Source organism: Heterocephalus glaber, unplaced genomic scaffold, assembly GCF_053883595.1.
Source record: "Heterocephalus glaber isolate CG9 unplaced genomic scaffold, H.glaber_assembly_v1.0 deba00001755, whole genome shotgun sequence".
Taxonomy (NCBI): domain Eukaryota; kingdom Metazoa; phylum Chordata; class Mammalia; order Rodentia; family Bathyergidae; genus Heterocephalus; species Heterocephalus glaber.
The window spans coordinates 4,903,999-4,976,087 of record NW_028258453.1 but is presented as its reverse complement, the minus strand read 5'-3'; positions in this window follow the sequence as shown (position 1 = coordinate 4,976,087).

Here is a 72,089-nt window from a genome sequence, read left to right as displayed (position 1 = left end):
TGAGGTACAGCTGAAACTGCTACCAGCCTCTCTGCTTCCCTATAAACCTCCTCAGTGCCCTGGCCTGATTCCTGAACGAGGTGCCTTGAAGTTGACCCCCACCCTGAGCACCCTGAGAAAGACCCAGCTCCTCAGGAGCAAGTGCTAACAGGGGAACCCTAATGCTCCCTCACCTCCTCAGCAGTCTGAGAGAGGAAGGCCAGAGGTAGAGCAAGGGCAAGACTGAGCCTTGCACCCTCTTCCCCAGGCATCTGACAGCACAGGTCTAGGACAGATTTCAAAACCCCATTTCAGGCACCAGTCAGGACAGCACAGACTGTTTCACTTTTTTCTCTTCATGCTTCCAAAAAAGCATGGCCTTCTGGGTTATCTTCTCAATGCTCATCCTGAGGAATGCTTTCTTCCTGGCTCCTGCCTAGCTGGCCCCTCAACTCCATCACTCCGAGAATAAATCTCCACACCCCAGCTTATAGTCCCTACTTCTCTGGGTGAGTCCTCTCTTCCCACCCAATCTGGGGCCTCCCACCCATAGCCAGACTGGGAAACCTTAGTGTCAGGCTCCTCTCTCCATGGACGAGGAGTTCCTGAGCCAGAGCCTTCCTCATCTGCTCCACTCTCTCCAAGTTTGTTGGAAGATCATGAGCTTGAAGGGAGTAGATTCTGTCTAAATCCTAGGAGATTCGGAGAAGAGGAAGACAGAAAACTACGTCATAATCATCTTTGAAAAGAAGCTGCAGCTTGAACAATTTCCCTCTTGTGGTGTCTCCTTCCTGGGGAGGGCATAGTCAGTTCATAAGGATCATTGTGCCATCGAGGTTCTCAGCGGGCACAGCCACAAAGCCAAATGGGTAGTCTTTCCTCCAAGCTTTTCTCTCCTGGCTAAGTCTGCTAAGGGCGGTCCCACACATATTCAAGGTCCCTGGCAGGCCCAGCTTAAGGTGTGGAGGCAGCAGATGTGGCAAAGCTCCCTTTGTCTTGGGACTTCCCTCAGAGCATGCAGTGTGCAGCCTAGAGTTTCTCTCTTTGGCAACTGCATGCTAACAGTTGTCCCCCAGTCCTCTAACCATTCCACCTGTCCGCTAATGGTTTTTCTAAAGAGGAATAAAATCTAGCCAGACTTGATTAAGGCCAGTCACACTGGTCACACATGATCTTTCTCTCTCTCTCTCTCTCTCTCTCTCTCTTTCTCTCTGTCTTTCTTTCTCTCTCTCTTTTCCCTTTCTTTTCTTTCTTTCTTCCTTTCTTTCTTTCTTTCTTTCTTTCTTGCTTGCTTGCTTTCTTTCTTGCTTTCTTTCTTTCATCTTTCTAAGTACTACACCAGATACCACCATATAACTCACTAGAGGTTTGCAAACTCTTTCTTGAAATAGTCAGTAGACTCTTACCCAGTGATTTGAGCACTAGGCTCTTTGTTTTGAACTTTGCCACAAATTTAATCTTCTCTAAAAGGTCTTTTGATTTTGTCTCTCTCCTGTTCAGACACCATCAGTAACTCCCATTAGATCATGAACTTTGGGCTTAGAAGTGCACTTGTCATGTGAAAATAACCATGCCAGGGATAACCATGATCTATAGGCTAATCCAGAAAATCACTGTGGTGTACACACAGGAATTAACCAACCAGATGCAGGAGGTGTAAGCATTCCATATTTTGTAGGGTGTAGAGAATCTTTGTTTTCTATATTCATATTTATTTGGTTATTTCACAAAGAAAAACACACAATCTCAAATCACTGAAAGAGAAAGCTAGTTTTTCTTTTTTTCTTTTTTTTTTTTTTTTTTTTTTTTTTGGTATTGGGGATTGATCTTGGGAACTTGCACTTGTGAGGCAGGCAGCAGAACCACTGAGCTAAATCCCTGGCCCAAAAGCTAGTTTTTCTAAGGAGGGAGAAACTCTACTAAAGTACAGAAATCCATCACATGGCTATTCTGAAGAGATTATAATGAAAAGAAATTGCATTAATTTTGCTAAAAAGTCTAACATCTTCAATGACTCACTTATTTCTCTTCACCCTACCCCTGTTTGTGCCCCATATCTGGGCAATCTGGATTTTTTCTTCTTTAGCATTGGTGAGAGTTTCTAACTACACAAGTCTCTTTCTGTGGGGAAATGTCAGCATAGCCTCATCTTCAATCATTATAAAAAATCATAAGCAGTTTACTCCACTTTCTGTCTCAAACCATTTTGAGACCAGTTTTGGAGGGTACCCTGCTAACTCCATAAGTATCTAATAATCCTTTTATACCCTCTTGGAGTTTGGGTAGCACCACTGTGTCTAACCAACCTTGGATATCATAGATGAAGATCCAACCTATACTTTTTGGGGATACAAGGGGGGTACTAAAGGTTGAACCCAAGTCTTTCACTCCATCCTTTACTTTTTTATTCTGAGATCCAGGCATCACTAAATTACTAAGTTGCCCAAGTATAGCAGGAACCTCTCAGGGCACTGGGTTTACAGGTGTGCACCACTAAGCCTGGCCCAACCTGTTCTTATAGTCTAGCTACAATGTTAATTTTAGAAAGGAGATATTTCATACCGCAGAAAAAAGTAAAGCAGCAATAAACAATGCTTACAGAGGCAATGCTCAGATACTGATTCATGCCTTCATTTAGTTGATCATTACTGAACACCTACAGTGCAGGAAATCAAGCGATTATTACTTAAAAGATTTAGAACCAACTATTTGGCCTAGACACTGGTAGGAAAGGCTCCTGAAACTGAGTAACTGGTCTTAATTCCAAAGTCTACCACTTTCTTCTGTCAATATTAAATGCTTGATTAATGTAGACTAGTACTATTAGTAGTACTATCATCTATTTTTTGTTTAATTCTCATTATACTATAAAAGGAAAGTATAATTTTTCCCACATTTTTTCCAGCTAGGTTGAAAGAGTTTGGCCAGAGTTTCCCCTGAAGGGGTTGGAATGGCAAGAAACTTCAGACCACAGGCCTGCGGTGATATAGAAAGAGTTGGGAACCTGTATAGAAAACAGAAATTAAAAGGGGTTATGTACTGAACAGATAAATATTAGGGTCCACACTTTCCATACAACAGAAAACAAAGCAGAGTAATGGATATGTTTCTAAAAGCTACACTTCTCTTTGACCTTACCTTCATCAATAATGATGTCTCTCCCTACTTACCAAAAGGCAATGACACTCCTTAACTGTGCTGATTTAACATAATGAAGATGGAAATGCTATCCTTGCTTACAATTCTGTGTCTGAGGTTCTGGCCTCCAGTATTCTCTGTACACCAAGACCCCTTCACCAATCCCCGTACAAGATGCTTTCTGCACTCACAGCTGCCTTTGCACTGCTGTCCCATGCTTGCAAGACTGTAAAACACACTCTCAGCAAAACTCTGTGAGTATTTGTCACTAGCCCCAGAAACTCCACGCACTGAATCTGAATCTGCCCCACCTCTCCATCATGCCCTCTACCCTCACTCCACTGCTGAACTCAAATCATATTATAAAAATTTAATTATACATTATAGCACAAAAAACATCTGAGTTGCTAAAATTTCTTTTACTTCCATCTCTCTGATTTTGTAGAGTCTTAGATTAAACCTTTAAGAGAAAAATCTAAAGCAAGCATCTATCATTAGTGCATGAGAATGCTTGAGATTGTGAATGTGTTGGTAGTAGGTGAACATTAAGAAAATATTTTATCAATATGTTTTAATAGCTAATTTTAATGGAAATGTACTGATGAATATAACTTCCAGACTCAAGTGAAATGGAGGATATAATTTATTATTTGCTATATAATAAGAAACATGGTGTCTTCAGTTATTTTTTCTCATTGCTGAGACAAAAATACCTGACACTCAAAGTTAAAGAGAAAAGGTTTATTTAGCTCACAGTTTGTAGAAGTTTCAGTTCATAGTTGGCTGGTTCCAAGGCAGGGTGGCATGCCAGAGGGGTATCACAGAGGAGAAACTGTTCAGGGGAGGCAAAAGGCAGCAAAACAGCAGCAGCAGGCCTGCCTTCTTTCTGTCCCTTTTTATCCACGCAGGATACCCACATTTTGTATGGTGCCACCCACATCCAGGATGGACCTTCCCATTATACACTCCCAGAACTAAGCCAAACCAACCAGTGGAATCAAACACCCATAATCACAACATCACACACTTCATCCCAGCATCCCACACTCTAGATCCAGCCACCTCTGAAGAAGCCCCCACTTACTACCACATGAGGCTTTGAGGGGACATCTAGACACAAGCCATAACACATGGATAGTTGATAATAACTGCATCTAGTCCAGCATATTGAGTCCTAACTATACATTAATATTACCTGACAAACTTTAGATGTAATGCCAGGAGCTTACAGCAGATTAATTCAAGCAGAATATCCATGTTGGATCATAGACCTTAATATTTATTTTAATTTGCATGGGTAATTATTAAACTCATTCAGGGTTTTAAATATCTAGAGTATATAAAGGCTTAACTCTAACAGTCAATCTTCCTGAGAACCACCAGAAGCCATGGCAGTGTTAAAGGGCCACATTTTTAATTTCCATTTCCTGAGTTTTAATTTTGCCCAGATAGCTTCCTAATTGGTTTGCTTTACTCTAGGTTGGTTAAAAAATCTCACACATTGAAAATGAACTCAAAATGTCCAAAATGCACTATCCATTTTAATGATTGTGGTGATCATGTCTTAATGACTTAAAAGTAAGCTAAAAATCAAACAGCTTAAAAAATATACAGAACTTCTTGCTAATGTGAAATAACTTGATGGGAAATTAAAATATTGTTACCAATTATAGGTTTTCACATGGAATTGTGCTTTTTATTGGTCATTAACTTGTATTTTAGACTTAACTCTAATTGTTTCACTTTCAAAGAAGAATACTCATACAAGCATAGTTTTGTTTTGTGTTTTATATTTATCTGTTCTAATTTTTTTTTATTGCAAAGGGGTTGGAATGAGTGATGCACTTTACAGATTCAAACTTAATTAGTTTTTGATTCATACATACATTCCAAACTGCTTATAAATAAAATGGACAAAGAGCTAAGCAAGGAGGTTACTATTGTAAAACATGTGATCTCAATATGGTGGGAGGATTCATTTTATATGATACAAATGTCTGTGTCATTCTTTAGGGGCCAATACTAGATCAGAGTATCCCATAGGCATGGTATTTACCTAAGCACTTCTTCCTGGCAGGCTATGGAACAAAAAACTACTGGAACATCACGAATATGGCAGAAAATGATGTCACAGCCTGCACTACATATGCAGTACCACACCATGGATTTGGAACCACACATCATAGCTTCTTAGTAATCCTTGGCAGCGAGAGTAAAGTCATGCCCTTTACAGCTGGTTATTTAATACAAGTGGAAAAACTGGGAGTGTGTTTGCTGCTTTTAAAGGTCAAACGAGTAGGAAAACAAATGCTGAGCATTTCATCCCATCAAATACATTTTTATGACTTAAGCAAAGAAATTTAAGAACTGCATAAATATACTGAACCATACAAATAGAGTTCCAACAAACCTTGAACCTACTCTACTTCCCTGTGTGAAGCAGTCATCAACGAATGATTAATGTGTGGCGAAGCGATTTCTCAAAAAATAAGCAAAAGAAAAAAAAACATATCCTGATTTTGTGGTTGCAAATGTGTAACATTTAACTATACTAAGGAAGATCACCCAATCAAACTCTCACTGAACAAACCGGGGTTCTCAGCTTACTTCTCTCATTAGACACATGAGAAACTGATGAAGAAATGCATTGTGTAGTAAAACTTTTGTCACAAACTTCATCAATTGCAGAGCTGGAACTATTCCTTCTGTCAACTAATTCCTAGCTCAGGCAAAATCAGAATGCATTTCAAATTCTGAATCAAGAAATTGATAATTTGCTTAATTTTAGTACTATGGCTTTTTTTAAGATCCTTCTCTTTTAATTTTTTAAGTAACTATTATCAAACACACACACATACAAAAATTAAAACTATTCAAAGAAGAACAATGCAAGGGAAAAAGCAATAATATTCAAATACAGTAGAACTCAGCCAAAACAAAACTGAAAAGCACTTAAACATTTTTCCATATAACTTTAAAAGCATCTCAAGCACCAACAAGACACCAGAGGATGTGATTTATTTCAGAAAGATCCCCAAAACCAACATTAACAAAATAGTGGTCTGGAAAAAAACTCCAGTTAGCTAGCACACTCCACATAAGCCAAGCTTCTCCCTAATTTAAATTTCGATACAGTCATATGACATGTGATGGAAACACAATCGGAGAAATATGCTATTAGGCCATTTCATCCATGTATATCCTTAATTACACTTTCAGTTTCTCACACTAGAGAAACTATTCAGTATTTACATGTATGTCCTATTTATTTCACTTAAGAGGATGGCCTCAATATGCATCCATTTAGCTATAAATGTCTGTAGTTTCTCATTCTTTGTGGCTGACTAGTACTCCATTTTATAAAAAAAAAAAAACCACATCTTTGTCCAGTCTCCAGTTGATGGGCCCAGTCTCCAGTTGATGGGCCCTTGGGCTGTTTCCAAGCTTTTGCTATTATGAACTGTGCACGTATATCACTGTGGTAATATTCTTTTAATTCTTTTGTGAAGATACCCAGCAGAGGGCTAGCTGGGTCAAATGGGACCTCTAAGCCTAGTTCTTTGAGGTATTTCCATACTGATTTCCACAGTGGAGTGGTTGCACCAGTCTGCACTCCCACCAACAATGGAGAAGGGTTCCTTTCTCCCCATAACCCCACAAGCATTTGTTATTGGATGATTTCTTAATAGCAGCCAATCTTTCTGGGGTGAGGTGGAATCTTAGTGATGTTTTCATCTGCGTCTCTCAAATGACCAGTGATGTTGAATATTTTTTCATATATTTATTTGCTGCTTTTGCTTCTTTGTCTGAGAAATGTCTGTTCATTTCAGATGCCCATTTCTGAATTGGGTCTTTGAATTTGGGGGGTCTGATTTTTTTCAGTTCTTTACATATTCTAGATAGTAGTCTTTGTCTAAGGTACAGTTGCTGAAAACTTTTTCCTACATTGTAGATTGTCTCTTAGTTCTGTTGGTGGTTTCTCTTCCAATGCAGGAGCTTTTTAATAAGATGAGATCCCAGTTGTTGATTCTTTGTGCAAGTTCCCATGCCACTGAGGTTTTGTTCATAAAATCTTTTACTATACCAATGTCTTCAAGAGTTCTACCTAACTTATCTTCCAGCAAATTTAGTGTTTCTGTCTTAATATTTAAATCTTTAATCCACTTCTATCTTTTTTATGTATATATTAATTGGTACATTTTGGGTATACAATACATTTACATTTATCATTGGGTGTTTGTACTTGTACATGATATATCTTGGTTCTTATTTTTTCCCCATTACCTGTGTGCCCTTCACCCCCTCCATCCCTTCCCTATTTACATAGACTTTGTTTCCATTTTTTTTCTTTCTTATAACTTTTCCTTTCCTTCCCACTTAGATCTTAATTTAGTGCATGGTGATAGGTATGGGTCTAGTTTTAATCTTTGGAAGATTGATATCCAGTTTTTCCAACATCATTTATTAAATAGGCTATCTTTCCTCCAACGAGGATGGTTGGCTCCTTTGTCAAAGATGAGGTGGCTGAGCATGTCTGTAGTCATTTCTGCATCTTCTAATCTATTCCACCAATCCTCGAGTCTGTTTTTTTGCCAGTACCATATTGTTTTTATCACAGTAGCTTTGTAGTATAGTTTCAAGTTGGAGGTTGTAATACCCCCAGCCATATCCCTGTTGCCTAAAATTTCTTTTGTTATTCTAGGTCTCTTCTGGTTCCAAATGAATTTTTGGATTGTTTTCTCTAGTTCTGTGAAATATATTGTTGGAATTTCAATCAACATTACATTAAACTTGTATAATAATTTTGGAAATATGACCATTTTCACTATATGGGTTCTTCCTGTCCAGAAACAAGGCATGTCTTTCCATTTTCTTATATCTGCCTCAATCTCCTTTTTCAAAGTGTTATAGTTTTCAGTGTAGAGGTCTTTTGGTTCCTTTGTTAGATTGACTGCCAGATATTTCATTTATTTGGATGCTATTGTAAAAGGAATTGTTTCCCTAATTTCTCTCTTAGTGAGTCTATTATTTGTATATAAAAAGGCTATTGTTTTTTCAGTGTTGACCTTATATCTAGCTACTCTACTGAATCTGTCAATTAAGATAAATAAATTTTAAAAAATTTTTCATTTTCAAATAAAATTCCTTGGGATTCTAACTTCTGTGAATTAAGTTTGCAAGACTTAGAGACTCATACAGCAAGAGTCTAGCCCCAATTTCTCCACAGAAACAGTTTAGATAAGTGAAGTTGAGACTAATAACACAACAATTTTATTAAATCTTCTCATTCTTAAGACTATGTCATAGTATCTAGTTAAAATTCATTTGAAGAAGATGTAAATAGGTATATAGATAGAATCCATTGATGCAAATTCATTTAATATTTTCTCATAATTTACTAGTGTGTTTATTGTATTTTACCTCTAGAGGATGTTTATTTGTTGATAACCTTAATACCCACTAAGAAAACCAAAACTGACATGCACATAATAGGACTTAAGATAATATCTATAGAGTTTACAGAACTTGTTGTTAAATAAACACTATCATAATCATCAATATTCATGTGCAGCTCTAGAAGGAACTAGAAGTAAACATGTCAAGTTCAGATTTTAAAGTATTTATACATTTGTACTATTCCACTAACATTCAAAGTATCCAAGTAATTGAAAATTCTTTGTATTCTCTTAAAGCTGTTTTATCCACCCACAGTAGAAGTGAAATAGACCATGGAAACCAAGTATTTCTGGTGACTTCTTGCTCGTAGCAGAACACTTTCTTCCTATGAAACCTTAAGCAAATGCCCACTCTACACATTTCTTTAAGTTGCTTTTCTTGGGAATATTTTCCAATAGTTACCCCATTCACCGAATGCTGTAACATACCAGTCAAACCTAAAAAATTTCCTAATGTTCTTTAGAAATAAGTGTAAAACCACAGTCCAGCCTTCTTTTTTACAGATGAAGCTCAATCCCTATGTTACCAAAGGGAATCCATTAGTGTTAGAACTTGAAAGAGAACACCTCAATGCAATAACCTTGCCCAAAGAGCAACGGTCTTTGCCCTAGCTCTTAAGCCTTGGGGAGGTCATCTGCTCAGTAAAAACATCTCTGTTTACTTGGAGACCTTGGGATACACAGACTGTCAATGTTAGCGATATAACTTATGGTAGAAAGTCTTGTGGGTATTTATGAGACTAACCACTGCAGGGGCTGGAGACTGAGGTCAGTTATATGAATAGATGTAGTAAATCATAACCATGAATGAGTATAATGGATTTTCTGCACTGTGTGATTCTCTCTAGCCAATTATCACCCCTATGGGTGGTCTTGGAGGCTACTGGACATTATCCGTAGTCACTATGTTGACTTCTTTGGTCAATTTATCTCTTATAACACCCCAGTCACAACCTACACACTTTCAATTTACCCCAATACAGGATGACCACCAACTATAGCAACTCTGTAGTCATCCTCTCCTTCAGTGGTAAGGAATATTCTAGAAGTAAGTGCAGGAGTACAATTTAAAGTATACTCTAGTTCATTTGTTAATGAAGTATTATATAGATTAGGGGTTATAAGTTACCTTAAAGTAAACCTTAAAGATTTCCTAATAAGGTTCACATGAATATCTGTGGATTGTTAAATACACTCCCTTTTTTAAGGTTTTTCCAATATTTATTTTATTGCTTCTCTCACAGCTTTCTGTGGTAGGAACTTACCATTATAGCTACTTGTATTGTAAGGCCTAAACTTTCAAGGGTGCCTTACAAGACGCTAGAAGTCCAACCTGTGTTCCCATCTCATCCACCTAGACAGAAAGGCACGCATTGGACCAGCTGTGCCCTCTCTGGTCTTTGATTGATCATCACCACCTAATACTTTTCAGATACAAACACTGAGCTCAAATAAGGCAATCACATCCTGCCATGAGATCAAAGCAAGACCCTACCCTCTTATTACCACAAAGCCAGCTCCCCACAACTTTTCCTGATTTCTGCTATCCCTGAGGATATTCTCTCTATACCTGAATGGCATGCGGTGGGCTTGCTTTTCCCCTGGGCTAAAAGTACATGTGACTGATACACTGCTGCCAATCTCACCTGTCCTCTCTTGGGAGTCATGTATTTGGCCATTTTATTATTTACATTTCTCTTACCTCTCTAAGATTTTTCCTATCCCAGTACTATGTATAGGAGTTAGTCAAAATACAGTAATACAATGAACTAAAACCATTTTTCATGTCATGCACGTGTATAACAAGACTTTCTAACCTCAAAGCTCTTTAAACATATCCATGTCTCTCCGTCTTTTAAATCCAGTTTGATATATCAACCTTAAGGCATCCAAGATGGAATGGGTGTGAAAGCTCAGAGTTTAAAAACAAAAAGAAATAAGAAGAAACTTTTCCAAGGCCAGAACCAAGGCCAAAGATTCACATTGGAAGAATATCTTCAGTTTTCTTCTTTATTTTGTTAGGCCAAAAGATTTCTCAGATTTCCTTGGCAATCCCAATAGCAACAGGCTCAGAAAATAGATTAATTTTAGTCAGTGCCAATATTTTATAGAACTGAATCTGAAACAGTTCCTTGTAGGTCATTTGGGTTGTTTTGATTTCATGGCCATCATTTGTACCCAGGAACACAGCATTGTAATTATAACAGTGTTCAAAAAAAGCAGACAGAGTGGCCACGCCTGGATGCTCTGTGCAGTCTTGGGATGGGCAGAGGACTGGCATCTGCTAAGGATTTTTTGGACACTAATTTCTACAATTTATAGCTTACTGTGAAACCAGTGGATCTGTTTTAAAAAGTACTTACATAGCATCTCTACAAACTAATGAAGTACATAGTCAAAGTTGTGCAACTTCTTTTTAAGCTTGAGAAGATAAGAAAATTCAAGTTCCATTTTGAGAATTGTAGAGCCTTGAAAACAGAGCAGATTTTCTATTCAGGCACCTCTAGGATCACATTTACTTCTGCTTCCACATAGGGTTGCATCTTCAACTCAGTTCCTTTACTCCCTTCATTTTTCAATCTGAAAATTGAGAATAATTCCGGTGCAAACAGTTTGATATTGAAAATGTTTTTGTTATAATATAGCTTCTACCATTTCAAAACCAAAGTACTGGTAAGTATGGAATTAAATTATCTGAGAAATAAAGTTAAAACCATTTGAAGCCTTATAGCTCCTTCAGAGTAACACACAGATATAAGATTATTGAAAACGGAGTCATGTACAACATTAAGAAGATTTAAATAATTTTTCCTGAATAAAAAATGTAACAGCAAAATGGCTACACTTACCAAGTTATAACTTGAAAAGTTGATTACTTTGCTTTGCAAAATGTTGGGAGTACCATCTCCTAATTTTGTATGGAGGAATTTGCCTATTCAAAAATCCTGGGAACTTGTTTATGGCTTTGCCTCATCTATAGCGAAATAATGTATTTTACCCTGGCCTTCTTTTAAGACATTCATGTGCAAAGAAGGTGAAAATCGTGAATGTAGTAGTTTAAGACCATGAGATTATAACACTGGAAGAGATTTTGAAACATCTTTTCCACAGCTCAACATGTCTGCTGAATTAAGAATGTTTCATATATAAAGCAAGTGCTCTTTCTAAAGAAAGGAAATACCAGGCCAAACTTCAGTTATACTGAATTTTGAAGAGAAACTTGTGCAGTGTGAGATATATTTTAATATCCCTTTATTGCTCCAGTCAAAAAAAACCAAAAGCCTAAATGCAGATCTTTATCAGACTGTCTTGTTCCAAATTTCCCGCATAAGGCAGGCATGCTCACCTTCTTCTGTCCTCACTCAATACAGTTCTAACATGCAGATATCAGTGTTAGCAGACATAGTTGTTTTCCCCTGATATTACAAATAAAAAATAATATAAGAAAGCCTTTTAATGCAAAAATATTCAAGAAATATTAAATACTTTCATATTTGTAACAGACAATCAGGGAGGTTAATCTTTCGCTTAGCTTCATCCATAACACCATTGAGGTGTATGGAGAAAGATAACACATAATCATCAGAGTTGATATCAGTCCAGGCACAAGTTTAGACTGAGTGAATATAAGGGCAGAGATACTTTTATTTTTCCCTTTTAAAGAGTAAATATTACTCTCAAAATCCAAAAGTTTTGCTACAAATTGTTTCCTTTCTTTAAATTGCCATTACCAACAACCAGGCTTCAAATAGTAAATTATACCTCACCAACAATAAGGTTTTAAACAGTAAATTATACAGTTTAGGCAATTCTTAATGTTGATTTATTTTCTTTATAAATTCCTTTACAATTGTATTTTTCTTAATAAGCTAAAGGAAAAAAGACATCACAGCATTCTTTTTAGGGAGTTATTTAGCAACTGTAAGTCAGAAAAGTAGAATTCAATAGCTATTAGAATGTATGGAAGCTTGTTGTGTATGTTTCTTAAACAAATAATTATAATGTAAAGTAAATCTGAAAACATGCTGTTTTATTTTGTGAAAAGTTTTACATTTTTTCAGCTTTTTTGAAGTAAATAAGTCCTTTATTGCAATTAAATTTTAGTTTCAAGCAAAAAGATTTAAATGTTTCTGAACCATTAAAGAAAATTAATTTCTATTTCAGTTAGTCTAGAAAAAGGTATGGCAAATAGCATTACCCATTGAGTGCCAGCATAGATTAACTTGTAGGAGAGGTGCAGGTCATGAAATAAATACTGTTAGAGTCTTTAAGAATTGGGGCTCAAAAGGTGAGCATTCGAGGGAAATTCTACTACAAGAAAGACACCAGATGAGAAGCAAACTGTCATTTGGAAATACAAACCAAGATCTGCAAAGAACATTTCCACCATCTCGTGGGAAATGAGACCAATTGGAGAAAGGAAAAAGAAATATGAAGAAAAGGACATTGGCTTGATAATGGACAATTAGAAGTTCTGAGGTAAGTTCAGGTAAATTCATTCATGCTGAGCACTGGAAACAACACTGGTTAGTAAATTAAAGAGTAAAGCTCAGCTAAACATGAAAAAATCAATGTGACACATCCTTGAAACAAGCTGTTTGCTGAAATGTAAGATTTTTTAATTCCCCATTTTTGATGCATATATTAAAGGCAATTTCTGGTGAAGGTTAATATTTACAAGTTTTTCAGGTAAATATATAGTTACAACTTCACAATTTCCAACAGCCAGCAATGTTAAATCCCTTCACTCTTACGAAAAATAAAGTCTTACAATCAGTGCTGTAGGAGATTCTAGGACAAGTGTCCTCAATAGAAAAAGGTATTTCTCCAAGACAACACAAATTAACAGTGTTAAAAAGTAATTCAGTTAAGAAGAACCAAGGTGTAAGCTAGATAAACACCAGTGCTGAAAATCAAATCTGAAGTCGTTTATAAAATGGTTCACTAACTTGTAGATTTATGAAGAAAATGGATACCATTTAACCTCAACTTTTAGCATAAAACTTAATCACAGCAAGATTCCTTAGACATCTGTTGGTTGAAACAAATGAATGTATAAGTAAATGCCTATATCTACATAATCACACACAAAAAAACCTTTCATCAGGACTGGGTATAGGGGGACTGGGAAAACCAAAAGAAGTCAGTGCTAAGAGACTGGTTTTTCATCAAGATTGTGAAAAGAACTAGAAACCAGAGGTTTCCTTTAAGATCAGAGGCAATACTTGGTGCTGGGTTTGTCTTTCCCGCCTGAAGAAACAATACAGAAACAAATGAAAATAATTTTAGCCAGTGAAGAATTATAGCCTAAAATAATAGGCCACAAAATAATATACCTATTTTAAATCATGTTTTTCTCAACACTTTAGATTTAGCATTTTTATTTTATAGTGGTTTTCAAAATGATCCATTGCTAAATATTGTAGCTTGGCAAGTTTATGTTTCCTTCTCAGTGTATTTAACTAATGGCCCTACAATCAATTTATAAAATTTGTGAGTATTTGAAGGAGTTCTGTAGTTTGCAGTAAGACATTTAATTGAATAATGCTGCTAATATCAGTATTAAAATGCTTCCTGTAATCCTTCCTTCCTATAACTGGAGGGGAGTACATTTTATCAAGATGCTTTTAGGGTATGCTTTATTTCTCTTTATAAAGAGTAAATATTCATTATGAGAAACTGGGAAATACAAAACAAAACAAAAAAAAAGGATAATGCAGTGGAACACTGAATCACATCCTCTTGAACTATTGATTACTCAATCATAACTACAATTGTCAGCCCCATTCACGTTCTGACTCACCTGTTGTCAGCACCATCCTTCAAATACCCATGATATGTTACCTTTATGTTAGCTCCACAACTTCTCAGGCATTGCTGGAAATGACTCCTCTCTTTTGTAACCATGACCCAGAAGGAAGGAGGAGTTACCCCTGCAGCAAATCCTCTACCAAAAAGTAATGAAGTCAGTGGGTATATACTCCAACCTCCGGGCTTTCTGGAACATCTTGCATACTTCTCAGGAGAGCTAGTGGAAGGGGTACCTGTTGCCCATACCAGCAACTTCATTGGATTTTCTGCCTTTTCTTTTTATCCCCCATCACCCCAGCTCCCAGTTTCAACCCCTAAATAAGCTACCTGATTGCAAGTCCCTTTCATACTATGTGTTTTCAACAGAACCCAGACAAAGACACATAAAGACAGAAAGTATTGCTATAGTTTCTATACATAGAAAGAACCATCCCTAGCATTTTAGTACGAATACTTCCAATTTTAATTCCTTTTTAAACTGCATAATATAGTCTTATGTTTGCAAATCACTTTAACACTATCAAATTATCCACAACAAATGATGAAAATATCATTCCCCCATCTCCCAACTCCATCTTTATCTACCTTTTTTATTTTAAGCAGGAAGTCCTATTAAAGTTTTTGTTTTCTTTTGTTTTAGTACATGTTTGTGATGCAAATGACTACTTTCATTGTGGGTATTTTGTACATATACAAGACACATCTTAATTTTCTTTATGTTCCCTTTTTCCTCCCATCCCTCTCCCTCATCACTTGTCTCCTTTCCTTCTGCAAAAGATGCATCTCTTTGTTTCTTTTTATCCCTCTTTTATTTTACTGTTTAATTTATGTATCCTTTAGGTTTCTCAAATAAGAAAAACCATTCAATGTTTGTTTGTGTGTCTGACTTATTTCACTTAACATCATGTTCTCAAGGTACATCCATTTTCATATAATCAACTCAAATTTATCCTTCTTTATAGCAGGATAATAGTCCCTTGTGTATAAATACCACCTTTTCTTTATCCATTCACTTGTTGATAGATGCATAGGCTGTTTCAAAGATGTAACTATTTTTAACTATAATTATTATTAACTGATTTCTGCTGATATAAACATGGGTGTGCATGTACCCACTGTAAAATGATGTCTTTAACTCTTTCAGAAAGATACCTCATGGGAGAATAGCTGGGTTGAATCAAATTTCTATTTTCAGTTTTTTGAGGACTCTCATACTGATTTCCAAAGTGGTTGCGCTAGTTTACTTTCCTACCAGCAATGTAGAAGGGTTCTTTTTTCACCACACCCTCACCAGCATTTGTTCCTGTTCAATTTCTTGATGATGGCCATTCCCTTTAATGTATATACATGTATATACACATTTTTTATGCTTAATAATGAGAGCACAATTTTTTAAATCTTTGACTACTTTTCACAACATACGTAAAGTTATCATTTTTGTTATTTTAGGAAAGTATGTAATTGATCTTTTTATTATCCCTTTGAGTCATGATATTCAGTAATTGAGAATAAGCAAATCCCTAATGAATGATATACAACTTTACATTTTAGAAATGTCAAGTGAAGTAAACAATCTATATTAATCAACAATCGAGTGATTGAGAACAATAATCCCTCTAAGCATCTGGGGATCAGCTGGGGATCAGCTGGGGCAGGCTGCGACCATTTGATTAGCTTTCTCTCATTGCATCTAGCAGGTGGCTGAGGTCTCCAGCACACAGGCTGGGAGGCCTCTGTTGCATGCGTCTCTCACCCTACTCCAGGAATTGCTAATGTGAGCCCATGTTATATGAATGTATGCTGCCACCCCAGAAGAAGAAACCTGGCCATAAAATTACCTAGTACCAAACAAAATACTAAAAATCAAAATGATATCCATGGCTACTGTAACTGAGACTCCCTCCCACATCAGCAGTGTTGTACAGTATTATGTTTTATATCATCTCCATTAGCAGGGAGTAACTTCTACCTTGTATATATGTGCTTTCCCACTAATATCATTCATAAAGAATTTCAATTTGTGACAGGTTTTAGAAATTGTTTTATGAAGGAATTTGTATTTTTTAAAAAGCAAATGCAAAGTAATTTTTTTAAAGTATATTTTTCATGTCTGCTATCTATTAAGTCACAGAAACACAAAAATGTTTCTGGGTGGAGTTATCTTCTGTATTTATATTAGATACCCACAAATAAGAATATGAGAAAGTCACTGTCTTGCTACTTCATGAGAATTTTGATTTTTTCTTTGTTAGGTTTTTCCTCCTGTGAAATCTAGACTATGATTCAGGTTGCATTATTCTCTTGCTCCAATAGAAAAACAGTTTGAAATGGCAGTTCCCATAAAAGGCAGGCCATTTTATAAGGAGTTCATTGCTTCTCCCTTCTCTTTCTGTCAAATACAGTACTTTTAAAAGCTCTGCAGCTGTGACAATCCCAGAAAAGGTGTTCAGTGATTCTGAGCAGAGTAGGAGGCCCTTCCACACTGACTGCCATGCATTGTCAGTGCTACATTTCCATATGTACAGCTTGTATCTTAACACTGAGACTGCCCCAAACTATCTCACTATTCTGGTTCAAAGTAAGGAAAGGAATAAGAAGTACCCTGAGCAGTGTAATTTTGATGCTGACTACGCAAGTTTACCTAAATGTAGCAAAGTTTACCTAAATGTAGCAAGCAGTACTCCATAATCTGTCCTTTCTGAGACATCACCATCAATCTCTGGGATTCCCAGGCCACCCACACATCTGACAACTGATTACAAATTTGGGGTGTTCTCACTATGCTCTTCATTTTCCTGTTTTTCTAGAATGAGTCAAAAGCTCAGGAAAGCACTAAACTTAGGATCACAGTTCTATTACAGCAACAAAGGATAAAATTAGGACTAGCCAAAAGAAGTAATGGAGAGGGCAATATTTGTGAGCATCTCAAATGAACACCAGTGTTTCCAATCATTTCGGAGCTAGGACTTGTAGTCTTCCTAGTGTTTTAATAGGCATTGCAACCGGAACCTCACCCAAGCTTGATGTGTACAGTATTTATTAGGACTTCATTGTGTAGACACGAGTCACTGATTATGAGTTTGAACTCCAGCTCCAGCTCCAGCTCCCCTCCCCTCCCAGGAAGTCAGGCTGATAACCAGCAGCACAAATCTCAACCCTTTAATCAAGTGGTTGGTCTTTATGGTACAGCCAAGCCCCATCTTGAACCATTCCTTTAAGATAAATTCAGGTGTTGTGTGCAGCAAATAACAAAGATGTTTCTGTCACTCAGGAAATTCTCAAGTTTTAGAAGCTCCTTTGTGGGAACTTCTTTGACTACACAAAGACTGGTCATATCACCCATTATGTAATATTTTGGCATATGTGATCAAGCACATAAAAATATACTTCTATTACTTGATCCCTAAAACCAAAGAAGACAAAAAATATGACAAGAAAGAAGTGCTGTCTTCAAAGTTACTTTTTGAAAAGTTAGAAAAGCATATATAGTATACATCTGTTAATAAATCTCACATCAGAGTAATGCAATCTAGGAACTTAACACAAGTTCCAATATACAATAATGAAAGGAAAACCAAACTTTAATTTACAGCAATAAGAATAAAAATCCTGGGCTGGGGATTTAGCTCAGTGGTTCTGGCACTTGCCTCACAAGTGCAAGTTCCTGAGTTCCATCCCTGATACCAAAAAAAAAAAAAAAGAATAAAAATCTTGAGACTTAAAATCCACTTTTTATCTAGCTAATTTTCTCTTTCTGTGAATCATTTAAATCTTTCTTTCTACCTCAATTTCCTCCTCTCTGGGAGAGGAATAAAATATCCTGAAGAGCTTTTATAAAGAACATAGTAAAAAAAAAATACAAAGAACATAGTGAGTAAAAATGAAATTCAGGTTAGGAACAAAAAAAAGCTCATCAAAGGAGACTCCACTTGTGAATACAAAAATTTTATTCCCCCAGTTGTGGAGAATTGGATCCCTCATGACAACTAAATTATTTTTCTTCCTCTCCACCCCTACCTCCACCAAACTTAAAAACTCTGGCTATGACAATATGATTTTGAAAATAAAAGAAATTAGATGTCAATCAATGAATGACTTTGTAAATGTACAGTTACTGGACCAGAAGCATATATATTTATTGTTACACAGTAATATCTCAGTTCAGGAAAGCTTCGGTTCCTGAACAATTCAGGTTGCCAACAGAAATTTTGGACAGAATTTTGCATCCATTAGCAAACTCCACATCTGGGGACATTGAGTCTTATGGGGAAATTTGATTCAGTTTGAGACCAATTTGGTTTGCAACCAATATCATGGAATGAATCAAGTTCATGCACTGAGGTACTGTATCACTCACTCTAGTTTGTGTATATAGTTTCCCCGAAGCCTCATGAAGTCACAGGTGGGACTTTGAGGAGATAACTGGATCGTGGGTGTGTGAGTCTCATTCGTGGTTTAGCCCACTTATAAGTTTATGGCTAAATATGGTGTTGTAGGTGAAAGCTAGTTGGGGGCGTTGGGTCACTGGAGGTGTGGCCTGGAAGGGTCTATCTCCCTCCCTGGATCTCTTTCTGCTTCCTCTTGCCATGCCATGAGCTCCTCTGTCATACCGTCTTGCCTTGGAGCCAGCAGACTCCAACCTTTACTGAACTGAGACCTCTACAAATTGTGAGCCAGAATAAACTTCTCCTCCTTTAATTTGCAGGTATTAGATATTGTGTCTCAGCAAGGAGAATGTAACTGACACAATTAACATAAATTCTTAGCCACACTGGCTTACTAAATTTGATTTCTTCCTAGTATTTCAGAAAAAAACTTTGCAACTCTTCTCTGGAAATTTTTTAACGGTAACAGATGACATAAAACACTTTTTCTTCAGGTTGAAGGCAAGGGAGAGATGTCTACTATGAAATTCCAGGCACCATTGATGCCCTCCTCTACAGAGACCACAGCCTATAAGCCAGCCTGCCTTATCAATGCCACACATTCCTGCCACGCCATTCACTTGAAGACTTTTTGTTTTGTTTTGTTTTTTCAAAGTCTCAAGTTCCTATTGCTAAATGATTGACAGGCATTCAATATGTCCATTCACAGGTCTACAGTTCTTGTTGCTAAGGAAATGAAACTCCCCTTTCTTCCTAATATGTTAAATCAAAGAATGCAGGTTCTGAACTGGATGTCAAGATGCAAATATCTTTAAATATAAGACTTTGCCTCCATACATAAACACAACTTCTGCTTTCTGCCTTCTAACTGGGCACATCAAATTAGTAACCAGGAGCCCTGTATTTAGCAGCCTAATGTTGAGCTTCAGTAAACAATGTCACAATAGAAAGGCCTCAGAAGCAGCCCAAGAAGAAAAGTTCCTCTTTGACTTATTCTCGTCTTCCTGTCTCCTGATGCTCTCTCTTCCTAATAACATAAACCACAGAAACAAGAATTTCTCTTTCCCAAAGCAGATCATAGAAACTAGAGTCCCTTTTCTCCAAAACATAATGCCTAAATATACTACTCTAATCTTCCCCCACCTTTCTGTCTTGGAAGTGGCCATAAAGAAATTCCCTGGCCTACCTTGTCCAATAGATTATAATACTGCCATTTCTGAAGAGGTTCTGCCACATAACTGAAAGGAAAGAATGCTAAAGAGGGAGAATACGAACCATTTGAACAAGGGCTCCTTTTCCTACTTAGTCTATAAGTATCAGATCACACCCTCTTTGCCTAATCATATTTTTATACAACCAACCATTTTTCACTGAACCTAACCAAAAAACTGGATACCTCGGGGCCAGGGATTTAGCTCAGTGGTTTCGCCACCTGCTGCACAAGTGCAAGGACCCGCATTCGATCCCTGGTACCAAAAAAAAAAAAAGAGAAAGAAAAAAAAAATTGGATAGCTCATCTTGGGTATCCTGGTCTTCAATCTCAAGACTCCCATGTCCCCCTGAAACCATGATCATGTAAATTTCTTATGCTCTTCACTTATTAACCTTTTGATGTAGGAATATTGACCATGATCCTTTAGGATGGAGCAAGAAAGGAAATCATTCTCTTTTCCACTCCTATACAAATAGGTAAAGGAAGTTTCTTCATAGCTATGGAATTAGAAAAGTATTTAAGAGAAAATATTATGAGAGTATTTATCTTATTTTAGAAGGAACGTATAGGAAGAGAGAAGATAGTTTGTTTATAATATACACAGCTCCCAGAAATTGATTGCTGTGCTACAGTTGCTTTATGCATATGTTCTTGATGTGTTTGTGTGCCCTGTTTTATTTAATATTGACAAGATTCCATAAGATTAGCATTGTAACTGTTCAGCCTGAGAACATTTAAGTAAATTGCTACAGGCATTAATGTCAAGAAGTAGTAGAAGTTTGTACACTTTTCATACTACTGTTATTAGAGACCAGACTATACTGCCTGTCTCAGGAAAGGAATTTCACAGTAAATCATAATATAGTCAAGGCCTAATGCATGCTCTCAATCAACACAACTAAGATTAAGTGCTGAAGACTGCAGGGCTGTTTAATCTATCTTAATATGGAAATACTGTGGAGTAGTCAGAACTGTCCTAATTTGGAGAAGGATGCCTATGAGTTGCTGTGCTATTTGTTATTGATAGAATTCAAGAATGTGGAAAATAAGCACAGGAGAAGGCAAAACCAAAGGGAATATTGCATCCTGTGGACCTGGAAATTACCTATTTTAAGAACAGAGAACATTCATTAACCATCAAATGTCCAAGGCCCTTATGCCCACTCCCAGCCCATCCATTGTATGATATTTTGGTCTGATTATTTTCCACTTTTTGGAGCATCCTAGAGGGCAGTAACATGATTGACATAGCTCCCAGAAGAGGGATTCAAGAAGTAATATTTTCTCCAAGGACATCTGGTGAAATGATATTGTGGAGAACTCATTCCCAGCCTTCTAAATGGCCAGAACTTGGTTAACAGCTCTATAAACTACATCCTTTTGCTAGTGTCCTTGGTGAATCATAATCATATCAGGTTATGAATATTCACATGAATCTGTTTGGCTTCTCCTTTTGCTATGGTTTCCTGGGAGTTAAAAAGAGAACTAGTAGCAGAATTTTTTTAATTCCCTGAAATAACTGTGCTTGGTAATATTTTTGAGATTATTTTACAAATATGCACAGAGGTAGAAACCTCCAGAACTCTAAAATAAGAGAAAGAAAAGAACATGAAAATGAATTATTAATGTTTAAAAAAGATAATTTACTTTAATTTATAAAAGAAGACAAAATGTGAATATGTTTTTGCTGTTTAACATTAGGCATTTCATACACAATTTTATTATTAACTAGATCTAGTTCAACTCAAAAAAGTGAGACTCCATTGCTTTCAAAAGATGAAATCCCGATGACTTTTCATCTCAGCTTGTTATAATTAAGTGATGCTAATATAATAAACACATACATCAGAAGCCCCCATCCCAGGTCTTTCAAGCTTGACTTCCCTGACACACTGTGCAGGAAAAGATATACTGAGCAAGTTCTGATACCTTTTTTTCAGTGCTGTGGATCAAATCAAGAGCCTCATGCATGCTGAGCAAGCTCTCTGCCACTGAGCTATATTCCCAGCTATTTATTTCACTCTTGAACATTCCTATACATCCCTCTTTGGACCCAGCTCGTGGTTACACTCTTCACTTTCAGTAACTCCCTGTCCCTCTTTCATGAGCATCATATGATGAGCTGATACCAATCAAAACTCCAACCAGTTTTAGAACTGGAGGCTCCCAGATTTTAGAAATATCTCATATTTACCATATATGCTACCATGGCTCTAATGGTGCCTCCAGTAAAAATTCATTATCAACCATATTAATAATTATGCAGAGAAATTTGGGCATATTCTCACCATTGGAATTTATAAGTATAACTTTTGTAGTAATGTGCAAAGATGGTAATCTAAATGAGCAAGATAAGTGATGTTACCAAAAGATATACTAAGTTTAAAAATTAATTTCCCTCTGCTTTTTTCTATCAGATTTAAATTCTCAGGTCTTAGTTTTAAGTCTCTAATCCATTTTGAGTTGATTTTGTATGTAGCCTGAGATTAAGGTCCAATTCTTCCCTATGTGGATATCCAGTTTTTTCAACACCTTTATGGAAAAGACTTTCCTTTTCCCATTGTGTATTATTTGTACCTTTGTTGAAAATCAATTGACTGCACACACATGACTTCACTTGCTTCATTTTGGGGCTCTCTATTCTGTTAAGCTAGCCAATGTGTCTATTTTGTACTAGGTACATGTTGTTTTAACTACTATTACTTAATAGTATAGTTGGAAATCAGGTAGTGTGATGTCTCTAGCTTTGTTCCTTTGCTAATGATAGCATTTGTGATTCAGGTTCTTTTCAGGGATTCCATACGCATTTTAGGATTTTTTGTTCTATTTCTAGGAAAAATGACAGAATTTTAATGGGATTCCTTTGAATCTGTAGATCACTTTGAGGAATATAGATATATTCCAGGCAATGATGTTTTAGATTTGTGAAAATTGAGGGAAAAATCACCATATGTGTGCAAAGATTCTGGATCATTAAGTAGCAAGTCCAGATATCTTACCTGAAGAATACTTGGCCTGTGGTTGTTCTGTGGGTGAGAGTGAAGGGTTCCTTCTCTCTCACTCCTTGAAAAACTAGTGCAGCCCTGGCACAAAAGTATGACCTTAGCCATGGTAGAGACCAGATCAAGAACCAGCTTACCCATGCCATACCTTTCAGGACCAGCTGGTATCAAGATGCTTTTAAGGATGCCCTCTTTGGACCTCTCCAACGTCAGGGGTACCCATTTACTTTGTTCTTCAAACTGTGACAATACTGAGAGTAGAAAGAGAAACATGAGCAAAAAGAAACCTATTTCTATCACACTTGGACTTCAAAGAACCTGACCAGTGATGCATTGTGCTGACCTTTCTCAGTTGGGATGAGTGGTCCTAAGAGGTTAGTTGATTTGGTCTATGACAGTGGTTCCAGAAGAGCAGTAGTTCCTTTTTCGCATTAATAACTTCAACTAAGAGATGGAGAATTGTGGTGTCAGAGGAGAAACAATGTACAGGTTAGAATAACTCAAGAAATAAAATATTCTTGATAATAAAATTAGAGGAGCACACCTGTGAAGTCTTCACCTGAAGGGCCAAATGTAAATTGGGCTTGCCAGTGGCAAATGGACAAGAAATTCCTAAAGAAACTAGAGGAAAGCAAATGTCCATTCTTGCTTTTTCAAACATCTGATATGCTGTTAGCTGGAGAGAGATAATAGTAATATATAAAAAAGGACCTAATGAAATTTATGTGTGATGGTATTTGTGTATGGGCTTATATGAGACATACAAATTACTATAATGAATGACAGAAGAGAACAAATTGACCCTAGAATTCCCAGGAAAATTCTGTAGTTTTGACAGTGATTAAGGAGGGGAAGAATAATGTAGGCTTTGATGGAAGGGTGGTAATTGGTGGCAGAGCATTTCAAAATGCTAAAATGCATAGGATGAGGAAACCCAGAGCTATAGGTGGTTTTAAATGTCAGTGACAGGGGTTGTCAATTTAAACACTGTATCTGCCAATCAGAGCCTTCGTGGCTCTGGCTCCAAGACTCATATGTAGAAACAGTAAGATAATAGCCTCTAAAGGTCTCACTTTCTATTAATACTAAGTGGCCAGCTGTTGACTTCTCATTAAAAATGATTAGCCTGTGATGCAAAAAACCACTACATTACCAAAGCAGAATGTCTCAGGACACAATGGAAATAGAAATAATACTTGGGATATATTTTAATTAAATAAAGTTCCATATCTTAAAGGAGAGAGACCACCTTCCAAGACACTTTTTTTTTTTTGTACCAGGGATCTAACTTGGGATCTTGCACTTGGAAGGCAGGTGGCTGAACCACTGAGCTAAATCCCCAGTCTCCAAGACACTTTTTGAAGAGAAAACAGCCCCCTAAAGTTGCAAATCTGAGCCTCTGTCTATACTAGTTATGAGTTGTGTGATATCCATCACAATTATCTCATAATGGACACATGTCCCCATCCCCATTAGGATACTTCATTCCTCTCACCATGGACAGATCTAGAGAAAGTCCCCAGACCTTGACCAGTGAATCAGAATCTATCTCAGAAACTTTCTTCCAGAACTACAGGAGAAGATTTCCAAGCTTATGAATTTAATTCTGCATGAGACACTCACCCAGCCCCATATACAAAGCCTTCTTTGCAGTAGAAAAAGTGAAAATGACATGAAAAGATAAGCAGATGGACAGAGAGAAGAAAATAATCCTCTTAATCCCTTAAGATCCAAGATCCTTCGCTCTTATTTAATTCTGCTAATGATCCTAACTACTAAGTTATTTGGGCAAGAATCTTAGAGAAAATATAAAAATTTATTCCATGGATTTCTGCATTTATAAAATGTCCAAGCACTGTGAAAATAATAGGGAAATATGAGTTCTGCTAGGTCACCAGTAGGAACTTTGATCTGGACATGTATAAACTAAAGAAAAGGATATGACTCCCTGCTACAGAACTGCAGCATTATAGCCTGTCTTACCTGCCAATTCACAGGGAACCTCAGAACAACCAGCAATGTGAGTAAGCCTGAGATGCAGAGTCCAACATATCCTGATACCTCTGTTTCCATCCCACCTACTGCTTCTGTTGCTTTGGTTTCCGTGGAAAATTGAAGGTCACATTAAAATCCTGTTTTCCAACATTCTTCAGATGTCCCTGGATCCAAGGGACCCCATACTTGAACAGATATTAGGCCAACTGGTCTTAATTATTTCATTGGTAGCATAGAGAATTGGGTAACTCCTTTTTACAATCTGACATCAGTTCCTATCTACATATATGTTGATCTTCCTAGAAAGAGTTAGCCTTTGATATTGTCTGTGGGCCGTGCAAAAGGCTTTCTATGCACTTTATTCTTTGCCTCAAATCAGTTTGATTTAACTCCATAGCCACAGTTACAAAAAGGAAAGCCTTTAACTTCATAATCACCTGATGTGTCAAGTCCTTCTGAAATCATAGGTTCCACTTGCAGCCTAGGACTTCAAACCCAGTTGGACTTCTTTGGACTCCTGCTGGCTTCATCATTCCTTACTCAAGGCTTTATTTGCTGAAATGGATGCTGTTTTGTATTTCTGTGGAACTCCGAATAATGAAGAAATTGATGGAATAGACAATCAGTTTATCAATCAGAATTTAAGCAAGTAGATCTAATACTGCATGGGACTCAAATCTATCATAATGAAAATGAATGCTAATGACAGTCCCTTGTCATTGTGATGTCCATGAATCTAAAAAATACCAGCATTGAGTTGTGCTTGGGAGTGGATGTAAGGGTAAAGCACTTGTGGATTCTTAGTTTCACCTGGTTGCCTGGAAATGGAGAGGGTGGGAGGAGCCAGGTGGATGTGATTATAAAAGGGAAACTGGAGGGGATGATAGAACAGTTTTATATCTTGACTCTGATGGTGGATAGAACAAATGTAATGAAGTTGCATAGAACTAAATGCACATACACACACACACTCAAACACACAAACATAGGTCCAAATAAAAACTGGGGAAGTCATAAATAGTAGAGCATATCACTTCAATGTCCTGGTTATGAAAGTTTCACAAAGTGTTGTCATAAGAGAAAACTGGGGAAAGGCTATATGGAATTTCTCTTATGAGGCACATGAGTTTATAATTATGTCAATATAAAAATTTATTGTTAAAAGTTGATTCTACACATTTCTTTTCTAAAGCTAATTGCTATAGTCAACTTTCACACGGATGCACCTATTAGTAAGACTGTCCTCAGGGCCAGGCAAAAACAGAGAGAAAGCAGTATCCTCAAATATTTCAGACAGACTCAAGAGTGTAGGTGATTTTAAGGTAGTTTATTTCTTCCATTTCATACATGCCTATCAGCCAAAGCACTATGTAAATTATTACCCAGGAAATTGAGTATTGAGCTGGGGAGGTGCTGTTTTATTCACCAAAATTAATTTTTTGTTTCATAGCCTTTCATCTTTGACTAATGCTGATGAAGATGAATCAAAGTGGAAAATAAATAAAAGCTTTCTCTAAGGGGAGCTTCCAGGAGATCTGCAATCCCTTGGGGGCTGAGCATGGTACAATCAAATATGAGGGAAGTGAGTTTGTTCTCTGGTATCAGTTGTGCATTCCAGCCACTGACACCAGCAATTACTAGTTGCAGCTTTAGCACATGACACTCACACACCCAGATTTGCTTAGTCCACGTGTACTGTGAGTCTCTGGTGTTATCACAGCATCCTGTAAGACATCATCACCCATGAAGACCATACACATCCTGGTAATCTATAGTAATCATTTTCTGGCTAATTGTTTTTATGCGGGTGCACCATTACCCTGGTGATCATAGATACATTTCCCCAGGTGAATCTTTGTGCCTAATCAGAGCAATTCCTGTCAATCTATTTGTTAGGGAAGTACTGTTTTTACTGATTACATAGTGGGGTTCAGTTCAATACTCCTTTGTCTCTCTCCATTACCCATTGATTAATGCACAATTTTGTATTTAAGAATCATTTTTACCAGTGATTATTATTATGACAAGATTCAAATTTATTATTAGCTTCACCTGTCTCCAATTGTCTTCTCTCTGAAATTGTTTAATGAATTATTTTTCCCTACACAAACACGGGAGTTTCCCTACCTCTCCCAGAGTTGTCAAGTAAGCTTGTCAACAGAGGTCTAGATTAACTTTCTTTTCCAGTAAGTTATTATCTATGAAAACATTTTAAAACTACTTGCAATGTAGTATTGGTAAGATTGTTTTTATGATACACATATGATATGTGGTCTCTAAAATGAAATATGCAAATATATATTTCTTGCATGTGTTTTTCAATGGTTTCAACAGTAAGCTTTCTTTCTTTTGTTTCTTTTTCCCTAACTTCACATGTATTATGTTTTACTTTGCTGGAAAATATCTTTATAGTTACACAAATTCAAGTGTCTTTTAGAGTCCTCTTTAATAATCATGGCTACATCATCAAAATGTTCCTGCAAAATTTTACTGGCATATGGCATATGACATTGCACTAGAGAAATATTTCCAAGAGGATACACTGGTAATAGAATCTTTTGTTGATCCTAAATTAAGATGTTTTATCTCTATAAATGCTTTTACTTTTTAAAATATTTGAAAATACCTCTCTGACCAAAAACCTGGTGGGAGATAGTTATAGAAAATAGATCAGAAAACCAAGAAAGGGTCTTTTCCTTACTTATCTCACAGTTTATTAGTAGGGATAATAATCAAAATTATGTTATAATGTAGTCATAGTGCTCAAGAGCTATACAAAATGCTGTATCCCATTTCCCCTTGTCCTGTGTCCTTTCCCTGTGGAATGCATAAATGTACTTGAATGATTAACAGAAAAGAACAATTTTGTTATGGATTTATTAAGCAATTCCATGTATTATGGGAATATAAATGATGGTGGAATTCTGTCTGCCAGCTTTCATGCCTGACCCATGCTCCAGGCATCTTTGCTCTACTGTTTCCCCCAGGGATTGACGTTCAGGTTGACTTTGACACCTCCATGCCACATCCCTTTGATTTCTAACTAGTGTTAATTAATAGAAGGCAATGGAAAGGCCAGAAAGGGATTAGAGCACATGAGGTAAAAGATTTCAGGGTATTTATCCTCTTCATTACACACAGACACACAACTTCTTTTTTTTCTTTTGTTTTTTTTTTTTTTTGAGGGGTGGGGTTTTGAGGCAGGATCTCCCTTTGTAGCTCAGGCTGGACTTGAAATCACTATGTAGTCTAGGAGAGCCTCAAACTTGTGATCCTCCTGCCTCAGCCTCCTGAGTGCTGGAAAGAAAGGCATGTGCTATCCAGACACGCAACTTCTGTGTAAGCACTGTAGTTCTGGCAATGGTTATGACCCTGCATTGCTACAAAATTGGGAGTCTCCTCTCTAGCTCTTATCACTATCTGGTAACTGCATTTCCTATCCCTTCCCTTCAGGTATAGGGTGATAACAGCTTCTTGCTCTGATTAGTCCTTGAATAACTCAGTATTATTTTGTTGTTGTTTTCTTAATCTTGTCCATATCTCTGAAATAGTCCCTTCATTACATTGTCTTCAACATCCCAGGGACATGTGTTTTCTGTTTGCTTTTAAAACAGCAGCAATATACCCTGGACTGCACCTGTAGTACAAAATTGGAAAGGGAAAGTGATAAATGGCATACAGGTTAGAGGAATAATCAGGTTCAGCAGAGTAAGACATTTTTTCCACCTAGCAGATTAGGAAAAGCATCATGGATGAGAGCAGTCAAGAAAGGCAAAAGATAATCCTTTACCTTTCTAATGTGAAATATTAGTTTCTTTGTTCTCTCTCTTAGAGTGTGGTTCAGGGAGGAAAAAGGTAACCAGTCCCCCATATTGCCACCTGAATCACCTAAGCTAATCTCTCTTCTTCTCCTCTCCTCATCCCTGTAACCCATTTCTCCTGGAACCCCACATCTCTACCTCTTCACAGCACACTTAGAAAACAGCATGAGGGAAGGGACTTTTTTCTTTTTAAAGAACAAGATATTTTGTTCCTACTAAGAGAAATTGAAGTGGTGTTTAAGAAGAGGGAGCACAGTGGTCAGAAGAATTGCATCATGATGGAGAGTTAGGTAGGCTCTTGGCCATTCCTTTTAGTTTGTTTCCTCAGCTTTGGTAAACTCCAAGAAGACTGAGGCCCCATTTGGCAATTTAATCATAGTACTTCAACACTCACCTGGAAAGAAAATGAGAAGTAAAAATCTCAAATACCTGTTTCACAGAAGAGTCTTGGCCCTCTTTATTTCTCCTCCCTCCTTCCTCTCTCCCTCTCTCTCTCTCTCTCTCCCTCTCTCCCTCTCCCTCTCCCCCATTCTCCTCCTTCTCCTCTTTCCTCCCTCTCTTTTAACTGATTTGTTTCTCTCCTTCCCTCCTTTGTTTTCTTTTAGTCCATTTTTTGGGAGACAAATGGGAATTTCAGTCATTGTTTAAAATGCACCTTGGATGGTATTCAAAGGTAGAATGGTATTCAAAGGTAGAATTGTTTCCAATGAGATACTGGAAAATGTAGAGCAAAACCATTTAATTCCTCAAACAGTTCAAAGTCTTAAGGTAGTTGTACTTTAGCATAAGTTGCTAAGGCCCTAAGACACCCTGCTCATAGGAGTTTAGATCCACACCTGTGGGTGAAGTCATAGAACAGATTAGTGTAGATCTTTTTCTAGTGTAGACTCTGCTCTACACCCAGAGACACTGTGACAAAGAATGTGTAGTAACTGTGTCTCACACCTTCTAAAAGCCCTGCCCGACACCTCCTTCTCATGCAGATACATCTGTTATGTATTATATGTGTATTACATATAATATATATTATATATGCTATATATAATATATATTATATCAACTTCTATTGCAATCTGTTTGCTTACCTGCTTCCCCCTCTAAATCTAAGTTTACCCAGGCTGTGCCTGCATAATATCTCCCTACGATTTCTACTCACTGGGCAGTAATATGCTCACTAAGAGCTCAGCAATCCCTATTTAGTAAATAATTAATGAGTAAGCAAATGGAAGGACACATGTGTGCAAAAGAACACAGGGATTTTTTTGATTGTTTTTAACTCTTCCTTGCAGATGGAATACGCCAACCATTCATCTTATTTTGGCTCTTCTCTTACAATGTAATATCTTACCACTGTTCGGCTGCAAAGTTTCAGAAGGATCCCAAAATTTACAGAATGTAAGACCAAACTTCTCAACTTGGCAAACAAGAGCCCCGTGACACTGCCAGCCAAACTCACTATTATCAGCTCCCAATATCCTGCCTGGAAATCTAAGCTTTGCCCCTCTGAAATAATGACTGTTCCTGTGCTAGAACAGCCTAATCCCAACATATAAGAATTGGCCCCAAGGTGCTATGAAACTGAAGAAAAGAGGCAGACAGGTCCAGACTGCAGGACATGCAATTTATTGGGGACTTAACAGAAGCATAAGCTTGATGGCTGCAAGACCAGATGGATCCCCACACTTTGAGTCTAAAGACAGGGGCTTCTAAAGTAGTAAGGAAGAAATTGACTTCATCCAGGCTAGAGTCCACATGGTTTATCTCAAGCTACAATAAGAGTCAGACATTCCTGATAATCGTAAAGTTCCACATACCACTATGATAGTTCTGTCCTTTTATAGTACTCTGGGAAACTAAGCAGGAAATGCTGATCAGAATACACAGGGCAGTCGAGATGATTACAACTGAAGATTGCTGCAGTCCTGTTACACAGAATACTGAAACCATATGCGTGGTTCCCTCCCTAGGTACAGCTACCCACACTTCATTCTTCCTCCTCCCTGGAAAGCCCTCTGCTCCAGGTCATCTTTCTTAAACAATGTCCTGAAGGTTCTCAGTCTTCTGCTCAGATTCCTCCCATTGCCTGCTGCTTGACTGGCTTGTGCCTGGCCTTCTATGTATCCATTCACTCTGAGTAGTTGTCACTCTGGGTTGCAAAATAAATTTGCTTGCCTCTCTCCCCTCACCCTCCACCTTCCACCCTCCATTCACACATAGACACACACTCATAGGATGTTTGAGCTCTTCTGCCATGCTGCCTGGAAGTGAGAAACTTCGCAGCAGGGGCTGACTGAACAGACGAATGAACAGCCAGAAAAGAAGAGCAAAGATTTCTAGAAATAACATCTTCAGTGTTGGCTTTTGCTCTGTGTTCTTATTGCAAACTAATATATAGTCATTACTGCACTGGGTTTTATACTCCCCTCTTCCATCTTTACCAGTTGGGGAGGCAAAATAGAACTGTACTGTTTAAATTTGCATTTTTATGATAAATGAGATTGATTTTTTCTTAAAGTTTAATGGCCATCTGTACATTTTTACTGAATGATCTACTGTTCTTTACCCATTTTACTAGATGTTTCAATCTGTTGATTATTAATAGATGAGCATTATTCTTGTATAGTAAATAATAACTGCATTTAACTATCAAAATTTCAAATATCTTTTTAATCTGTATTTCTTCTACTTTTGTTTATTTTTACCTAGTTTTTAAGGCACAAATATTTTTAAATATTGGTAGTCAAATATATCAAATTTAATATCATTTCTGCCTGTAACTGCTTTTATAAAAAGGTTTTTTTAACTTATTATCTATATTTGTATTTCATTTTTTAATCTTTCTGGAATTTATTTTGTCATAAAATCTATAATTTTATCCCAGAGATAATCAGTTGTCTCACCAAAATGTATTGAAGAATCCATAATTTCTCTCATTTGAAATGTTACACTATATATATATATATTCTGCTGGCCTATCAAAATCTAGTCCTATTGAGAAAGATATCCTTGGCTTAGCACGGTAACGTAAGAATTCAGAGGGGTTTTTTTTAAGGATTATTTTATCTTTACAAGACATTTTAATATTTGGCAACATAAGTCACATTCTCTCTTTTCCCTCTTTACCTCAATTTAGTCTTCTTTAAATCTTGTCTTACTTGTACTCCCAGATTTATTTTTCCATTGGAAGTACAGACTCTTTTTGGAAATGCCATGACAAGAAGCACCATATAAAACAATGACTGGAATTAAATGCTTTAAACGGATTTTTTAAAATAACACTATTACCCTTCTGAGTACATCTCATTATATGCAGGTAAGTTTTCAGAAACTATTTAAATCATGACCCTGATAAAGTTTATTCCAACATATGGAAAAGTCTCTTATCACAAAAGCTTCTTTCTTTCCTCTATGTATTATTTTCTCATTGTTACCATAAGAAATTACCAGAAATGTAATAGCTTCAAACAGCACAAATGTGCTTACAGTTTTGGAGTCAAAGTCCAAATGATCCTGCTTGTTCTGCAGGATGGTGCTCCCTCGGGAGGCCCCAAGGGAACATTCCTCTTTCCTTCTCAGCTTCTGCAGCTTCCTGTTTTCTTACCCTTGTGCTTCATGGTCACTTCCGTCTTCAAGTCATCAAGTTCCATTCATACCTCTGTCTCTGTCCTCACATCATGCCATTATCTACCTCTGTAGTAAATCCTCGCTTTACCTTTCTGTTTATTTTATTTTATTATTTTTGAAATGCCAGAAACTAAACCCTATCACTAAGTACATCCCCAGTTCTTTTAAGTTTTTATTTTTTATTTTCAGATATGGGCTCACTAAGTTGCCCATTGGGATTTGAACTTTCTATCCTCTGCCTCAGGCTCTATAAGTGCTAGGATTATAGGAGTGGACCCCCAACTGTGCTTCTCTCTTAGAAAGATATTTACAATAATGTTTAAGACCCACTCAGATAATGCAGGATAATCATTCTATCTCAGTAGCCTGAATTTAATGTCATATCCATCACCTCCTTTGTTATATAAGATAACATTCCCAGGCACTAAGAATTTGAACCTTAATATCTTTGGGGTCTTTTTTCACAATACCAAAACAACTAGTACCAGAAGTTAAAGTAAACTGACAGAGTTGCTCTAATTCTATAATCAATAGTTTTTTGGTAAAGGATCTAATTTTTTAGAAAGTTAGGAGATTCTCTAGGTGGATAGCAAGAATGGTGTCATGCGATCTGTGTGTGACCTCGACCCTGAAAAGGACAGAAGATGGAGTTCTTCTAAATACTACTTTTTTTCTGAAATTGACTTTACTTAATCATAATAGATTTACTGAGAATTGGCAATTATTTTCCTCTTTTGAGATTAACATATAGTTTGTCTTATTCCTTCCCCCTTTTCATATCTGAATATTGTTTAGTCTCAGTGTAGTGCAGTATCTCTCAATATCACACACTTGTCTGGTTCCATTAGATATTTTTTTAATCATGCACATTCTGAGTCTTTTCTAGGAAACTCATAACAATAATGTGAAACATTAGGACCTGAACGCACACACTTTGAAAAAACATACCCTGGTAATTGTTATGCACATGAAAGTTAGGGACCCACAAGTGTAATGATTAATCTCACTAGCCTCATAATATAAACATCTACAATTAATATGACTTTTTACATGAGAATTTAACTATCTTAAACTCAATTTCTTCACTTATGGGATAGAGAAAAGAGCCTGACAAAATACCTAAGGAAGTTTTAAAAATTATTTAAAATAATAGTTACAAAGAACTTATATATGGCCAAGATCTTTTTTCATAAATACTTCTTTTAATGCCTTTCAAAATTGATTCCATATTTATAGATTTGTATTATTATGTCACAATTCAGTGGTTCCAAGTTCACATTAACATTCAGTTTACTTACAATGTAACATAACATTTCTCACTTTAATTTGTTTCTTTGATGGCTAAAGAAATCCTTGAATGCTTTGTTATCCTTCTGTGGAGAAAACTCAAAGTCACAATAGTTAGTGTTCTGATGGAAGAAATATTAAACCAGATAATGGATTTAAAGTGCTTTGATGTGACTTTTGCTGCCCTTACCAAGACAAGTCATAACGCCTCTGGGCATGGCAGCAGGAAATTGAAATTGAGTTTCTTGCATAAATTTAGGCACCATCAAAGGTCATTTTCTTTATGAAACAGAAAGTAAAATATTGAAATGGAAAGTACAAAAGGGAAAAAACAATGATGTGTGCCATCCAACCAGAAACCTGAGAAGATAGTGACTCAGCAGGTATATCAAATAGCCTGTCCAGGTCCTAACATTATTGTCTAAATTTACAATGCATACCAGGTATGAGAATCAAAGGTAATAAATTAACATAAACATGTATCCAGCATGATGAAAACTACAGGATCTCAGCAGAGGCAAAGGTAATCCTCATTCTCTGGGGCCCCAACACAACCAGAGGTACTAGCAAAATACTAGAGTACATGCCCCAAACATGTTGTGTTATTATGTCAATGGCAAGAGGAAAAGAATTTCTAAGGTAAAATCATAGGTTAACAAGTATAGTAATGTGAACCTCAAGAATTAGAAAAAGAAATCAATTAGCTATTTCAAGGTAATATAAATATGTTAATAATAATAAAAGAACACATAATTGCAACAACAAAGGCAAAATGTAAAAAGAGCAGTCATATGTTTTTAAATAACCAAATAGAATTATACAAATAAAAACAATAGTCCATTAAAATGGATGAAAAAGAAATCAATGGACATGTTAAATAATAGAAAAAGTTGATAAGATAGTTAACTGGAAAACATAGATCTCAGTGAGAGAGTAAAATAATCGATTAAATAGAAAATGTTAAGAAATAGGAAATATGAAAGACAGAAAAAAAGTCATTAAATTAAGTCTAAATTTTCAGAATCAGAAAAATGTGAAGAAAATGTATTTTAGAAGATAATGGTAGGAAATTTTCTAGAATTTATAAAAGATGCAAACATTTAAAACATAACAAACAACAGCCAGATACCAATGATACCATTGGTAATCAGGCACAGACCCTAGCCAGAAGCCTGACCAGACGTCAGCAACTGGGGTGCACAGCATCCACCCAAAGGCCCTCCCAGACAACAGCTACTTAGGAGGGCAGGTTCTAGCCAGAGGCACACCTAGATACTATTAAAAGTGTGCACAGGCCACAGCTAGAAACCCGCATGGAAAGCAGGACAGTGCAGGAAGTCAGAAGGCCACCAATCACTCTGAGCCAGAAACTGGTGCAGTGGTGAGCAGAGAAAAGGCCACTCCATGGCTTGCTGAGAATTGAAGACCACTGGGTGATCAAAAATTTGCCTCAACAAAGGCGCAGCAGGCTGCATTTGTTGAAATAAGAAGACATGACAAGTCTCAAAACCAGAGTTCTAGATCACCTAAGACAATCCCAAGATGGAACAATATGATACTCAACCACCTGGACAACAGAGATCGTGTCCATAATGCAAGACATGATTGATAAATCTAGAGCAGATGCAGATTTTTAAAAAAAGGAGTTTAAGAGCATGATGGGATCCAAACATAGGAAACAAATGGAATCCATAAAACAGATGCAAACAGATTTCCAGGAGATTAAAAACTCCATTGAAAGTTTACGCAACAGAATGAGCCAATGTGAGGACAGAATATCAGATATAGAGGATAAGATTGCAATTAGTGACCAGGAAAAGAAAAATTTCTTTAAAATAGTAAGAGACCACAAGAAATTAATCCAACAGCTGCTACGCGATGCAGAGAAAAATAACATAAGACTGATTGGAATCAGTGATGAAACAGGAAAGAGTACAAATAACTTTAAAAAACTGTTCACAGAAGTAATGGCAGAAAACTTCCCAACCAGAGGAAAAGAATTTGATATACAGATAAGTGAGGCATATAGGATTCCAACTAGCCATGATCAAGAAAAATCAACACCTAGGCATATAATAGTAAAGATTCCAGAAACCAAACAGAAAAAATTCTAAAAACAGGTTAGAGCAATTAGAGAAAAGAAACAAATCACATACAAAGAAAAGCCCATCAAAATCACAGTAGACTTTGCAACACAAATCCTCAAGGCAAGAAGAACTTGGAGTGATGTATTTCAAGCCCTAAAAGAAAACAACCTACAACCCAGATTGATGTACCCTGAAAAGCTATCTTTCAAAATTGATGGAGAAATAAGATACTCTCATGACAGAGAGCACCAGGAGAATTTCATGAATACCAAAGCAGCACTTGAAAAAGTTTTAGGCAATATCCTAGGAAAAGACAATGAGGATCACAACCCCAGAAAGCCCAGCAGATTAAATCCATCAGGCACAACAAGAAATTAAATCCAAAGGGGGAGAATCCAACAAAAAGAACAAGCATGACAAGGATAAGTCAATATATATCAAGTATAACCATCAATGTTAATGGTCTCAATTCAACAATCAAAAGAAATAGATTAGCAGAATGGATCAAGAAGCAAGATCCAACAATATGCTGCATACAAGAAACACACTTAATTCAAAAGGAAACTCATAGACTTAAAGTTAAAGGGTGAAAAACAATACTTTATGTGACAGGAATCCAAAAAAAAGCAGAAGTAGCTATCTTATTTTCAGATAAAATGGATTTCAAACCAACACTGATTAAGAGGAACAAAGAAGGACACTACATCCTTGTAAAGGGAACAATCCAAGAGGAAGAGATGACAATCATAAGTATATATGCACCCAATACTAGTGCATCCAGCTATATCAAACAAATACTAATGGACAGTAAAAATCAAATGAGCACTAATACAGTAGTAGTGGGGGACCTCAATACCCCACTGTCACAAATAGATCAACTAGACAGAAAATAAATCAAAATACTAGAACTCAGTCAAATTCTTTTAACAGATGAATTTAACAGATGTTTACAGAGTGTTCCACCCCACAAAATCAGAATACACATTTTTTTCAGCTGTACGTGAGTTGTTCTCCAATATAGACCACATACTTGCTCTTAAAATATATTTAAGTAAATGCAAAGGAATTGAAGTTATCCCCTGTATATTATCAGAACATAGTGTGATGAAATTGGAGATCAAGACCAAAAGAAACTGCAAGAATTTCATAAATACATGGAAATTGAACAACACACTTCTGAATAACCAATGGGTCACAAAGGAAATTAAAGAAGAAATCAGACAGTATCTACAATTAACTGACAATGTCACTACAACATATCAGAATCTACGGGACACAATGAAAGCAGTCTTACAAGGGAAATTCATAGCAGTGAATACTCATATTAGGAAAACAGAATGAGCCCAATTAAACAACCTGATGCTGCACGTCAAGCTTCTAGAAAAAGAAGAACAGGACAACACCAGAGCTCATACAAGGGAGGAAATTATAAAGATCATAGGGCCTGGGGATTTAGCTCAGTGGTGCTGTTGCCTGCCTTGCAAGCACAAGGTCCTGAGTTCCATACCCAGTATTGCAAAAAATAAAAATAAAAAATAAAATAAAATAAAGATCAGAGCAGAAATCAATGCAATAGAGACTAAGTGAATGATACAAAAAATCAATGAAGCAAAGAGTTGGTTCTTAGAAAGAATAAACAAAATTGACAAACCCTTGGCCAAGCTTATCAAAAAAAGAAAAGGCCCAAATACATGTGATTAGGAATTAAAAGGGTGAAATTACAACAGAACCAGCAGAAATCCAGATCATCAATATCTGCTTCAAGAACCTATATGCTAATAATATGGAAAACACAGAAGAAATGGACAGATTCTTAGACACATATGAATTACCAAAGTTGAATGAAGAAGACCTAAAAATTCTGAACAACCCAGTATCAACCAATGAAATCGAAAATGTAATTAAAAACTTATCAACTAAGAAAAGCCCGGGTCCTGATGGCTTGACTGTTCAATTCTACAAGACATTTAGAGAAGAACTATTGCCACTACTCTTTTAACTCTTCAGTGAAATTTAAAGGGAAGCAATACTTCCAAATTCATTCCTGGAAGCAAGCATCACCTTGATCCCCGAAGCAGGGAAAGACCCAACCAAAAAAGAGCACTATAGGCCAATCTCACTAATGAATATAAATGCAAAAATCCTCAATAAGATACCAGCAAACAGAATGCAGAAGATCATCAAGAAGATCATATTCTCTGACCAAGTGAGATTCATCCCAGAGATGTGGGGATGGTTCAATACATACAAATCAATAAATGTAATACGCTATATTTATAGAACCAAGGACAAAACCAATATGATCATCTCAATAGATGCAGAAGTGTTTGACAAAATCCAATATGCATTCATGATAAAAAAAAACTCTACAAAAAATGGAATAAACAGTCTCTACCTCATCCTGATAAAAACCATTTATGAAAAACCAACAGCCAATATCATACTAAATGGTCAAACACTGAAATCCTTCACACTAAAATCATGAACAAGACAAGGAGGTCCATTATCACCACTCCTGTTCAATATAGTTTTGGAAACATTAGCCAGAGCAATTAGACAAAAGAAAAAAATAAAAGGAATACAGATAGGAAATAAAGAAGTGAAATTGTCATTATTTGCAAATGGCATGATACTCTATGTAGAAGACACCAAGAACTCCACCAAAAGTCTTCTAGTCTTAATAACCAAATTCAGTAGAGTAGCTGGATACAAGGTTAACACACAAAGATCAACAGCTTTCCTGTGCATAAACAACAGACTCACTGAAAGAGGAACTGGAGAAAAAAACTCCCTTCATAATAGCATCCAGAAAAATAAAATATCTAGGAATCAACCTAACAAAAGAAACCAAAGACCTCTACTCTGAAAACTATAGCATTCTGAAAAAAGTGATCAAAAGGATATCAGGAAATGGAAAGACATCCTTTGCTCTTGGGTAGGAAGAATCAGGATAGTTAAAATAGCTATACTTTCAATACTGCTATATAGATTCAATGCAATCTCATAGAAATTCCAGCATACTTCGCAGATCTTAAGAAAACAATTCAAAAATTCATTTGAAGAGACTGAGCAGAGCAAAAGCAATTCTAGGCAACAGAGAAAGGTAGAGGGTATCACAATCTCCAAATTGAAACTGTACCACAAAGCTGCTGTGATAAAAACAGCATGATACTGGCAAAGAAACAGACCTGAGGACCAGTGGAACAGACTAGAAGATGCAGAAACAACTCCAGACACACTCAGCCATCTCATGTTTGACAAAGGAGCCAAACACCCTCACTGGAGGAAAGATAGCCTCTTTAATAAGTGGTGCCAGAAAAACTGGATTTCAACCTACCAAAGAATAAAATTAGACCCCCATCTTTCACCATACACTAAACTAAAATTGAAGTGAATTAAAGATTTAAATATTAAAACAGAAATACTAAGCCGGCTGGAAGAGAGGTTAGGTAGAACTCTTCAAGACATTGGAATAGGAAAAGATTTCATCAGTAAAGCCTCAGTTGCACATGAACTGGCACAAAGAATCAACAAGTGGGATCTCTCCTTATTAAAAAAAACATCTGAACAGCAAAAGAAACCACCCACAGCACGAAAAGACAGCCCACAATGTGGGAAAATTTTTTACCAGTTGTTCCTCAGACAAAGGTATACTATCTAGAATGTAAAAAGAACTTTAAAAAATCAGACCTCCCAAATTTAAAGACTCAATCCAAAAATGGGCATCTGAAATGAACAGACATCTCAGACAAAGAAGTAGAAATAGCAAATAAACACATGAAAAAATGTTCAACATCACTTGTCATTCCAGAGATGCAAATGAAAACAACGCTGAGATTCCACCTCACCAGAAAATATGGTTGCTATCATGAAATCAACTAAAAACAAATGCTGGTGCAGCTGTGGTAGAAAAGGAGTGTATATTGGTGCAATCACTGTGGAAATCAGTATGGAGATACCTCAAAGAACTAGAATTTGTGGTGCCATTTGACCAGCTATTCCCTTGCTGGGGTGTCTTCCCAAAAGAATTAAAAGAATCATACCACAGTGATATATGTGCACCCATGTTCATAGCAGAACAGTTTGTAATAGCTAAAACTTGGAAACAGCCCAATTGCCCAGCAACTGGAGCCTGGATAAAGAAAATGTGGAGGGTTTTTTTTATAAAATGCAGTACTATTCAGCCATAAACAATGAGAAATTAGAGACATTTATAGCTCAATCGATGCACATTGAGGACATATTCTTAAGTGAAATAAATAGGACAGATGTGTAAATACCGAATAGTTTCTCTGGTGTGAGAAACTGAAAGTGTAAATAAGGACTAAAAGGTATAATAGATAATGTGAAATAGGAAGAAAAGGGGCACAGGGGAAGGGAAGAAGGGTAGGAGAAAGGAAAGAAGGGAATGGAATATATGAAAATGAAAACATGGAAATAAAGTCTTTGCAAATAGGAAGGGATGGAGAGGTTGAAGGGAGGGCAGGGGAAGGGGGAAAAAATAAGAACCAAGGATATTATGTAAAGGTGTAAATTTCCAAGGATGAATGTCATTATATTGTATACCTAAAATGTACCAATAAAATAAAAATATAATAATATAGTTTGAAATTTGTGACATTTAAATAACAAAAGGTATGACCGCAATAGCCTAAAAGCAAGGAGTAGAAATGAATATATGAATATATATTTACATATACATGTATGTTGAGTATCCATTTTCTAAAAATATCAAATCCAAAATGGTCCAAAATTTGAAATTCTTGAGCTCTGACATGATCCCAAAAGTAGAAACTTCTACACCTCATATAATAGGCCACAGTCAAATGCAGGTGCACTAAAAGTCTTCAATGAAATTACTTTCAGGCTACGTATATAAGGTATATGCGCAACATAGATGCTTTTGAAGTTCAGATTGGGGGGGTCTCTTCCTCAAGAAACCTCATTAGACATATGCACTTATTCTAAAATGTGAAACATTTCTGATTACAAGAATTTCAAATAAAGCGTACTCAACTTGCATAACTGGAAGATTATTTCACTCTAAGCCTCTCTCCTATCTCCTTCAGATCAGCGAATGCCCATTGTCGAATGGTTTTACCAATTAACCAGCTTACCTCTTTGGATTTCCCTTATTCAGGACTTCTGCCAAATATTTTACCACTAACATGTACCTCTTTCAACCTTGAGAAAGGTTGATTCCCTTACCTCATGTTAAAATTTTAGTAGTACACAGTGTAAGACTGAATCACAGTTACTCCATTTTGTAATAGGGCCCCAACTTGTCTGCTTCTGTTACGGATCACCAGGTAGACATCGAGTTCCAGGGATGTGCTTGTTGTTGTGCCAGAAAGGTTTGTTGTGTGCGTAGTGTTCCGTCATGCTTGCCCAACTCCATATCTGAATATGTTATCTTAAGGACAATCTGTAAAAGGTCTGTTTTATCTCTCTCCTCCACTTTTGTATTTCTGCTTGCGAACTTCCCCTGCGACCCCCTATAAAAACAGCCTCGGATTCTGAGCCAGTTGCCTCTCTAAGCTACTTTGCTTTGGGAGTGCCATCTGGCCAGACTAATAAAGGTCTGTTTTACTTGTCCAGTGTGTTCCTTCCTGGGGGTTCTTCGCTGCAGTCAGCTCCTTGGAGCGTTTGGTAAGGCCCATGGTCTTACACACAGTATGGCATTTAGTCCAGAGCCTAATCCTCCACTGCCAAGCAGAAGTTCCATTTCCTTTAAAAGTTGTCTCTTTCAAATTCTCTAGTCTTTCTTTAAGAATTCCTGTTATATGAACTGTGATTTTTAAAATTCTGAATCCCATGTTTCTCGAGCTTTCATGTTTCCTACATTATTGGTTCCTCCCCCAACCAGGCTCTATTTCAGCTTATTGTTCCTTTGTTTATTTCATGTCACTATTCTCTCTTCACATGTATTCAATTTGTTATTTAAACTGTTCATTGGATATTCATCTCAATGACTTAATTTGTTCTTTCTCAATGTGTGATTTGCTTCTTTTTTGCAGACCCACTTACTTTTTATGGAGTCTGCATTTTCGTAGGATTTTAATTAGTTTTTAAATACTTTGGTGTTATAAACTTAATGTTCCTGTTTTGATTTTTTATTATTTCAAGTGTGTGGGGGTTTAATATTACTGTTAATTGAGTCTACTAACTTCTTTTTGAAACATTTTTTCTTTTTTTTTTTTACTTTTTTTCCCCATTAACTTTATTGGTACATTTTAGGTATACAATACAGTTACATTCATCATTGGGATCTTGTACCATTACATGAGTCTCTTGGTTCTTATTTTTTTTCCCCTTCCCTTGCCCACCCATCCCCATTTGCAAAGACCTTATTTCCATTTATTTCCTCTTCTCATATTTTTTCCTTTCCCTTTTTTCTCTTCCCCTACCCCTCCCAATTCCCCTGCTCTTTTAGACCTTTCCTTCCTGTTACACAATATCAGTTATAAATTTTTTAAATTACAATATTAAGATCTAGGAGACATTACCACAGATTTTACAGAATTTAAAAGGATATAGAAAGCATATTACAAAAATCTTTTTTGAAATAAATTTGACAAGTTCTAAGAAGTAACTTAGAAGACAAATTAATGAAACTAACTGTGGAGGAAATATAAAATTTGAATAGCACCTATTAAAGAAAGTATATTCCTAGCTTGAAAACCTACCTATATGACAACAGCAGGCTCATAAACATTTTAACTGATAAATTATATCAAACATTTAAAGCAGAAAAAAGAAGGAACACTTCTCCCTCCAGTTTAGGAACTCAACATTGTGCTAATCCTAAAACTGGATAAAGATAATAGAAGAAAAAAGTATGAACATAGATAGAAATTTGTTTAATAAAACAAGCTCTTAGAAGTCAGATCTGACAGTATGTAGAAAGTGGTTTTGTTATAGGGATGGCAGTGTTGGTTCAGCATTAGAAGATCCAGCCCCAAAAGTCATCATTTTAACAGAGGAAAGGAGAAAGCCATATGATCCTGTCACTAGTTGGAGAAAGAGTATTGGACTAAATTCTACAGCTGTTTATGGTAAAAGCTATCAGGAGACTAGTGGTAGAACAGAACCTTCTCAACAGATCAAAGACATGTACTCCATACTTCCAACAAAAATTCCTTCTATGAATGGAAACGATACAATGCTTTCTCCCTAAGGTGGGGAACAAGGGCAGATATGCCTACTCTTCATCTGTCCATTAGACTTTGAAACATAGGTCTAAACCAAAATAGTCTTGGCAATAAAATGACACAACTAGGATAGGATTGGCATGGCAGAAGCAAAATCTTTCTATGTAGATGAAATGATCATCTACAGAGAAAATACTAAGAAATCTCTAGGAGGGCCTAGAACTTGTACTTGAATTTAGCAGGATTAGAAAACACAAGGTATATATAAAACTCAGGGGACCATATATGTGTGGTTCTATTTCTAGATTCTCTGTTTTATTCCAATGATCTATATGTCTTTCCTTACACCAACACTTCCTTGATTACTGTAGCTTTAGAAGAAATCTTAAAACTGGGTGCTAAATGTCTTCCAACACTGTTTTTGTTTTTGTTTTTGGCTTTTCTGGGTCCTTTGTACTCCTACATAACTTTTAAATTTCAATATTCAGTTCTTCATTTATAGCAAGTATACACAGACCTGAATTTTTATATGTACCTTGTGTTTTTGATATTTTTAACTTTAAAGTTTTTATTGTGAGCTAAACTCTGCCCTCTTTTTCCTTTCCATTGTGTGAAGATCCTCTCAGAACATAGATCAAGAAATTCTTCCAGAGAAATTTTGCCTTCTCTTCTATAAGCAAAAGTATTGCTTACCCACACTTGGTATTCCTTTTTTATTTTCCAAATATTTCAAACCCAAGATGAGCAGTTGGTAAATATGAACCACAAACTTAAAGAATGCTTTGGTTAAGAAGAATTTTCTTTTGTGTGTGTGTGTGTGTGTGTGTGCTGTTTCTTTTTTTTTTTAATAAATTCTTTTATTGGTACATTGTAGGTATACAACACAATTACATTTCTCATTGGGAATTGTACCTTTACATTATGCATCTTGATTCTTATTTTTTCCCCATTCCTAGCCCTCCCTTCTGCCCTCCACTCTTCCCTATTTACAAAGACTTTATTTTCATTTTTTCCATTTCTCAGCATTTTTCCTTTCCCTTCTTTCCTTTCCTCTTCACCTTCCACTACCCCTAACCCTTTGGACCTTTGCTTCCTATTTTGCATTATCGATTATTCATTCTAATCACTGGTACATTTTAGGTATACAATATAATGACACTCATCATTGGAGATTTGCACCTTTACATAGTCTCTCTTGGTTCTCATTTTTCACCCTTGCCCAGCCCTCCCTTCAACCCCTCCATTCCTCTCTATTTACAAAGATTTTGTTCCTATTTTTCCATATTCTCATATTAATCCCATTCCCTTCTATCCTTTCCCCTAGCCCTCCCACTTCCTTCCCCTTTGCCCCTTTTCTTCCTATTTCACATTACCTATTATAAATTTAGTCCTTATTTACACTTTCAGTTTCTCACACCAGAGAAACTATTTGGTATTTATACATTTGTGTCCTATTTATTTCACTTAAGAGTATCCCCTAAATGTGCATCCACTTAGCTATACATGTCTCTAATTTCTCATTTTTTATGGCTGAGTAGTACTTCATTTAAAAAAAAACACATTTTTTTTTATCCAGTCTCCAATTGATGGGCATTTGGACTGTTTCCAAGTTTTAGCTGTCACAAACTGTGCAGCTGTGAAAATGGGTGCACATATATCACTGTGGTATGATTCTTTTAATTTTTTTTGGAAGATCTCCAGCAGTGGAATAGCAGGGTCAAATGGGACTTCCAGTCCTAGTTCTTTGAGGTATCTCCATACTGATTTCCACAGTGCTTGCACCAGTCTACACTCCCACCAGCAGTGGAGCAGGGTTCCTCTTTCCCCACAGCCCCGCCAGCATTTGTTATTGGTTGATTTGATGATAGCAGCCATTCTTTCTGGAGTGAAGTGGAATCTCAGCGTTGTTTTCATTTGCATCTCTCAAATGACCAGTGATGTTGAACAATTTTTCATGTATTTATTTGCTATTTCTACTTCCTTGTCTGAGAAATGTCTGTTCATTTCAGATGTCCATTTTCGGATTGGGTCTTTAAATTTGGGAGGTCTGATCTTTTTAAGTTCTTTATAGATTTGAGATAGTAGACCTTTGTCTGAGGAACAGCTGGTGAAAATGTTTTTCTCACATTGTAGATTGTCTCTTCACACTGCTGGTGGTTTCTCTTGCTGTGCAGAAGCCTTTTAATGAGAAGAAATCCCCCTTGTTGATTGTTTGTGCTAGTTCACGGGCAACTGAGGTTTTGTTCATAAAATCTTTTCCTACACCAGTATCGTCAAGGGTTCCACCTAACTTCTATTCCAACTGGTTCAGAGTTTTTATTTTAACATTTAGATCTTTCATCAATTTTTATTTTAGTTCAGTGCATGGTGAGAGATATGGGCCTAGTTTTAATCTTTGGCAAGTTGAAGGCCTATTTTTCCAGCACCATTTATTAAAGAGGCTATCTTTCCTCTAGTGAGGGTGTTTGGCTCCTTTATCAAAGATGAGATGGCTGAGTGTGTCTGGCATTGTTTCTGCATCTTCTAATCTGTTCCACTGGTCCTCAAGGCTGTTTCTTTGCCAGTACCATGCTGTTTTTATCACAGTAGCTTTGTAGTAGAGTTGCAGGTTGGGGATTGTGATACCCCCTGCCATGTCTCTGTTACCTAGAATTGCTTTTGCTATTCTGGGTCACTTCTTGTTCCAAATGAATTTTTGGATGGTTTTCTCAAGGTCCATGAAGTATGCTGCTGGGATCTCAATTGGAATTGCATTAAATCTATATAGCAGTTTTGGAAGTATGGCCATTTTCACTATATTAATCCTTCCTACCCAGGAGCAGGGGATGTCTGTCCATTTTCTGATATCATCTTCAATCTCTCTTTTCAGAGTGCCATAGTTTTCAGAGAAGAGGTCTTTGATTTCTTTCCTTAGGATGATTCCTAGGTATTTCAGTTTTTTGGATGCTATTGTGAAAGGAATTATTTGTCCTATTTCTCTTTCAGTGAGTCTGTCATTGGTGTAGAGGAAAACTATTGATTTTTGTGTGTTGACCTTGTAACCAGCTACTTGACTGAATTTGGTTATTAAGTCTAGAAGACTTTTGGTGGAGTTCTTGGGGTCTTCTATATACAGTATCATGTCATCTGCAAATAATGACAATTTGACTTCTTCATTACCTATCTTTATTCCTTTTATTTCTTGTCTAATTGCCATGGCTAATGGTTCCAGAACTATATTGAACAAGAGTGGTGATAGTGGGCATCCTTGTCTTGTTCCTGATTTTAGTGTGAAGGATTTCAGTTTTTGACCATTTAGTATGATATTGACTGTTGGTTTTTCATAGATGGCTTCTATCAGTTTGAGGTAGAGACCATCTATTCCAATTTTTTGTAGGGTTTTTATCCTAAATGCATGTTGGATTTTGTCAAATGTTTTTCCTGCATCTAGGGAGATAATCATATGGTTTTCATCCTTGGCTCTATTGATATAGTGTATTACATTGAATGATTTGTGTATATTGAACCATCCCTGCATCCCTGGGATGAATCCCACTTGGTCAGGGTGTATGATCTTCTTGATGATCTTCTGCATTCTGTTTGCCATTATCTTATTAAGGATTTTTGCATCTATGTTCATTAGTGACATTGGTCTATAGTTCTCTTTTTCGGTTTGTTCTTTCTCTGCTTTGGGGATCAAGGTGATGCTTGCTTCCAGGAATGAATTTGGGAATATTGCTTCCCTTTCAATTTCATTGAAGAGTTTAAACAGTAGTGGCAGCAGTTCCTCTCTAAATGTCTTGTAGAATTCATCAGTGAAGCCATCAGGGCCCAGGCTTTTCTTAGTTGATAAGTTTTTAGTTACATTTTCAATTTCATTGGTCTGTACTGGGTTGTTCAGAATTTTTAGGTCTTCTTCGTTCAACTTTGGTAATTCATATGTATCTAAAAATCTGCCCATTTCTTCTGTGTTGTCCATCTTATTGGTGTATAGGTTCTGGAAGTAGGTATTGATGATCCTCTGGATTTCTGCTGGGTCTGTTGTCATTTCACCCTTTTCATTCCTTTTTCTGACAAGGTTGGCTAAGGATTTGTCAATTTTGTTGATTCTTTCTAAGAACCAACTCTTGGCTTCATTGATTTTTTGTATCATTCTCTTAGTCTCCATTGCATTGATTTCTGCTCTGATCTTTATAATTTCCTCCCTTGTATGAGCTCTGGTGTTGTCCTCTTCTTCTTTGTCTAGAAGCTTGACGTGCAGCATCAGGTTGTTTAATTGGGCTCATTCTGTTTTCCTAATATGAGTATTCACTGCTATGAATTTCCCTTGTAAGACTGCTTTCATTGTGTCCCATAGATTCTGATATGTTGTAGTGACATTGTCAGTTAATTGTAGATACTGTCTGATTTCTTCTTTAATTTCCTTTGTGACCCATTGGTTATTCAGAAGTGTGTTGTTCAATTTCCATGTATTTATGAAAGTCTTGCAGTTTCTTTTGGTCTTGATCTCCAATTTCATCACACTATGTTCTGATAATATACAGAGGATAACTTCAATTCCTTTGCATTTACTTAAATATATTTTAAGAGCAAGTATGTGGTCTATATTGGAGAACAACTCACGTACAGCTGAAAAAAAATGTGTATTCTGATTTTGTGGGGTGGAACACTCTGTAAACATCTGTTAAATTCATCTGTTAAAAGAATTTGACTGAGTTCTAGTATTTTGATTTATTTTCTGTCTAGTTGATCTATTTGTGACAGTGGGGTATTGAGGTCCCCCACTACTACTGTATTAGTGCTCATTTGATTTTTACTGTCCATTAGTATTTGTTTGATATAGCTGGGTGCACTAGTATTGGGTGCATATATATTTATGATTGTCATCTCTTCCTCTTGGATTCTTCCCTTTATAAGGATGTAGTGTCCTTCTTTGTTCCTCTTAATCAGTGTTGGTTTGAAATCCATTTTATCTGAAAATAAGATAGCTACTTCTTCTTTTTTTCAGGTTCCTGTCCCATGGAGTATTGTTTTCCACCCTTTAACTTTCAGTCTATGTGTTTCCTTTTGAATTAAGTGTGTTTCTTGTATGCAGCATATTGTTGGATCTTGCTTCTTGATCCATTCTGCTAATCTATTTCTTTTGATTGGTGAATTGAGACCATTAACATTGATGGTTATAACTGAAACGTATTGACTTGTCATTGACATGATTTTTTTCTTTTTGTTGGGTTCTCTCCCTTTACATTTAATTTCTTGTCATGCTAGATGGCTTCATTCTGCTTTGCTTCCTGAGGTTGTGATCCTCAATATCTGTTCCTAGGATATTGTGTAAAATTCTTTGGAGTGCTGGTTTGGTATTCACGAAGTTCCTAAGGTGCTCTTTGTCATGAAAGTATCTTATTTCTCCATCAATTTTGAAAGATAGTTTTGCAGGGTACATTATTCTGGGTTGGAGGCTGTTTTCTTTTAGGGCTTGGAATATGTCACTCCAAGCTCTTCTTGCCTTGATGGTTTGTGTTGAGAAGTCTGCTGTGATTCTGATGGGCTTTCCTTTGTATGTGATTTGTTTCTTTTCTCTAACTGCTTGTAGAACTTTGTGCTTCTGTTGAGTTTCTGGAATCTTAACAATTACATGCCTATGTGTAGATTTTTTTTTGATCAAGGCTATTTGGAGTCCTATATGCCTCACTTATCTGTATGTCAAGCTCTTTTCTCCTGCTTGGGAAGTTTTCTGCCATTATTTCTGAGAAGAGATTTTTTTATGTCATCTCCACTCTCTCCTGTTTCTTCATTGAGCCCAATCAGTCTTATGTGATTCTTCTTTGCATCATCTAGCAGCTGCTGGATTTATTTCTCATATTCCCTTATAATTTGGAAGCAATTTTTCTTTTCCTGGTCACTAATTGCAGTCTTATCTTCTATATCTGAAATTCTGTCCTCACATTGGCCCATTCTGCTGTGTAAACTTTCAGTGGAGTTTTCCATGTCCTGGAAATCTATTTGCATCTGTTTTATGGATTCCATTTGTTTCCTACGTTGGGATTCCATCATATTCCTCAGCTCCTCTCTAGATTTATTAATCATGTCTTGCACTAGGGGCACAATTTCTCCTGTTATCTGAGAAATTATTTCTGATTTCATTTTTTCCAGATCCCCTGTTGTTGCCATTTCAGTGGGTCCAGGTGGTTGAGTATCAGAGTGTTCCATCTTATTTCCCTTTGGGGTTGCTGTAGGTGATCTGGAAGTCTGGTTTTGAGACTTATTTACGTGTTTACTCATTTCAACTGGGGGAGGGGCTTTTGGCACCTGCACTGATTACCTCCTCTGAGCTGGGAGAGGTGGGACAGGGGCCAGGATCAGCAGTAGGGATGGTAGCCCAACATCCCTTTCCTGTGGGCTGGGAGCAGCGGGAGGGATGGTGGCCAGGAAGCCCCTTCCTCTGGTCCAGGAGCAGTGGGATTGTGACTCAGAAGCCCCTACCTCTGGGCCGGGAGCAGTGGGAGGGATGGTGGCCCAGAAACCCCTTTCTCTGGGCCAGGATCGGTGGGACAGAAGGTCGCCCAAAAGCCCTATCCTCTGGGCTGGGAGCAGCGGGACTCAGTACCATGGTCTGGTGGTCCGATGTCCTCTGTGTCTTTGTAATTTGGAACCAGGTGGCTGTACAGAGGAGTGGGGGTGGGGGTCCAGTTGATTGTTGCTGGGGTGTGGCTGAGTCCATGTGTTCGAATGACTGGGGACCTCAGTAGGCCATGCATGACCTGCCTGTCTGCAGTATGCTGATTAGGCATCTTCTGTGCGACTCGGGACCTTGGTAGGGCATCAAGAAGAATTTTCTTGACCCATATTTGAGGAAAAGAAGAAAAAATATTGTCTTGGAAAATCCTATGATATATTTTTCCTTACAACATAAGTAGAAGACTTTTAGGATAAGGATTTCTTTTGGGGAGAGTCTCAACTAAATTTCTACTCCTCTGAAAGAAACTATTCCCGTAGACATAAAAATCACCTTGTCACATAATTTCTTTGCTCTGGATGGCTCCTTTAATATTGTAGGATCTTCAGCAAAATGCCTCCCTTCTACTAACCAGACACCATTCATACCACCCTTACTATACCTTGCTGGAGTTGAGAGGGATGGGAAGGAAAGAGGAAGTAAAAATGACTGAGATACAGTATGTTTTGTACCAATCCCTCAAGATAAATGTAATTATTATGCATCACAAGCACATGCTACAAAAAGGAAGTAGAAAAAAACAGAGCCACTGTGCTAGGTTATTGACTTTCACCTCTCCCAACTGCCCAATCCTTTTGCTTTCCACCTCTGGCCCTTCAAACTGTGTAGCAGTAACTTCTCCCACATGATTTTGGTGTTCCCCACTACAATCGTTTCTTCATCTCCTAGCAGCTAATAAATAAATACCCTTACAACCTCAGCTATATTTTACATCCTTTTAAAAATATTGTATGATTTTGCATACGTTTGCACTTAAAAGGGCTTCAAGTTATTTTACTCTAGCACTTAATGCATGAATAGGAAGAAATTCCCAATGTCTTCAAATGTTCATCTCAGCCAATGCTGACCCTAGTTCTTCAAAATCCTAGATATCTGGTGTAAATTCCAAATAACCAAATCAAAGAACATCCGGATGACAATCTTAAGCCAAAAGTATGTCAGCAACTTCCAACATCAAATGTCATTGAAAATATCTCTAGATTATTGATATTCCATGGCTTGTGGAAGAAGACTTCATTGTCTAGTGAAAAGAACCCTATTCTATTGCATAGTTGCATATCTGCCTACCCAATTGCTATCATTTCTACAGGACAGCTGCTAGGAACGTCAGATGAAAGACATTGTCTAAGATGGTTTGTCCAATTACTTGACACTAAAACGTTTAAACTATACCAAAAACGGATAAAATGTTAAATTATGTTTAAGATGCATTTAAATATCAAAGCATCTTATCATGAATTCTTGATTAGTTAGAAAAAATTGTAGTTACAACAAAATGATTGAATTTAGAATCAGAGACCCTAGAAGGAAATCCTGATTCTTTGTTTGTATGATTGGAAATACTTTTCCTAGTTTCTCTGACCTTAAGTTTCTTTGTTCTTCTGATAATAATTGTTGCTTTACATAAAGTTTTTATAGATTAAATAAAATAATGATATATAACTTTTACTAAAATATAATGAGTTCCAAATGATAAGATATAATTTGCTAAGTCTATGAAAATGTTGCATTTGAGGTTTTCCCAAATCACATAAATAATGGACAAGTTAAAATTCAGAGTTGTAATATGTTTATTCCAAATACATAATCTCAGGATTTCCTGTCTCTGCCCAGGAGAGGGCTAGTTATTCAGAATCCAGTGATACTACCTTTTTTTACAGTTCCCCAAGGTAAACTGAGTCCAGCTACTGAAATATAAGCTTCTAAATACTTGCTTTTTCTAGAGATACCCAGTCTAATACCTCCAGAAGATCACTGCTGTTTTGGAATTTTTTTGTAAACCTAATTCCATTACTCTGACATGATTCTGAGTTGCAACATTAAAATATTTCAACATAATTATAGAAACAATACTCTGTTATTCATCAGAAATTTAAAAAAATCTATCACATAATACGATTTTTCAAACTATTTGTAGATCAGGCAGTGACTGTATGGAAGGAGCATGAATCATCTGCAGCTTTCCTTGAATTATTCAGTACCTACCAACCATGATTCTAATTGTTTCAAAGGCATCTCGGTTAAAAATAAGTGGCTTTTCAGCTAAAATTCTCCCCACATTTTTGTTTAATATCCAATGACTTTGTATCAGTTATGAATTATACAACAAAAATTGATCTTTTGGACAACTTGTGTGATTGTATAGATGCATCTGTGTAACATAGGTGTACATATATACACATATGTATGTGTATATTCAAAAAAAACATATATAGTCATCCCTCATTTTCCATGAAGGATTGGCTTCAGGACCTTCTTCAGATACCAGAATCCATGTGTGTTCAAATATCATATATAATATGGTTCAGTATTTGCATATAAGCTATGCACATGGTCCTTTATATGTTAAATCATCTGCAGATTATTTATGGCACATAATATAATGTATGTGGTATATAAATATTTGTTAAATTGTGTTGGTTAGGAAGAATGATCCAAGAGTCTGTACATGATCAATACTGACACAATTTTTTTCCATTATTTTCTACCCACCTTAGGTTGACTCCTTGGATGTGGGACCTTGGGTGTGGAGAGCCACTTGTATTCACACAACACGAACACACTAATTACTGAGAAGAGCAAGAATGTTGAATAAGGGTTAATTAAACCACTTCTTTATCTGTTGGAAGTGAACGTATTTTTCCACAAAGGAAAATATTTTACAGTGAGCATAATAATGATAAAAAGGTAATTTGATGTTAGTGGAAGAAGATCTGGGCAGGCAGAAGAGGTGTTGGAGACGGCTCTGGTAGATGGAGAGGTGCAGTGTGATATGGACAGAGGAAGTTTTGAACTCCTCCTAGGGGTTGGTGTGTGCAGGTGCTTCTCCAAAACAGTATGGTACTGTACTGTCAAAAACAGATCCGAGGATCAATAGAACAGATTAGAAGATGCAGAAACAACTCCAAACACACTCACCCACTTTATCTTCAACAGAGAAGCCAACTGTTTTCACTAGAAGAGAGATAGTCTCTTTAACAAATGGTGCTGGAAAAACTGGCTTTCCACATAGCAAAAATTAAAGCTAGACCCATATCTTTTACCATGCACTAAACTAAAATCAGAATGGATCAAACATCTAAATATTAAAACAGAAACACTAAATCTGCTGGAAGAGAGAATAGGTAGAACTCTTGAAGACATAGTTGTAGGCAAAGACTTTTTGAACAAAGCCCTGATCGCTCAGGAAATATTACAAAGAATCAGCAACTGAGATCTCATCTTATTACAAAGTTTGCACAGCAAAAGAAATCACCAATAGAGTGAAGAAACAACCCAGAGAGTGGGAAAAAAATTTTGCCAGATGTTCCTCAGACAAAGGATTAATGTCTAGAATATATAAAGAACTCAAAAAATCATACCCCCAACTTTAAATACCCAGCTCAAAAATGGGCATCTGAAATGAATACACACTTCTCAGATAAAGAAGTACAAATGACAAATAAATATATAAAAATTCTTTATCATCATTGAGAAGATGAGAGATACAAATGAGATATATATGAGAGATATAAATTAAAACAACACCAAGATTCCATCTCACTCCAGAAAGAATGGCTATTATCAAGAAGTCAACCAATAACAAATGCTGGCAGGGGTGTGGGGAAAAAGGAACCCATCTCCACTGTTGGTGAGGGTGTAGAATGGTGCAACCACTATGGAAATCAGTGTAGAGATACCTCTAAAACCTGAAACTAGATTGAACCCAGGTCTCTCTCACACAGGTACATTGTACACCCCTAGCCGTTTGATTGATACATATATTAACTTTGAGTTGGGGTCTCACTGAGTATGCTAAGTTGCCCAGGCTGAGCTTGAATTTGTGACCCTTCTGCCTCAGCCTCTCAGAATGCAGGAATTACAGGGGGTTTTTCTTTACGTTTATCCCTGTTCTGAAGCCATTAGAAGCAAACTATTACCCTAGAGATAATAATATAATGTCAAGAGAAGAAAAATCCCTGCTCCCTGTTTTTTAATCTCTTTGTTTCTTAACTGTCCATCTGTAAAAATGTCATAGGTAATAGAACTCATAAAACCTTAATAATAGTTCCCCAGAAAGCCTCAAAATATCAGAACCTTACCTGAATTAAATTTATATCCTTACTATATCTGAGGTCCCTCACTTTCCCACTTTTAATCATACCCCACCTTATGTCCAACATAACTTACCAGACTGGCGTATAAAATATGCACCAGATAGGACAAAGAATACCAAGACAAATTTTCTGTAACCCTGTAATACATTTTTTAAACTCATTATCAGATCAATCATTTGGCAACACAGGATGAAGAAACTCTAAAAACGTAATTATACTCTAATTTTTACAGTGAAATATGTAAACACCCCCCCCCCACACACACACACACACACACTTGTATAAGCCTTGCTTCTCTCTGAGGAATCAGGGAGCTTATTTCTGGTTGAGCCACTTCAACATAAGTACAAACTACCTGGTATATCTCTGAAACTCATTTGATCCTTTAGCATCTGTGAAGATGGGTTACTCCCAACTTGCTTAACTTACTGCATCTTTACACATTCCACAGAGTTACAGGAAAATTTAGAATAAAAGATATCAACATTATTTAGATAAAGCAAGCAGGATCCCAAAATACAATAGGACCACTGAAGCAGCTTTTGATTTTCAGTATGAATTCCAGTATTCATTGGGATCATCAAATGAATTGATAAGGCTACCAGATCTGAATTCATTGGGGCATACCACAGAGCATGGTGCTATTCAGGGGAAAACAGGAGCCAGGGGAATGGGAAAGTTTCGGTGTTTTCAGTTTTGTGCATCTCCAGCATCTATTCATTTCATTCTAATTTTCTAGAATCTGCCTACTGTGAACTGACAGAAATTTGTGTAAATAATACATTAAGAAGTTCTCTGGTTATTATTGCTAGGTACAAACCACCCTGAAATTTATGCTTTCAAGCAATAACATTTTTTTCTCAAGGTTTTGTGGGTTGATGTGGCTCAGCTAGCAGCCCTCACCTGCATCTAATGAGGCTTCAGATAGATGATATCTAGAGTTATCTGAGGAGGCTTTTGGGATGGATGAAGAGATGGCTCTTTCACAGAACCAGTGGTCAGTGCTGGCTATTGGTTGGGGTCTTGAGTGGGCTTGATGATCAAAGGATGAACACAAGGACTTCCTTTGTGACAGACTTGTCACCACATGGCAGTGGATTGTAAAAAGAATTAACCCAACATCAACTGATATATAAAAGACCCAGGAAGAAACCACAAATCTTTTATGACCTTGCCTTGGGAATACAATGGCGTTGCTCTCACCAAGTAGAATCAAGCAAATCATGACAATCTCAACTTAAGGGGAGATTAGATCCCAGCATTTGCTGTGAAGGAACATTATCCACAAAAACATAGAAAAAATAATTGATGACATTTCTAAATAATTGAAAACTAATAATTAATCTTTGCAAGCTGACTACCACAAAAGGAACATGGTGACCCTGTGGTCTCCATACTTTGGAGAAACTATTTTTATATGACTGGCACTTCTCCGTGAATAACGAATTAAACATACATGATTGTACCTCTTAATCCCTAGGCAATTATTAAATTCCCTTTGTACCCATTAACATTTAATTTGTATATTTAATATCATTTGATCCCTCTTGCCATTGTACCAAATATATATTCTTCTTGACCTGCTAATACACACACACACACACACACACACACACATACACACACACATCACTTTTAGTTCCTTGCATTTCTAGCATTCTAATTGTAAATATAGTGGACTATGTCCGAGGATACAGCCTGCTTTCCTACACCAAATTTATAATAGGCAAAGCTCCAAGCAATTTCATGGTCTTGTATTTTGAAACACAAGCTCAAGCTGGCTTCTTTTTATTTCTGCAACACAGCAGGATTCAATAGTTCCTTCAGCTCCAAGCCACTGATATTGAAAGTTGAATAAATGAAAGAATAAATAACTAGAATCTTGTAATAAATGGTATGTTCTTCTTATTACATGTGCTTTTCCCCAAAACTTTGTCCTTTCTCAACAGTTAATTAACCTGGACCTGGAATAAACTTCAGTGAAAAACACTTCCACAATTCCTTTTATTCCTAACTCCATTTCCACTGAAATAACTTGTCAGTCCCTAAGCTCAGCCTAGTGATACAATGGTAATCACTTGAGACCTTCATAAGCATCATCCCACCCACCAATATCTGCTCCTTTGAAGGGAATAGATTGTCAAATTGGATTTGCTGAGATCCAAATAAATAGCACCTATTTCCACAAACATCACATATTGTACCAGTAAATATGAAAAGACCTTGGATAAGCAGTACCCCTTGTATAGAAGAGGCCAGGATAAATCCCAGAAATAGATCTGAATGAATAGATCTCTCCCTACAATCTGGAATTTGCAACACATGAGGTAGAATTCTCTTTGTGATAATGGTATTTTTAAATTTTAAGAACATCAATAAATATGCTTAGGTTCAATAAATAAATGCTTAATTTTACTAACATCAGAGTCTCAGCAAGCAACACTTTATCTGAGATTCTTACATAATACAGATGGTGTGTCTTACTCAGGTCTTGGCCTAAATGAGAGAAGAAGTTAGAGGAGCTTGAGATTCCAGGAAAGGAGAAACAGTGTCACTTCCTGTTACATAGTTCTTAACCAGTGCAGACTGAACCAAAAAGAAATGGTCGCCGAAGGCATGCAAAAAATTTTCCTTTCTATAAAGGTATAAATAAAGTCTCGAGTTTGAAAAAATGTTTCATGAAAAATACAATACCATAATAGCTGATGCAAGAAGAAATGAACTGTCCTCTGTGGGTGCTTCTATTCATCTGGGTAAAGAAATAATATCAACTCTATCCCCTTCACACACAGACACACACATTCATATTTTAACCTCTATACTACCATTAATACTTATAGGACTTTTCTATTACCTTTGTTTAACATACCTTCATTATTTCAGGAAATTCTTGCCATGCAAATAATCTGGTTGTTCAGTAGAAGAATTTCTCCAAATTTTTGAACATTTTATCAATTATTTGGTAGAAAGTACTAACAGACATTTTATAAATTCAGACTTTTGGCCTGCTCTCCTCCAAATCTACACCTCGCTGTTTCCAACGATCCTAAATTGTTATATCATGACTGTCCTTTAGCTTCCTCATTGGAAGATGCAAGTTAAATCAAATTCCTTATTCTTCGTAAAAATGGTTGTGCTAGTCTCTGCAAACTAAAATGCTCTGTGTAAGTGATATTCTACCTTACATCAATGGTGATAGGCTTAGTAGTTTGCTTTATCAGTAGGTTCTGTTGATGATGTTTAGGGAGTTGGTTCATCAAGAGTGGTGCTCAGATGATTTTCTTGGATATGATTTCAAAAGACAGGGAACCAAAGCAAAAATACATGGAGATTGCATCAAACTAAAAATCTTCTGCAAAGCAAAAGAAACAATCACTGGAATGAAAAGACAATGTACAGAATGGGAGAAAATATTTACAGGCTGGATGTCTAATAAGGGGCTAATATCCAAAATATATAAGGAGTTCATATTGTTCAGTACCCCAGAAACATATTACCTGAACTTAAAAAAGGGTTTGAGGGTTGAGTAAAAGACTTGAACAGTCACTTCTCAAAAGAAAACATAAAAATAGCCAATGGGTATCCTGTAAAATGATCAAAACTACTAAACATCAAGAAAACACAAATTAAAAGCATAATAAAGTACGTTCCCTCATACCTAGAACTCTCCACCCACTTGGAATGCAATTTGATGGATAATCTGCTGTTATTCCAGCCAAAGCAAATGGTGGGTTGTCTCATACTCTTTGGAGGTGTAATCACAGAATTTATCTCAAAATTTCACATACACATTCCACTTATACAATAGTCAAGTCACACCAGATCTATGCAATTGAATTTTGGCTAAATCCAAGTCACAAGTACAATGAAAACTAAAGTAATATTCTACCAGAGGAAATGTTAATCAACGGAAGTAGCAGGAAGCTATGGACACAATATTCAGTGACCTGGAAAATTAAAATGAGGATTAATTTCAAATAACAAACTGGAATGTGTGTTTGTGTGTGTGTGAAGGGTGATCTTAAATAGTAAAAAGTCAAAGATATTTGTTTCTGGGGTAATTTACTTGTTTGTTTACTCTGGCATGATAGAAAATAGCTGACTCTGACTTGCATTAAAGGCACAAAATTGAACAATGAATAAAGATAATAGTGAATTATATACAAATAGTCATCATGACACCTCCATTAATATTTTAAAGATGTAATATTTTGGTTGTATCCCTAAGTCCCTGTGTTACTTGAATGAGAAAAATCACTGGTGCTTAGAGTAACTTAGGAGGAGAAAAGGGCTTTGGATGTAGGTAATAGATCACTAGACTGTAGGGTGTGATATTAGTTCTTTCACTGACTGTGTAAGTTTGGCCTTTCCCATTTGGAACATTGGGTTTTTCTTTTTCCTGCAAAATGAGAGGGTTGAAATAAGATAAGGGTCATCTCTCTTAAGCCTGTGGACAACCCGTGTTTAAAATTGTTTCTAGCAAGTATAGTCGTGGCCAAAATTCACATTAGTTTTATACCAATCTATAATCACAGTATTTGAGGTACACTGATTTGGGGACAGCTTAGAAACAATTAGGTGGTGTGTTGAGTTGGTTTCTGTTATTGTTGCTGCTGGTATCATTCTGGGAAAGCAAATGTTCTTTGCTGCTCATCACTGTTCTTAGGTGTGTGCATCAGATAATAGGCAGTTCTCAAGCTTCTTTGACAGGTGCAATTATGCACACCCAGACACCTACACGAATAAGCCTGATGAAGTCAGACATCTGTTTTCCTACACACTCTGCTCTCATCCCACTAGGACTTCATGATAGTCTCATATCAAGTAGCAAGTACGAGATGGTGAGTTCTCAGGAAGTCGAACACTTGAATTATTCCTCAGTTGGTCTGCTGGCTACCATGCCCAGAAGTAGACACAGGGCCAGTCAGTAAGACAGTGAGGAGGAAGTGCTGTAGCATTTACCCCAGAATTTCCTCTAACACTAGGTTACCTTCTTTTGCAGAGTCAAATCTCCTTTCATCCAGTGAAGGAAGGCTTCAGGCTGTAAATAAAGGCTATGAGTCTCTATCATCATCATCTCTTCCTACTAGCAATGAGGAGGAAGAAAAGAACCCAAAGACATGAATTCCAAGAGATGCCGACCACAATGAGTTGATCAACTAATTGACAAGGAGAAAATAAAACCCCCAGACAGAGCATTAACTCTTTGCTATTCACATTCAATTTTGTATCCTTTAGACCTATAGCTTGGTGACTGCCTTGTCCTGGCCTGTAGTCACTGCCCTGTAAGAAACAGAAATTTGGAAGGAAATCTGAATGGAATTCCTGTTACATAGTCCAGGAGAATGAAGACTACAGCAGTGCTTATTAACACAACAAACTGGGTTATGTTTTGTCCTACATATTGATTTCATCAGTTTCATAATTACCTCTACTCTTCAACAGAAATTTGATTCTTCTCTTTGTCCCTTTCATATCTAAAGTATTGGCTGTAACAATACTTACTAATAACATTTTATAATGTCCCAATATATACTGTACGATCAACTGACAATAAATAAATTTATACTTAAAGACTGGTGTAATGTGAATCTTGAATGTCCTCCAGAGGCCCATGTGCTGAATGCCCTGCTGCCCTGTGTATTGCTAGTGAGAGGCAATGAAACTTTAAGAGGCAGGGTCTGGTGGGAGGTCTATGGGTCAAGTCCTTGAAAAGCCAGTGGGACTCTAGTCCCTTATCCTTTCTCTTTTTGTGTCCTACTCATGAGGTGAGCAGCTTTGCTTTACCTTGTTCTTTGATATACTGAACTACCTCACCAGGACCAAAGCAACAGAGCCAACCAGTTGTGGACTGGTACCTCCAAAACTGAGCCAAAAATCCAATTTCTCTAAGTTGATCAACTTAGATATTTCATTGTGACGGAAAACTGACTGATGCTGACTATGTAAGAGACAATTCTATATAAATGGAAGAATAACAAGAGTTTTCTATATAAAACCCCCTATAGTACATGCCTCTTAGAGCATGATTTTAATATATGCATTTATTCAACAAACTTTTATTATTTCAAGTACTATGGCAGGTGTTGGGCAGGCAGTACTGACCAAAGCTGATATGTCCCTGCTTTCATGACATGCAACATTTATTCTTACAAAATTCTATTGTATAGTTCAACACATAAATAATATATACAATTTTAATTCTGCGTATGTGTGTAATGTTCTCCAATATTCAATATCAATGTCTGACACTGAGGACACAAAGGTAACAAAACTCAGGCAAACATTTAAATATTTTAATAAGTTGAAGAAGATAGACTTCTTTACAATGTGTGAAAGAATAGTAGAATTAAGCAGTACAGGATAATAGAAGTGAATGACAAAAATGGTAGTGGATTTGTCTCTGCATGTGTGGGTCAATTCTGTATCACCTATACAGTTTATCGAGTATTATGAGTTTTCTACATTCCACAACTTGTGGTTGAAATATAAAAACCATTCAAGAATATACGCAGTGTCAAATAAAGTATGGACATAATAAATAGTATGTGATATCAATTAAGGGGAAAAATCAAAATCTGAAATGTAATGCAAGCAATGATGTACAAGTTGGAGAAAATGACTATCTCAGTTACTTTTCTCATTGATGAAACAAAATATCTGACACCCACAAATTAAAGGAGGAAAAGATTATTTCAGCTTGCTTTTGTAGAGGTTTAGGGGCTGGAGTTGTAGCTCAGTGGTAGAGCATTTGTCTAGCAAGTGTGATGTCATGGGTTCAATCCCCAAAACACAAAAAAGAAAGAAAGAGAGGGAGGAAGGAAGGAAGGAAGGAAGGAGGGAAGGAAAGAGGAGAGTAAAAGGAAAGAAAAAGAAAGAGTTTCAAGTTTTTATAAAGTAAACTGTTGGACATGAAGCTGTGGAAGTGGATTTGGAATAACATGTGGTGGGCCTCTAACGTTCATGATTATTTAAACAGTGGGGAGTTGAGAAAGCTGATTATAATTAGCATCTATTTAGATAGCTCTACCAGCAAAGAATAAAATAGATTGGAGGTAGGAGATGAGCACAGCTTAGGCACAGCCCTGGGATACGTGAAGAAGTTGAACTGCTCTGATATATGTGAGCAGAATGAATAGAGGGAGAGCACTGAGACTGTAGAGGTGGGGTCAGTGATACAGTTGTGATTCAGAAATAACTAGTACAACTTAGATATGTTGGCAACTGGAGAAGAAGTAGTAAATATGACTTGAATGTAATAGATGAGTGACGGGGCAATGTCACTGTCATTGCATAGCAAAGAGAGAGCAGAGAATTTCAAAGTTAGATCAAGTCGGAAGAAAGGACTAGTTTATTTGTAGCTGTACTGAGTGTGAAGTTATTGTAGAGTTGCCTGAGGGTGCAATACCTTGGTTATCAGGCCAGAAGTGAGACTAAGATGTTTAGATTTGAAAAATACATATATACAATTGGGTAGGTGGCAGTTTGATAATGAAGCTCTATTATGGCAAATTTCATCATTGTAATCTATGGGCTATAACACGTTTTTTAATCATTCTAGGAACACGATAAATGATTGTCTAGTGAAAAAATGAATGAATAGGTGACTAAAATCTTGAAGGAAGGGTTTATAGACTTTTATAAACAGAAAATTGAAAATTGATTTCTAGTAGAAGTATTTTTGAAGGGTTGGTACCAGCCAAAAGCCTAAAAGCCTAGGACAACATCAAAAGATGGTAAGTGTGTTTGGAGACTGGTGTAAGGAAGTCTAGGGAGCACACAAAGGAAGAAATAGTCAAAAGTAAATTAGAACTCTGCAGAGATCAAAGAGAAAGAGAATAGAAAATAGACCATAGCCTTTGGTCTAAAGGGACCTTTTATGGCTAAGTAAAAAAAAAGTAATTTTAATGAGAGAAAAAGGGTGGAAGCCACATTGCAAAGGAATTAGACTGAGTAAACTCTAAGAATGCACAGGCAGCTAGCAAGGGGTGTTTTTGATTCAAAAGTCTTGGGGTGAGAGAAGAAAGTGATGAGAGATGTTGTAGTTCCAAATAGTATGGAAATTCCAAGGGAAATATCTATGAAATTAGAGGAGATTTCAGCATTGTAACAGAAAGAGACCAGGATAGCTATTTTTAAGAATTTATTTCACCCTTGAATTTCTTTAAGACTTTTGATTTTCTGCCTTATTATGCTATATAACCCATTATCTCAGCATCATTGGTTATTTTTGTAAAAATCAGTCTTAAGCACATTTTAACACATGTACATTCCTTCTACTGATTCTTCTCCTGACAACATAATCTACTTGCAATATGAAATAGTTTCACTGTAATTCCATGGAACGGATTATACTAGAAAGAAGATATACTGCTTGTTAAGGAAAGAAAAAAGACCCTGGGAAAAATGAATAGCAAACACATCTCTTAACAATATCCAGTTAGTTGTAACTCTTGCTTGTTAAATTGTAATAGATCTTAAAATTCTTCATTATGGATCTTAATGAGATTAGTGGAATCCATAAGCTTTGTTTAAAGTTTTGCCTCATTGACTGCAATTTGTGAAGAAAGAGGCAGCAAAGGACAAATTCCTGGCACATTTTGAGCGGTGTACCATAAAAGGCAAGTGCTACCAGCCTACTCTCACACTGTTTTTATATTTTTTCCTGTACATGTCTTTTGTTCATCTGTATATGTTTATAAAAGAAGCATTTAAAAAACAGAGGCGTTATTTTTAAATGTTACTTTATTCACTATAAATCCTATACTACACATGAAGTATTTGACCAGAAAGTTTGGTCTACCTGGCTGATGCTTACATTTATCCCCCGGTAGATAAAACTCTTTGAATGGATGACTCTAATAATTTTATAAAAGATACATATATATCAGTTTCTATTTTGCATTTGAGGTTCCCAACAAAGCCCTATAAACTACAAAGTCATCTTTGAAATAAAGATAATTGGAACATAAAATACCTTGAAATGCTTTATAATTGTAAAATAATTTATATCCATTCTTACATTTATTTTTCCCTATACTTTCAATCTGCAAGATGAAAATGAAATTTAAATGGATAAAATGCCCTATTATACATGGGTAGAGCATCTAAGAAACACAGAACAATGCTAATTACCTACTCTCAGTATCCACCTTTATATATGTAATAAAAATATATTTATAAGGGGAAAAAATTTATGTCCTTATTTTGTTGGCTTTCCTTTGCCTGTAAGAGTGTGGATAAGAAATTTAGGTGACTAAAGAGACATTGGGAAAGACTTCCCAAATGGAAAAATAAAACCAGTTCTTATACAGAACATGTATATTTACCATGCATATTTACCATATTTATTTATTTGCATATTTGGCTACAAATTGTATACATACTTTGAAATATTGACCTAAGCTGGTTGCCAACAGTCATTTATGAGCTGTATTCTGAGAGTGTAGAAATCAGTAGGAACTTTTGGCAAAATAGTGAAACCAGGATCCTGTGTAGGCACCTGGCTCCCAAATGAAAGAGTATCATATGGACATGAATTCAAACTTTAATTCCATCACTTGAAGGTTAAGTGCTGACTTTACTGTAAGTGTTGTTAAGCTCTTTAACGTTTGTTTGCTGTAGAGTTTTTGTGAAGCTTAACTGAAATAATGTTCATAAAAGCACTTTTTTTTTAGGATTCTGTCAAAATGGTAAGAGTTGTGATGTGTTGCCAAAGGGCAGCTGCATGGGTAGGAGGAATCGTCTCCTGGGAATGTTTTCAATATGAAAGAAATTGCCTATGAAACAGTCCCAATCATGGATGCAATTTCTGCTGGCAAATCCTGGAGAAGACAAATTTGAGTATTGCCTCTGATCTCTCTAATGTCTTCATGACTAAGGAGATATTAGACATGAAAAGCTGTTGCCATTGTTATCACATTCATAATCATTATTTTTAGATATTTATGGGAAAACTAGGAAAAAGATGATGTGAGCATGAATGTGTGTGTAGGGGTAAATTGTGATTATGCATTTGTGTAAAATTTAACTTGATGTATGGCACATAGAAAATATACAATAAATGGTTTTACTATTTCTGCTATTACCTGTATGCATTCTATTTAAATAGGAACAATATTAGCATCTATTATTCAAAGATAATCTCCAGCTCTGAGTAGGTTCTCTTGATATCAAGGGAATATGTTTGATTTTATTTGGCATTGGGATTCATTGAATATATTGTATTAACCAGGAATAACATGAGGTAATAATATTTTTAAGTGCTGTGTGCAGTTTCTCAGGTTGAGAAATTTAGTTGACTCTGAGTTCTAAAAGAAAGGGTGTTTTATAGTAACAACAATAATATTAGCAAACAGTAGCTAGGTCCTTATGTTGTTCACTGGACATTACAGATGTTCTTTGTGTGTATTCTCTCACTGGAATTTTGCAAAAATCCCCATATTATCAGTATTATATAGATTTATTGATAAAGAAACCAGGTACATAGCTAGCAAGTGCTAAGTTTGGCAATGAATCTAAATAGCATAACTTCACATTGGAATTTTTACACCACTGTGCTGTTCCTCCTCCCAAAATACTATTGAAGGTTAACTACATAAATATGACTATAGTCTATGGAGAAAGAGACTTGATATATCTTCTTCTACCCTTTGCTTGTCAAGCCACTAGAGTTTAAGGGAAAGAACGCAAGTTACAAATAAATATTACCTTCATATAGAACAAGCAGGATGAGGAGGACACTTGAAATCATGTTATATGAAAGCAAGCAAAATTACACTGATTCAGTCCAATCATATGAATGAATCATGTTCAAATAATAGAGATACATTCTTAAGGGACATGTGTGGAGTTGTTAAGAAGAAACTATACTGAGATGGCATCAACTATGAGGACATGTTGGAAATTTATTCAAAGCAGACCAAACAGATAATGTAGGTATCTCTGCCTCTAGTCATGTGTCAACTCTGCATCTAGTCCTAGCACTAACTTTGTTATCTTGTATGTGGCAAAGCATATTTACATATACAGTGAGGAACTAACTGGTTGGCTTTAAATTCTTTTCCAAAATTTAGTTCTAAGATTTTGAGAAACAGCCAATCAGGCCTGAAAACTTTGCACTGAGGACTGAAAATTATCAACATGGTATATCCAACAATATCCCTCACCTCCAAGTGAACTAAAAGAATTACACATCTACAGCACTATCTGCTCACTATTTCCCACCCCTCCTCAAGGGGGCTAATTCAGTGTTTATGTGAACTACATGTGGAAGTAAACTAAACAAGAACATCTGTGATTGTTTCTAAGTGAGGTAAGAAAATGATTTTATATAACTTTCTATCACCAAAGCTAATACATTGTAAGAAAACCCTCTGATATTCTTTGTGAAGCAAAAATAAATAAGTGGATGCCTCTTTACACAATTTTGGATGAAACTATGCTTCTTCAAAATAGCATCACTCTGAAGCTGAATCTTTTTTTTTTTTTTGGCTTCCTGGAGCAGTATGTCAGAGTACTACTGTGCAGGATTTTGTGTTTCATCTCCAGTATGGAGCTATCCTCAGCCAGGGTGAAAAGAATCACTATAAGTATGCACCAGATTTCTAAGCTGTTGAGCCAAGGGGTGCATCAAGTCAGGAATTACACAATAATTTTGAATTCTTGAGGGGACAGTATCATAATAAGATCTTCATAATTTGAAAGAACATTCTATTCCAAATTTCAGGAAGAAACACAAACTCTGCATGACTTCTAATCTGAGCAAGACACAGCAAAGTAAGTATGTTGTACATAATGAAATACAAAATTGGAGCTTGGGGTTTGTTTTGTTTTACTTTCACAGATAAAAATTGTTATCACATAGATATCAGAGAAGTTCTGATCAAATTCATTGATTTAAAACTTTTGCTTTACTTCCACCATCAAATAAGATAATCTATCAGATAAAGAAGCTCTGGTATGATAATAGTACTGGTTACTTATAAACTTAAAAGTAAGACATTAGTGATCCATATTGTGTAAAGGCCTAAAACATGACCTTAGTACCACAGAAATGGGGTCTGTTGAATTACAATATTAATAAATATATTATGCAAAGGGTGAAAAAAATACAGTGAATATATACTTTTTAAAAAATTATTATGGAAATGATCTATTGTCATTAATCCCCCTCAAAATACTCCCCTTCACTTCATACATACTGATTCTGTCATTCTTGCCACTTTCTGAAGCAATTCAGTTCAGAAAGTCCTCCTTCATGAATGTCTTTACAAGGTGTGATCAAAAATATGGTAAATGATGATGCCAAATCCCACCTAACAGAAAGAAAAGCCCATAACAACATTGTGGTTATGCCATCATCCGTCAAATCCCATATTGTGTGACTTCTGGCTCTTCCCCATAGTCAAAATGACCGTGAAAGGCAAACATTTTGAATCAATTCAGGACGCTGAGGCAACCACAACAGCTGTACTAAAGGAAAGAGAAGGACTTCTAGAACCACTTCAGAAAGTGAAAAGAACAATGGGATAAGTGTTTTGAAGTGGAAAGATATAGTCTAAGGTGTACTGATGGCGATATGACTTTTACTGTAGTAATTTTTAAAATTTAAACAAACACTATATTTTTCTTTTATACCTTATATTCTTCCCCACTTCTCCACCTGTGAGATGAAATATACTTCTCTATTTTCTTACTCTGTGTTTGACCACTACTTGCTCTGAGAAATGGAAAGTGCATAAAAGGGACCTTGTGGTATCTGAGTGGAGATGCAAAGAGATACCTATGTTCCCTCTTACTCTCCTGACTCCTGCTAAGAAGAGTGCAGCCATACAATGGTCCCACATGAGAATATTTGAGCCACATCCCAAACCTGGAGCACTTCTGGGAGAGTCATGACCTGCAAAGTCATGAAGAACAGCTCTATTGTAGGGATTATGGTTAAACCCTCCAAAACTGTCTAATCCACAGGACAATGATAAAGAGGCTCAGAGGTGAAGAAACATCACCAATGAAAGAAGATCAGAGGTGAAGAAACATCACTGATGAAACATGTGATGAAACATAACATGTTATATGAAAGATATAACATGTAAGGGGTCGTAAACTAGTACGATTTTGAAGAATACCCAAATGAATGCATAGTGATTGGAGTCCTCATGTAAAAAGACAAATAGTTTTATGGCAGCAACCAGGATCAACATATTCCATTTTTAGATTTAGACTAAAAAAAATAGGATAAACACATAACACTGAGATGGAGTGTCGAATAAAGACACCAGGCTACTCAGGAACAGCTAGGCTGGGTATATTTTTAGTGCACTTAATGTGTGTGGCTATTTTTCCTTCTGCATAACAAAGACTACCAATTTAGTGGTTTAAAGCTGTCTTTATATTTTTATCTCAGTTTCTGAGGACCAAAATTTCAGGGCTAGGTTAACTGGAGCCTGAAGAGTGAAGAATTCCTTGTAGCTTGACTGTTTAGAGGAAGGAAAGAACAGAGGTAGGAAGAAAGAGAAAGGGAAAAGGAAGAGGGGAGAGAGAGAGAGAGACAGAGAGAGAGAGAGGGGATCATCTGGATCAGGTCAGCTCTACATAGGTTTATCTTCCTTTTAATTAACTCAAAGCCAAGATATTACACTTTTTAATGACATTGGCAAAATCCTGTTACCTGTGGCATATAATGTAACATAACCATCAAAATAACATCCTATCACCTTTGCCACACTGCATGGGTTAGAGGTGAGTCACAGTCTCCACAGCACACAGGGCTGTGACTTATGAGCAGTTGCCATAGGGTATGTCTGCCACAGCATCTGATAAATTACACTGGGCAACAAAATTATGCTGGGGAATTGCACTGTCTTCCCATTGATGAAATCCAATGCAGTGTAGAACAAAGAAGGCTATGACAACCGTAAAGTGGAAGTCAGTGATGAAGTCCAGATCTGGGGCATCATAAGGAAAAGGGAAGGCTCCACCCTGGCAGCCATGACTTGCTTTCTGAAAAAAAAACATTACCAAGAAGTCATGTCTGATTTAGTGTGAGTAAACACGTCCTTTCATCTCCATCAGAATCAGACAAAGACTCCCAGAAGAGGTTGGAAACAGCCCCGCTGGAGTTTACAAACAGCATAGAAAGGCTGGGCAGCATACCTGGACTGGAAGACTTGGGCAGGCACACCTGTGGTATCTGGCACCTCTCCCCATGAACTTCAGAGCCCCCAGGAAGGATGCAAGGGAGATTGCACTTCAGCATTGGCCAGGAGGGACATCTAGTGGCAGCAGGACACTGGGAGGGTTGTCTTAGTCAGTACAGAACCTACAGCAAGTGACTGACTGTATCAGGATTAGGAATCCAGTGCTGAGAGTGTTGTGCTTGGCCTCCAGACACCCTCCAGCCACCAATTTCAACTTCAGAGCAGAGATATTTAGAAAGCTATAAACAGGCTATACCTGGTTGTATCTTTAAAGGCACCTGAGAATGTTTACACACGTAAGAAGTTATGCTATTTTTTGTTGTTTTTGTTTTTGTTTTTTGGTACCAGGGATCAAACTCAGGACCTTGCACTTGCAAGGGAGGCATGGTGCCACTGAGCTAAATCCCCAGCCCTTTTACTTTTTGTTTTTTTGTACCGGGGATCAAACTGGGGAGCTTGCTCTTGCAAGGCAGGCACCGGAACCACTGAGCTAAATTCCCCACTTATTGTAAATTCTGTGTGTCACATGGGTGGGGAGGAGAGAACAAAGACTGACTGGGCAGATATTGTGATACTGTGTAAGAAAATACATAAAGAATGGAGGAAAGCAGAAGGCAGGAAGGGAATTGTGACTCTCTGGCTTCTCCCAACTCCTCAGGAAAGTATCCTTTTGTGAACTTGACCTCATCTTTCTCACTGTCTAAGATGTATGGCTTCATGCAAAAGTGGATTAAGTGGATTTTAGAATTTTAAGATAAAGCTGAAAATGTGCAGAGGTCTGGGAAATAGGGAAGAGCAAAAGTTGAAAGAGAAGGAGAATGCACTGATGTCCATGGTCTAGAGCTGGGGGTGGGGAGAGAGGTGGGCACAGAGAGCAAAAGACGATGCAGAGATGGGGGCTGCAGAAAGGAGTAGAGTGTGCATGCTAAAGAGTGGCTGGCTCTGCAGCAGCCTTAGGTGAGAGACCATTATGAAAGGAAGAGCAGGAAGTGTCACTGAGCTTATTTTACTATAATTAAGATTTTGAACAGCTGCAAGTTATATCATGGAATTATTTTAATTCTTATTTTGACTGCTTTTATCCCAGCATTTTGTTGAATGCCCAACACATAGTGCAAGTCCAGTTATTACTTCTGAGAGAATAAATGCTTTCAATCACCATCCTAAAAACCCAGGTCTACCCATTCAGGTACAGACAAAATGAGTGATTTTGGGGACGGGGTGACAGCTGAAGGCACTGTGAAGCTGGAGGGCTACAGTAGAGCAAGACTGGAGGTCTAAGACAGACAATCAGGATACCGCAGCATGGACTCAACACTTTTTAAACCGATCTAACTTCGAAAATGAGCAGTGGTTTGGCCAGGTGTGGTAGTGCACACCTGCAATCCCAGCACTTGGGAGGCTGAGACAGGAGTTTGAGGTCAGCCTGGGGTACATAGTGAGTTCGAGGCCAGCCTGAAGTACATTGTGAAACCGTGTCTCAAAAAACAAACCAAACAAACAAAAAAAACAGAAACAAAAAAATGAGCTGCAGCTTGTTTCTTTTTATTTTTATTAGTACTGTACATGTCTGCAATGCATGAAGTTTACACTCATCTTGGGGAGTAGCTGCATGTATATAACACAGCTTGACTTTTAAAATCCGCTTCTCCTTCCAACCTATATTCCTCCCTTCATCTCTAAATCCCTTTTCCCTATTTTCATTCTTATTCTTATTATTGGCAGTTCACATCTATGCCATTAAATGTTTATACTCATTGTGGGCATTTGGTGCACTCACAGAAAACATCTTAAATAACTTTACTTCCCCTTCCTCTGCCCACCTCTCTTCACCCTCAGTCTCCTGGACCCTTTCCCATTTGCAAAATATCGAGCCCCTTGTTTCCTTCTACGAGCCCTTTATTTTGCTCTTCATTTGTCCATTTTCTTACTCAAATGAGAGACACTGCGTGGTATTTATCTTGTGTTTAATTATTTCACAATTTCTCACCATGTTTTCCAGGTGTATCCATTTTCCTACAAATGATTTGAATATATTCTTCTTTATATCTGAGTAGTATTCCACTACTTACAGAACCAACATTTTTTTAATCCATTGGTCTGTTGGTGGATATACAGGCTGCTTCCAGGATTTATGTATCATGAATTGTGCATCTATAACTATTGGTATATTTGTTCAACTGTACTATAATATTTTTAGCTTTTTTGGAAAGATACCTAGAAGGGGAACAGTCCAATGAATGGACTTCACTTACAAAAATAAAAAGACATAGAAGGAAACGCTAAAATTTGAGATGTTAAAAGGTAACAGGTGTTGAAAATGTATGTATTCCAATATGAACTATTTCCCTTAGCGACCTGAAAATTCCCACCTTGCTTCTTTATTTATACTTGAGCGCTTTTATGTACTAAAATTCTTTCTACTCATTCACTTCTCCTTTCTCCATTTCCAAGGCTCACCCCAATTTTTCTTAGCTGTGAAGTTAGAATGTTTGACACAGAAAATTCAAAGGCCCTCTGTGACCGTGTCTTAGAAGGTCTCGCGGCACCCTGACATCCAACACAAACCTGTGACTGAATTGAAATCCTTGCTGGGCAAGCACTGCGGACCCCAGAGTGGGCTCCACCCAAGCCCTGATAGCCATCGTCTCCTCCCCAGCTCTCTCTCCGGAGTAGGCTGCGCCCCCCTGTGGCCACTGGACTCTCCAGCTTTTGTACTTGATGCCGCCCTTGCTTTGGCTTTGTCTCTTTTTGGGGGGCTACAGGTTGTTTAAGGAAAACATCCTGTTTTATTCATCCTCCTGGTCATTTTAAAGAATCATTTAAGTATAAGAAATGCTTTAATTAAGTCAAGTCTGGCGGGAAATCAATTTGGAGGCAATTTCCCAGTAGTTTGTGTTACTAAATGCATTTGAAAGGATAAAATTGAATTTCTTTGAAACTCTTCCCTGCTCTGAAAGTTTTAAAATTGAAGTGAAATGGAGTCTCCCTCAATCATCCCCAATTAGTAATATGGAATGGTGCGTGTGTGCTGAGTACAGAGGCATCGCCATGGGATGAGGAGTCTCCTTGCTTCCTCGTCATGCGATTTTGTTTGAGGAAACAGTGGCTCGCCGGCCATTCGAAAAGGAAAGACCCCTTTACTTTCAGAAGCTAACAGTCCTTTGAACACAGCAGGGAGAAGCGAGATGCCATGAAAATTCCATCCCCAGTCCGTTCATTCCCTGAGTTCAGGATCTCTGTGTGTTTGCAAGTGGATGGGTAGTTTGAGACAGTTACATTAGAACTTGGATAAATGTTTGTGCCTCGAGTACTTAACGGATAAATGTTTTATTATTTATTTTCTGACTGTCGAGGTTTTAAATGGGTCAGTGCATGATAATAAACAAAATAGGAGTAAAGGATGTATTAAAACAAGAGTATGAGAGAAAGAACTGAATAATATCCTAGCAGGAAACAGCTTGAGATGGGCATTTAATTACTAGAAAACTGCCACTCTGACCAGCAATATTAAACAAATAAGTAGAAAGAGGTAGTAGGGATAGCAAATAAAACTCCCAGGAGTGTGGCAAAGTCAAGCCATTACAAAAGAAAAATCCAGGCATGGTTGTAGATGCCTATAATCTCAGCACTCTGGGAGGCTGAGGCAGGAGGATCACAGACTTGAGCCCAGTCTATGCAACTTGGAGATTTAGTGAGAAAGGTTGGGGGGGCAGACAGACAGACAGGAAGAGAGGACAAGGAAGGGGGATAGGGAACACTTCCAACACCAAAGGTGTAAACTAATTTATAAGGAAAGAAAGTCAAAGTCTACATGGGTAGATTTGGATAGAAGCAGAAACAATGACAGACAGGATCAGGAGTTCTTAGGCTATTATTCCCCTTACTCTGAGGTGTCCCAGCTCACTTGTGCACCTGACTCCTGGTGCATTCTGGGACTGTTTGGTTCATGGTTGAATTCAGTGTGCATAATAGAATGGAGTATCCTGAAGCAGGGACTATGGGGAGCTTGTCTTTAATAGAAGACAAGACTTACCTGGATGATTAGCAGTTGAAGACAAGAAAAAAGTATAATGGATTTCAGACCAAAAAATAAAATTACTTCCTAGAGAATTTACCCTTCATCT